Raw genomic sequence first — 53,927 nt, forward strand, 5'->3', positions numbered from 1 at the left:
CGAGCGCGACCAGCGCGGCCGCCTCGCGTCGCACGTCGGGCGGCAGCGCGCCCCGCAGGCCTCGCAGGCAGTCGCGCCAACCCGGGGCGTCGGGCCGCTGGGCGCTGTCCGGGGGGACGGCGGCGGCGGCGGCGGTGGTGGGGTGCTCCATGCTGGCGCGGGCACCGGCGCGCGGGAGGCGGCGGAGGGCTGGGGGCGGCCCCGCCCAGCCCCGCCCAGCGCGCCCGCAGACCTCCCCACCTGCAGACGCAGTTGGGGGTGGGGATGGGGATGGGGGCGGGCCGCGCCACCCGGGACGCCCCCGCCAACCGTCGCGGTGCGCAGATCCCCGGGGGCTGGGGGCGGGGCGCGGAGACCCCGAGGGGTCGGACGCGATCTGGGGGCGTGGGAGGCCGCGTGGGGGGCGCTCTTAGAGGACAAAGGAGACTGCAGGCCGTTAGAGTGAAATATGCGGGGGGGGTGGTTTGGAGAGGGCGAATTCGTAATTCCCCGCTCCGCACATCCGGAGCGCTTTGCTGCCCTTTGGGGTGACCTCTCCTTCTGCCTCGGGTTACGGGTGTGTTGAAGTATTCCCCCGGGGATGCGCTCCTCGCAGGCAGTTTGGGATCGGGAGATAAGCCTCCCCATCCCCCATCCCCGGGGCTCCCACCTGACGAAGAGGGGCAGATACTGTGAGAAGTCTCTAGAAGGCTAGGGAGTATCTGTCGGAGACTGAAGGAAGAGGGTGTGTATGAACTTCCTAACAAAGACCTGAGAGAGGAGACGTTGCTGGGGCCCAACCTTAAGGGCAGGCCTTTATCTTCGCCCCTGCAAAATGGTCCTCCAAGAAGCAAGCATTTGAGGGTGGAGATGCCTGAAGGTGGCCCTGGGTGCTTTTTACTCATGGTAGCAAACTTTTTTTGATCTGGTCCATTATCTGTTCTTTCAAGGCAAAGGCCAGGCCTAGCTCTTTATATCCATCTAAGCACCCAGTGTACTTAATACTGAGGCTTGCTGCGGGGAAGGCTGAGTCCAAGTAGGACTTGGTTACTGCTTAATCCAAAGCCACTATTTAAGTCTTGTGCTCTGACCCCCGAGACGAATTAGCAATGGTGGTTTGGACTTTCACAGCTCCAAAGACTTCCCCAACTATTCTCCAAGGGAGGGGGGCGGGGAGGAGAGAGCATTCATGGAAACCCCATCCTTTTGAGACACCACCACACAAAACCTCCTGGATATACCATGTTTGCCACCCAAAGTTGGGGTGCCTTTTTTTTTCTTTTTTTTTTTAAAGATTTTATTTGACAAAGAGCACAAGCAGGGTAGTGGCAAGCATAGGGAGAGAGAGAAGCAGGCTCCCTGCTCAGCAGGGAACCGATGTGGGGCTCCATGTGGATGTGGGGCTCCATCCCAAGACCCTGGGATCATGACCTGAGCCAAAGGCAGACGCTTAACCAACTGAGCCACCCTGGTGCCCCGCTGGGGTGCCTTCTTAAAGACAAAGACAGGACCCCCGCCCCCAGCCTCCCCTCTCCTGGACCCCTCTTTTCATTTCTTCTGCCTTCCAACTTTACAATCCCCGCTTCTATCAACACAGGAAAGGGTCTGACTTCTTCCTTTGCCTGGATTAGCTCTTCAAACCCTTTATTCCGCTCTGTGGGAGGCCTACCACTCTAGAAAAATGAAGTGCTGGTTCTCAGTGAGGCCCACAGCTTCCTCTTTGTCTCTGCCAATCCATGTCAGCCCAAACAGATTTTAAGACAGGTCCTTAGGGCGCCTGGGTGGCTCAGTCGGTTAAGCGACTGCTTTCGGCTCAGGTCATGATCCTGGAGTCCCGGGATCGAGTCCCGCATTGGGCTCCAGTCCCGCATCGGGCTCCCTGCCGGGCAGGGAGCCTGCTTCTCCCTCTGACCCTCACCCCTCTCATGCGCTCTCTCTCATTCTCTCTGTCTCAAAAAAATAAATTTTTTTAAAAAAAATCTTTAAAAAAAAAAAAAAAAAAAGACAGGTCCTTAACAGGAAGCTTGCTCATCAATGCCACCTCACTCCTTTCTGCTTAATCTAGGTCTTCTCCCTTTTGGTTTCTCAAACGACACCTTTGCCCATAGCGCCTGAGATCTGGATCCCAACTGAGTATTAACGAATGCCATTTGCCCGTTGAATAATCACTGAAGGCACAAGGGAAGATATATTGCAAAATACATTTTAAATAACTCGAACAGTAGGAAACCTTAAGCAGTCCGTACAGGGGTTTTAACTAAAGAAACAGTAAGAACTATCAAAGCTATAAGATGAATGCAGTCAGTACACAGTGATCCTTGGTTGAGACAATGGTGCATGAACTGAATGATCATCACTCTAAACTTTCAGACACTGTCTTGGACAAGAACATAGTTTGTACCTTAGTTCCTTTTCTTCATTAGAAAACATAACTTTGAACTCGCAATTCTTGAAACCCATGGGCACAGTTGAAACTAACCTAACTGAGAACAAATTCCCACCATTGGGCCTATGAATTTTTGTTAAGTATCACTTGACCTGACTCTCCCTCTCTCTTTTGCCTGTCACTCAACTCTGGACATATATTCGCACTAAAATCCCTTCAAGCAAGACGGAAATGAGCCCCAGGAGCAGAAGCCCACGCCGCACCACCAACTGTTTCCCAGTCAACACAGTCCTGTCCCTTGGATAGGCCTCAAGACGTTCTTCTTGGCTCATCTGCTGGTCCAACTGAGTCTCATCTCTTCTTCCAACATCTCCCATTAAAATTCCTCCACGGTTCTCAGGGCCCACTGAAGCGACTGAAGGGAAAAAGGAACTTAGTTAGCAGTGTAAAAGGATATTTTTTTTCATTTGTATAAAAGATGCCATATATATGTGTTCATAGCCGAGGGAAAGTTTATTCAGAAAGTAGTTGCTACCTTGGATAAATAAAAGAAATTCCATCTCAGAGGGCCTCTCTGTTTGTTCACTCACAAACTCTGACTGAATCTTATTGTCGGCTTGGGTCTGCCCCACCACAAGAGCTAGAGAAATATGGGGGCTCTCGAAGTTAAGGTTCATAGGGGAAGTTTTCAGGGGGCCAACACTCATCTAATTAGCAGTCCAGAAGGACAACAAGGCCAGCAGAGGAGAAAAATAACCAAAGAAATAATTCAAGGCCATCCCCAGAACTGAAGAGAGATGAGAATCTTCACGTCAGAAGGCCTACTGAGCATCCAGCAGGATAGTGACTCAGATGGACATCCAGTCTTCCCACACCTCCCGAAGGAAAAAATAAAGGCAGTTAACCTAACAGAACAAGAAGAAGATGGGCATCGGACTTCTTCGTAAAGCATAGTGGATATTAGGAATGTGACGATGCCCTCGCAGTTGTGAGAGAAAACAATTTCCAGTAGAGTAACACCAGCTCTCACTCACAAAATGCTTTCTCCTCAACGGGGGAGTCGGCTTCTCCCTCTCCCTTGGCCCCTCTCTCTCAAATAATCTTTTTAAAAAAATGCTTTTTCCACATCGGGCATCGTTCTCAGCACTTAACACGTACGAAGCTCACTTGCCTCTCACGACAGTAGTATGAGGTACTATGACGTATTATTACCCTGCTTTTATAAATGGTACATGGTAGAAAATTTGGACCAATCATCCTCTGAAGATCATTATGAAAGCTGGACAAAATAAAAGTATCATCCTGAAGGTGTCAAGAGTGCTACCAAGGCAACAAAAAGTCACCAGGGCAAGATCTAGCTAGGGAAGCTGGAGACCTAGAGTTGGGAGCCAGCCTTTGGGGCCACTCTGGACCTGAGAATTCTCCATCTGGACTTAGCGATGCTTTGGGGAGTTCAGTCCCTACCGAGGTAAACCCCTCTGTACTTCAGCCTGAAACTCAAGGGCTATGTCCAAGAATTAAGGACAAACCAGAAGTCAACCAGCCCCCACCCCTGTTGCCTCCCAAGTCAGCTGGGTGGTCCAGGAAGCTCAGTTGTTGAAATTGCCCTACACAGCTAGTAACCCTAAGAGTTTGACGCAAGCACAGGAAAATCCTCTCTGAAGACCGATATCATCGTTGGCTTCCAATTCCTTCTACAGACAATGTTCAAATACAAGATCGGGAACACAAAGATAACCAGCCACACGGGACCGGACAAGGTAAACGAGAACTAGTGGGAATGGCAGAATGGGGGCCAGCTGTCATTCAGCCAGCCTGTGAGCTCAAAGGGGTTCGGTTAGAAAGAAGCAAGGAACAGAGTGTGAGTCCATGACTCAGTGCCCGAGGAACTGGGAATGGGGGGGGGGGGGCTACTAATTGGACAGAAGGAAAACAATACCCACAGTTGCATGCTGCCCCCCAGAGGCAACAGTTAAAAACAATAATCTGTTTAAAGCCCACCTGTGTGTTGGCCTGGGGGATGGGGAAACCCCATGAACACAAACATGTCAGTCTCTCCAAGATAAGGTCACAGCACAGGCTGACCAAGCATTAGAAATGCCTGTGAAATGCTTCTATGGGTAAGCCAAGGAATGGATGACCGGCAACCTCTAATCATCTGTAGTAATATGTTAATATCTGGAATGCAAGCAAACAAACTACCAAGTCTGTTTACCTCAGGTTTGTGTGACTTTACCATTTGTTTCTGAAACTTTATTGCCCAAGTTCAGTGGGAGCTCATGGCAGCAAATCTGGTTGTGTCCCACCGATGGCCCCTCCAGGACCCCCCGGAGAGGCCTGTTCCAAGAGCTGAGGCAGTTACTCCCTACCTGGGTCCTGACAGGCAGCAGAAGTCCCATCCTGGGCCACATGGTATCTCAAATTGGCATGGATCTGAGCCTAGAAGATGAAACTCAAAGTAAATCCACAAGGCTTTATTTAGTGTTAATAGAATATAATGTTAATAGAACATCTGACTTGACTACCCAGTGTAGGAAAAACCAAGGCATTTTCTTTAGCTGACATGTGGTTGGAGCTTCTCTAGTCTATAAGTATGGAATTGTCTTTCCGAATGATTGACACGGCATCCATGGGTGGGGGAAAGATGGATGGAAAAAGCACATGAGGGGGAAGGCGGGGCCCAAGATCATAGAATCCCTTCCTTGCCCTTCCCTTTAGCTCTTTTATCTACCATCTATTTTCAGACCCACACCGACCCTAGCAAGTTGGAGAGACAGATGGACGCAAGTATCTTCATGAAATATTTGGGGATCATAAAAAACAGTGTCAGAATAAATTTGCTGGCATCCCACCTACCTCTCCAGTTCCAAATCTTGTCCTAAAATTGGCTTTTCAGGCGTAAGGGTGGTAGCTTAGTATGGGATGCAAGGAAGAAAGGAACCCCTATTTTTTTATTCAATGAATAAAACAAAGGGGAATGGATTAAAATCCAGGGTCATCTGGCCCTTGGCATCTGAATTAAATGCAGCTAAAACAACAACGACGAAGTAGGATTGGTGATAAAAGGGGAAAGATCCTTCCAAAATGAGAGAGAGAGCCTGAGCTGATTGATTGTTTTCTAGGACAGGAATTTTTACCCAGCCAGCAATGAGCATAGTTACCTCCTCACAGGCTTTTTTCCAATTTAGCTGAGCAATAAAGCCGAGAAAACACAGAGACTGCGTGATCGCACAGATGATGATCCCTGACCACAGACCTAGAAGTGGAAATATTTAACAGAGGTTAATTCCATGGGAAACCGGCTGCCCCTGGGGAATAAGCTGGTCCCATGTCACTTCTGAGAATCTGCTCTCATGGCCTGGTGTGGAGCCCACAGTGAGCCAGAGACCTCGCACGTGCTCTCTCCTCTGGTTTCCAGAAGGTTCTGGGAGGCCCAGGGCAAGTCCCTGCCCAGCGTTCTGGATCTCAGACCTGACGTTCAGAGGCTATTTTTGGCCTTTGGGAGCCTAACAATTAAGAGAAGTGCCAGTTATAAGGAAATGAAGTTCCCAGGACAAACCATTTCTAACTTCTAAGAGTTCTGTACTTCCGAACTGCTACGTTCTATTTTCCTAGACTAACATGTTCAAAATGCAGAGGTCAGCAGCCTTGTATGTTCCCTCCCTTGGCACTTCCTGCAGGCCCTCACGGGCTTTGGGCACAGACTTCCAGAGCTCCCAGGACACGGTCATCCACAGAGAGATGACCACACAAAAGGAGAGGCTGAGTGGGAATGGAAGACGGGAAGGGCCTTGTGGATCCCAAGGTACCATCACACTCTACCTAGCAAACCCACATAGGACACAGAGGGACGCCCCAAGCCAGGAGGGTTTCTTTGGTCAGCGGTGAGGAACTGAATATTCAAACGGGCAATCGTCAGACCGTAGGTAAAAACAGAACTCTGATCCACAGCCTACAGCAACCCATCCAGAAAACCAACCCCTGATCTACAATAAAAAACCCACGAAGCCAGCCGGGGACACATCAGACTCCAGGGACAATCCAGGGAACTAAATCATAACTTCTGCAATAACTGACCCAAAATGGCCACGACTTGATTAGTAATTGACACCTTCCCTAATTTTTGTCCCTGCTTCCAACTTAGGACCAACCAGAGAGAAGTAAATGTGCACCCCTGACCAATCCCACCGGACGCCTCAGTTCTACCCAGCTCGCCTCCAGCTTTCCCAGGCCATCGGGTCCACCTGAGCCCTCCCCTTTGTCCCACGGCAAAGCTCTCCCACCCCTCTGCCTGCCTCTGGGTCTCTGCCAAAATCCAAGTGCTGGTGGCTGACTCGCTTGCTGGAGCAAGCTCAGAATGAATGGCCTTTGCTTTTTGCATTGAGCTGGTCTTTATTTCCACAACCCATCATGGAGGCCCCCCAAGACCTGGCCCACGCTACCAAACATGGACCCCAGCATCCAACCAGATGTGGTACCCACAGAGGCTCCTTGTGCCTTTCTGCTCGTGGTGTGTGCAGTCCAAGAGGACGTGGTAAATTGGGGCCAGGTCCATACCCCAATCTCTTTACAGTGAGCTCCTTGGCCATTTCCTCTTTGGTTTGGTACCTGGATACCATTGGTTCCCATTTGTTTGGTGTCCTTGGTGGTGTCAGGTCATTCCTTTTCATCCCTTTTGCTGTGTCTTGTGCTACTTTTTTGCGGTGCTGGGTTAAGTGTTGTCACAGGCCAAGACTAGAGTCCAGGACACAGCCCGTTACGTGCACCGATCTCCTAGACCCATGAGTTTGTGGTTCTCACCCAATAGGCATCCATTTGGACCAACTCTGCTGCGGGCTACCAGAAAACCAGAGGAGGTTCTCCTGTTACAGTTTCAGGTCCTGAGACCTTGGCCTTGATCCAGAGACCATTCTTTTTTGGTCTTCCGCCCGCCTGTGCTACCTGTCGTTTGGGAGTCAGAGAAGGTGCTGATGTGTCAACAATAGCCACCCTTTTGTCTCCTTAGGTCCGTGAGAAAATTAAAACTGAAATCGGAGCCCTCATACGAAAGCAGAACCTGATATGAAAAATAGCCCTTTCGCTGAACGACAACACCTGGCAGAATACTTGGAAAGGACTTTGGGACAAAAATGAGACAAGACCCAAGGTAAACGTGGGGCCCTGCGGAGAGACAGCTGGGGGGGGCCCATCCCCCAACCGCCCCCAGCCAACCACCTACTACAAGGACAACTTGCAGATACTGTGAACAGAAGGGACACTAAGAAAGATAAACCAAGACAAAGAAAAGTCTCTTGTTTCAGGTCAGTGAGAGTGCTTGCGGAAGGCAAAAAGCACTCATTAAACACTCCAGGGGAATTAACTGTAAATATAGATGGCCATCGTCACCAACGCCTGATGGATGCCTGCCACTCTTTCTATGTACAACCCTGTCACCCCTGCCCAATCTCGGCCTCAGGCTATACATACCACACAGGTGGTTGGTATTTCAAATAAGCCACAGGTTTTCCCAATCTCCCAGTCTTTAACTGGAACCCTTGAACCCTTAAGAAACACACCTTCCTGCTGTGATTACCACCCCTGCAGAATTTTAGAGGCAAAGACTGACTTTGCAGATGGAACTGTGATATCAAAGGTACACCAGAGGGAACCATGTCTTGAGGTCCCAGAGGACTCCTCTATTCATAGTCAAGTCAGGGCTGTTCTGGATAGACCTTGCCCCCTCTATTATATTGGACATGGGCCCCAGACAAGGATCTTGACCCTGCACCTGACATTCCATGGCCTTAATATTCTACTGAGATAGCCCAATAATTGCAGCAAGATGCATAGAAGTTCAGATGGCTCCTACCAAATGCTACCTAACCTTCTCCAGCATCCCTTCAAGGCAAACGAAGGGAATCAAACCTAGAGCTGAACGTCATAGCTAGAGGTCTTCTCATTCCCTGGACTGGCCCTTGTAACTGCCACTAAAAAAAAAAAAAGAAAATCAGGGCGCCTGGGTGGCTCAGTTGGTTAAGCGACTGCCTTCGGCTCAGGTCATGATCCTGGAGTCCCGAGATCGAGTCCCACATCGGGCTCCCTGCTCAGCAGGGGGTCTGCTTCTCCCTCTCCCACTCCCCCCTCTTGTGCTCTCTCTCTCAAATAAATAAATAAAATCTTTAAAAAAATATATAAAAAAAATTAAAAAAAAAAAAAAAAGAAAATCAAATGAATGAAGGCAATTGATTTACGCAAGACCTCGGGGTCATCACCAAGATGGTGATCCCTCACTCACCACTAACACCTAACCCAGTACCATCCTGACATCAATTCCACCGGAAGCCACTTGCCACAATGTGCTGGGTCTCGGGTCTGCCTTGCTCACCGAGACAGCCGATAACTCTTTGCTTTCACTGCAAAGGACAGCAGTGGATCTGTACAGTCAAGCCCCCTCTTTTTTTCTCCATTCCTCAATCAAGAATCGTAAACACCTAAATTTCCCTTGTGATTCAGTTCTGGTACACATGGTACCAGAGCTCCTACTTTGTGCAGAGGAGGAGGAAGCGCGCCTTAAAAAATCCCGTTTTCGGGTGCCTGGGTGGCTCAGTTGGTTGGGCGACTGCCTTCGGCTCAGGTCATGATCCTGGAGTCCCGGGATCGAGTCCCGCATCGGGCTCCCTGCTCGGCAGGGAGTCTGCTTCTCCCTCTGACCTTCCCCCCTCTCATGCTCTCTCTCTATCTCATTGTCTCTCAAATGAATAAATAAAATCTTTAAAAAAAAAAAAATCCCGTTTTCTTGTTCTTACCCTTGGCACAGAAGGGACACAGTTTCAAAAACAAAATCACAATTTTGCGAGAACACAGTTCATTTAGGGTCTGACCTATGTAGGATTTCTAGGTTTAGCTGGATATTGCAGACAGCAGGAGCCAAATTTCCCTGAGATTGCAACACCTCTTTATGAATTGACTAAGTCCAGAGTGACGGGCCCTCTGCTCAGGAGGCCCCTACATAAACAGGCTTCTGGAATCTGAAGAAGGCTTCTCTACATCCTCTTTAAAGCCCAGGCATCCCTAACTACAAAAAAAAAAAAAACCATTTTGTCTATTTGCACCTGGGCCATCTGGACAAACCCTTCGGGTTTTAACTCAAGCTCAATCAAAAGCCCAGTGTTTACCATAGTCTTACTCTTGACCCCAATGCAAAGGCTTCTCCCCCTTGTCTTCAGGCAATAGCTTCCATGCCTCAAAACCTGTGGATGCTTCTGATGAGCGAGTTCTAGACTCCCCCACCCCCACCCCCAGACCTCACAGTTCCTCATGAAGCACAGATACCACTGCTGAGAACACACAGCATTTTTCAGCCAGCGGATTAACCGCTTAGGAGATTCTGTTGGTACATCCTTTCCTCTCACACTACTATTCGCCCCCGCAACCCCCCTGATCCCTGCCACTCCCCTAAACTCCCAGAAGCAGGGCAGCCTGGTGATTGTCTTCCCTGCCCTAGGGAACTCTCCGTACCTCACTCAGCTTTATTCGAGACCCCTCTTGACAATTCTGACCTAGCAGTATTTGGTGGTGAATCGCACCTTAGCGCTGAAGCTGGACGTTATCAGGCAGGATGTCTACCCCTAGTGTGAGCTCTCCTTTGGAATACAGTCCCCTCCACCTGCAAGCACCACAGACGGCAGACCCTACTGTGTTTCCTAAAGCACGGCAGCCAGCAAAGACCAGAGAAGAAACGTTATGTGCAGACAGCAGATTGATGCTTTTGGAAAAGCAGCCCCTGATTTGGGGGTGCTTGGGAAACACAGGTTTCTCTCTTCTGCTGGAACCCCCATCATAGATGGACAGCAAGTTAAGGAACTTTTTTTTTTTTTTAAGATTTATTTATTTATTTGAGAGACAGAGAGAAGCATGAGCCGGAGGGACAGAGGGAGAGAAAACCCCAAGCAGACTCTGCGCTGAGCACAGAGCCCGAAATGGGGCTCGATCCACAACCCCGAGACCATGAACCAAGACCAAAAGTTGGGATGCTTAACCAGCTGTGCCGAGGCGCCCCAAGGAGCTTTTAAATGCACTTCTATTTCCCAGACAGGCGGCTATTTTAAAGGTTGTGGTCCACGTCGGACAAGAAAATGTGGAAGCTGAAGGAGATGCTCACACATCATTTATGCCAGTAAAGCTGCTTTAACCAGGCTCTGGTCCTATGTGAGGCCTCAAAAGATAAATCTCTGGAGGGTTCAAAGAGGCCATTATAAAACATCAACATTACGGGGCGCCTGGGTGGCTCAGTTGGTGAAGCGTCTGCCTTTGGCTCAGGTCACGATCCCGGGTCCTGGGATTGAGTCCCACATTGGGCTCCTTGCTCAGCGGGGAGCCTGCTTCTCCCTCTCCCTCTGCCTGCTGCTCCCCCTGCTTGTGCTCTCTCTCTGTCAAATAAATAAATAAAATCTTAAAAAAAAAAAACAAAACTATCCTGTCTTCATCACCTGCCATCTTCTGGTAAAAGTACAAAGGACCAAGGTCATCCTTAAATTGAAATTAGCAAAACTTTCAGAAACCCTTGAGCTCCCTTGGCCAAAGGTATTCCCTTTAGTCTTGCACACTATATACAACATACAGTCAACTCCCTCGGACACATTGGTTATCCCCTATGAATTAGGAACTGGAAGGCCTGTGTCTAGAGATTTCACCCCCAATACCAGACCGACCAGACTGACCGGCTTCATGCAAACTATCACCAGGGTCCTACCGCCAACAGCTTAAGGCTGCCTTCCACAACGTCTTCCTAAACAGCTTCTTCATAATCTTTACCCAGGAGAATTCATCTACTGGAAAAGACAGCAGAGAGAAACTGCTCCTGAACCTTGTTGGAAGGGACCCTATCAGTGGTTGTGATGCTGGTTGGTTGCATTTTCTCCCAAGTCTTGAATGTTTCTGTGCAGCCGCTCTCCCATGGGTTGATCGCCATGATGGACAACATCAAGGAGCTCAAGAAGACCTTGCAATACAGTTGACTATGAAGATGATTGATAATCCCAATGGTGAAGATCTGGCTCTCTAGTTTTCCCTGAAAAAGAGACTGAGGTCCCGAATACACAGACAATGGTCACACCATATATAAAAGAACTATGATCCACCACCTGCAGCAACATACCCAGGAAACCCCTATCTATGACAAACACCCCCAAAGCCAGCCTGCTACCCATCAGATTTGCGGGAGGCCAGACTGCTCTCTCGGGATACTCCAGGGATCTCAACAATAACTTCCTTAACAGATGACCCCAAATGGCCAGGACGTGATCAGTAATTGACAGCTTCCTTAATTTTGTCCCTGCTTCCAACTTAGGGCCAAGCAGAGAAAACCAAAGCTGCACCCCTGCCTGACCAATCACACAGGATGCCCCACTTCTAGTTATCACACCTCTTTCCCAGGCCACCAGCATCCATATCAGGGTATACCTGACACTTTCCCCTGTTCCCCACCACGAAGCTCTCACTCCTCTGCCTGCCTTTGGGTCTCTGCCAAAACTCTAGTGATGGTGGCCAAGTCCCTTGCTGGAGCAAGCTCAGGATAAATGGCCTTTGCTTTTCCCATTTGGCTGGTCTTTATTTCCACAGCCATCGAGATCTGGGTAAGGGCAAGGTGACTAGACTGGGTTTACAGGTTCAGGTAGGCAGATTTGGTGCATAGTTTACGCATCTGCTCCTTGATACCAATCACCCCCATATCACGTTTCAGGAGTGATCAGCCCGATATTTAGAAGAGTAAAGTTGATGGCCACCTGCCATTCCTGTAAGGAAATAATAACAGGAAATACACACACACACACACACACATATCAGTGTTCCCCAATCCATAAAAACTACCAGTTCCAGTGTTTCCAATCCATAAAAACTACCAGCTTACCCTAACCACCCTAAAGAGAAAATAACCAGCTATCTCTAGCTGTAATTTAGAAGTGATGAGTTACATTTCCAGGAATTTCACTATACACCATTTAAAAGATTTTTGACTCAACCTAGAAATCCCAAAACATGGTGAGTATCAGAATCCCCTAGAAAAGTGTGTATTTGAAAAGCCTCCCAGGGGATTATGATGGGGACTTCATGATTCGCTGGAGCTGCCCGAGAGGGTATTAAGGGTAGCCTTATGATGCCTGTCCTACACTCTGTGTAGATATACCCTGGACCCTACCAATGGTGACACAGTATTCGAAACCAGTTCGTATTATACTTCTTTTCTGGAAGAGGTGGGTGGCAGGGATTGACTAGAGTCTCTTCACGGAGCCCTCACCTGCCCAGAGATCCCAGCGTTTTTTAAACTGAGATATAACTGACATATTAGTTTCAAGCGTGCAACATCACGGTTCAGTATTTGCAGATATTGCGAAATGATCACAATAAATCTTGGTAACCTTTTGCCACATATAGCTACAAAGTTCTTTTTCTCACCATGAGAACTTTTGAGATCTGCTCCCTTAGTAACCTCCAAACATGCGATACAGTATTGTTAACTATAGCCACCATGCTGCCCATTCCACCCCCAGAATGTACTTTGTAACTGGAAATTTCTCCCACGGCACTTCTTTTAAGGGATTCTTAACTCCCTCTACTTTGCACATACTAGGTATGCTTTTCTCAAGTGAACAAGTGGGCCTTGTACAACACTGGGAACATAAGATAGGTGTATATTTTTATTTTTTTTTAACTAATTTTTTTATTTTTATTTTTTTAGATCTATATTTTTAAGTAGGTTCCTCTACAGTTTCCCTTAGCTACGCCACTGGCGAATCCAAAATATGAATAATGCCAGAAACTCAGCTAAATAATTTCCTGCACCATGATGAAAGTCCAGTGAACTTTGCATTGGCAACTCCATTCTTCGAACACCTCCCGTATTTTTCATTAAAATATTATTGACCTTGAGAACAACGTGCAGCATAATGGGATGGGGAGTTCACTCGAGGTATCAGATGACTTCTTACCGCTCCGGACCTGCCAAGTACTGATGGATAAATAAGTCCATCACTACTTCACCCAAAGATAACATGTTCAGGTTTTAATAGAATCATTTATTAACTGCCAATGTATTCCAAATGATTATTTTAGAAATCAAAGCTGGGCAGTCTTTTGCTTCCCTACTCTTTTAAAGATCAGCTCTGGTAATTCCAGATGCTGTGCATTACGGTCTTTCCTCCACAGGTGGTAAGGTGATAAACAGTCCCCTGCCTTCTGTAATGTTTCACACACATCACACCCATGCCCTTCGGGATGAGACCTGCAAGACACATGGCTTAAAAGGTCATACCGGGCAGGAGGTGGAAGGTATAGAATGGCCATGAAGGTGACTTCCAGAGCACAGCTCCAGGTGCTACAGGGGCTAAGCAACAGGGGTGCATGAATGTATACAGACACCACACCATGTACGTTGCCAGAGTTCTGGAAGAATCACAGCAAGGCTGACCCCTGGCCTCTCTTGCCTCACCCGAAACACTCCAATAGGGCCAGTTTATAATGGCCTCAACTCGTCCTGCGGACTCGCCCTCAAGGTCTCACCATAAAAGGGCTGTCACCAAAGGACAGAACTGGGGCCACCAAAGGTACACTTCTGAAGGTGTCTTCAGCACTCCTGCTGTCACCAACGTGGAAGAAGTGAGAACCTGATGACACAGGACAGGGAGAGGAGTAGAAAAGTCATCCTGGGGCACCTGGGTGGCTCAGGTGGTTAAGCGACCGCCTTCGGCTCAGGTCATGATCCTGGAGTCCCAGGATCGAGTCCCATATCAGGCTCCCTGCTCTGCAGGGAGTCTGCTTCTCCCTCTGACCCTCCCCCCTCTCATGCTCTCTCTCTCTCTCTCGTTCTAATAAATAAAATATTAAAAAAAAAAAAGAAAAGAAAAGTCATCCTACTTTGCTCAAGTACGTCAGTGTGGAAGAGGAGTAAGAGGGGCGTGAACTTCCAGAGCCAAGTCTCCCAAAAAAGCCTACACGTTCCGAGAGTCATTTCTGGGGCCCGTGGTAAAGGCTTACCAAGCACTCCCATTCTGGCTACGAACATCAGCGAGATCCCGATGGGGAGACCAATCATGTAATACCCAATGGTATTGACAATGGCCCCAACCCTCTGGTTGCCGCTCCCCCGCAGAACACCACCACCTGTGCACTGTAGGCAGAAAACATCCATCCGTGAGAACGTTGCCAAGGCTTCGGAAAGACGCCCATCCCGAGCACGTCCCATCCCGAGCACGTCCCATCCCGGGGGGGACTCGGACTTAAAAATCCATAATCACGTATCAGTGTTCTTGTCAAGCGAATACACTAAAAATATTCAGGATCACCTACCTGCCCCACCCTAGCTGCTCTCTTCTGTTTAAATTTACCACCATCAGGGGCACCTGGGTGGCTCAGTTGGTTAAGCGACTGCCTTCGGCTCAGGTCATGATCCTGGAGTCCCGGGATCGAGTCCCGCATCGGGCTCCCTGCTCGGTGGGGAGTCTGCTTCTCCCTCTGACCCTCCCCCCTCTCATGTGCTCTCTCTCTAATAAATAAATAAAATCTTTAAAAAAAAAAAAAGAAAATTGATACACTATATATATTCAACTATCACCTACTGATAGGGCTTTTGTGAGGGAAAATTAAGTAAATTAAATGAGATGCTTCAAATCCATCACCTATACTGTACCTAACATTTGATAAGAATTCAATAAAAATATTAATGCACATCATGCAAATGCTCCTATTTCACAAGGTCAGCAGCCATCCTTCCACCATAGAATTCATTGTTAGAAAAACCAGAATTGGGGCGCCTGGGTGGCTCAGTCGGTTAAGCGACTGCCTTCGGCTCAGGTCATGATCCTGGAGTCCCGGGATCGAGTCCCACATCGGGCTCCCTGCTCGGCAGGGAGTCTGCTTCTCCCTCTGACCCCCCCCGCTATGCTCTCTCTCTCTCTCATTCTCTGTCTCAAATAAATAAATAAAATCTTAAAAAAAAAAAAATTTTTTTTTAATTTACCACCATCAGAAGAAACACATAGATCATAAAGGTGCCGAAAGGGAATACTGCAGGGTGGCTGGGTGGCTCAGTCGGTTAGGCGTCTGCCTTCAGCTCAGGGCATGATCCCAGGGTTCTGGGATCGAGTCCCTCATCAGGGGCCCTGCTCAACGGGGAGTTGGCTTCTGCCTCTACCCCTCCCTCCCCAACTTGTGCGCGCGCGCTCTCAAATATAAATAAATAAAATAAAATAAAAAATAAAGAATATTGCATAATACTTACAGCAAGAGCTTCAAACAGATGGGAAATAGCAGAGAAGGGAATCACCTGAGCCACCAGGGCAACGATTTCTCTGTTAGGAAAAGAAAGCACATGGTGATCAGGAGTAGACAGACACGTCAGAAAAGCAGACTATGTGATTCAAGTGATGGCACTTGGCTTCTGCATAAACAGGAGAGGCTCGTGCATTCCAGCCAACACCCAATTCGGGGACAATCCTACTGTTTCTTGGCCCATAGGGGAAACCAACCCTACAATGCATCACATGACTTTTAGAAGAAATACACAGTCCAATAGGCTGATGTAGACAGTTAAAGCAAAGGAATTATTACTCCACTGCCCCCACAAAAAAATAAAATTTGGATTATAATGCCATCTTTCTTTTAACACGATTCCATGCAGATCTCTCCCTGTGTCTGGATGAAGCACAACAGAGAGGTTAAGGTTCTCTCTGTGGAACCAAGGTGAGCAAACTATAAAGGCCATGGATACAGTTTACAGAATTATCCGTAGTTCCTAAAAATAGTCCCTAACCTCTACAGCTAGAGACTTTAACACCTACACTTGAGGAGAAACTAGAAAATGCTGCCACTGACCCAGGGAGGCAAAAAAAAATCCATAATTCTCTTGAGTGATTAACAAATAAGCCTAGAACATTGTCCGGCAATAAATATTTGTTGAATGAATTAAAAAAAACAAAAACAAACAAACAAAAAAGAAATCCAGCATGGAACAAGACAATCGCTCCCGCCCTCCAAAAAAAGGACAGAAACACAGTTCTTTTCTTCAGATGGAATTTTATTTTTTGAATAGGTAACATACGCAACAATTAAAAGAAATCAAACAATATGAAAAGGGTATTGAGAAAAATCTTACTTCCATTCTGTTCCCAGCCCACCCATTACCACCACCACCCCCAAGACGAGGCAACAATCCTTGGTACTGTTTGTACTTGTCCAGATACAAATGCATACTCTTATCTTCCCCTTCTAGTCTCCGTCATTTCGTGTTCTAGCATTCTCTGCATAATGTTCCACAACTTGATTTGTCCACCTGATAGGATTATATTCACTTTTAGAGTCTTGATTATCAAAATGCACTGTTTTTTATATGCTGCTGAATTCTGTCCACTAACATTTTATTTTGGATTTTAAGATAGGTATTAATAAGTGATATTGGTCTACAACTTTTTTTCTTGTACAAACTTTCTCAGATTTTGGTACCAACCAATGCTCTATTTTTGCTTCCTAAACGGAATGTGGAAATTTTCCTTTTTCTGGTCTCTGCAACAGTTCAACAGTATTGGAATCACATTTTAAAAGGTTTTATAAAATTCTCCTTTGGAACCCCCAGGGATTAGTGCTTTTTGAGATTTTTAAAATAAACATTTCTTATTTCTTCTAAGAAAATCGGTCTACTTAGACCTTCTATGTTTTCCAAGGTAAGTTTTGGTAAATCATTTTCCTAGAAAATTATTTATTCCTTCCAGATTTTTTTAAGTTTACTTGCAAAAGTCATGCAAACTAGTCTCTCATGGTTTAAAAAAATGATTTTTTTTTTTAGTAATTTCCCCCTTTCTTACTTTGCGTCGAGAAGCTCTCTCCCTTTTTCCTCTTCGATTAGGTTAGCTGTCCATGTTGTTGTTAGAATCTATGTCACCAATTCACCAGTTTCCGTTGATCCTAGCCAGCTCATAAATAATCTGATTTTGTGAGTTTTCTCAGTCTCATAGTATCATCAAAGATACGGTTTGTGGGCCTTTTGTTTTCCTTGTTCTTGCCTGCCCTGTATGATTTCCTGAAGCGGACAGACTCAGGATCAAACGTCTGCCCTGTGCCTACTGAAACCATCAAGCACACACACGCATCTGATAACGTTAATTCTGATTCCCTTGCAAGAAAACGAGAATGATTTCTGGTTGCTCTTCCATTCACTCTGAAGTGAGGGACACTTCAACATCGTGTTTCCCCACAGCGAAATGGCTGAAACTGAAAGAGGACAACCCAACACCAGAAGGCAAAAGACGGGCGCCTGGGTGGCTCAGTCAATTAAGCATCAGCCTCTTGGTTTCAGCTCAGGTTGTTATCTCTGGGTCGTGAGATCGAGCCCCGTATTGGGCTCCATGCTGAGCACAGAGTCTGCTTAAGATTCTCTCTCCCGGGGCGCCTGGGTGGCTCAGTTGGTTAAGCGACTGCCTTCGGCTCAGGTCATGATCCTGGAGTCCCTGGATCAAGTCCCGCGTTGGGCTCCCTGCTCAGCAGGGAGTCTGCTTCTCCCTCTGACCCTCCCTCCTCTCATGTACTCTCTCTCTCTCAAATAAATAGATAAAATCTTAAAAAAAAAAAAAAAAAAGGGCGCCTGGGCGGCTCAGTCGTTAAGCGGCTGCCTTCGGCTCAGGTCATGATCCTGGGGTTCTGGGATCAAGCCCCACATTGGGCTCCCTGCTCAGGGGGAAGCCTGCTTCTCCCTCTCCCACTCCCCCTGCTTGTGTTCCTGCTCTCGCTGTCTCTGTCAAATAAATAAAATCTTAAAAAAAAAAAAGATTCTCCCTCTCCCACTCGCTCTCTCAAATAAATAACCTTTAAAAAAAAAAAAGAAGTCAAAACACAAATAAACTGCAGAATGAACTGGGAACGGCAGTCCTATCCACCAGCTGCTTTTCAAATCCATGAAGGAAAAGTCAATTTTGCATTTTGTAATTGTTGATAAAAGAACCCCAAATCAGGGGCACCTGGGTGGCTCAGTCATTGAGCGTCTGCCTTCAGCTCAGTTCATGATCCCAGAATCCTGGGATCGAGCCCCGCATCGGGCACCCTGCTCCGCTGGAAGCCTGCTTCTCCCTCTCCCTTTGGCCCTCCCCCCTGCTTGTGCTCTCTCTCCCACTCTCTCAAGTAAATACATAAAATCTTAAAAAAAAAAAAAAAGAATCCCAAATCAGAGCTATCCTCAAAATATAGACACATAGTCAAAATGCACCAGTTAGTCTCACTGATGAAAGCAACTAACCCAACAGAACCCAAAAACCTCAGAGCGGATCCATCCCTTACAAGAACTCTTCTTGGTAATCAGTCTGATAATGTGATTTCTTTGAGACAACTCAGGGAGATTTTAACTTCAATTGGAACTGACGAGTATATTACGCAACTTGGACACACCAGGCACTTGGGCCAGATTCTGGATACCAAAATCATTTGTCACTGGGAATGAAATAATTAACTGGAAGTGTAATCAATGAGACCAAAAAGGGGTTTCCTTCTTTAAAATAGACGCATATGCTCGGGCGCCTGGGTGGCTCAGTCGGTTAAGCATCTGCCTTCGGCTCAGGTCAAGATCTCAGGGTCCTGGGATCGAGTCCTGCATCGGGCTCCCTGCTCAGTGGGGAGTCTGCTTCTCCCTCTACCTCTGCCTATGTGACCTCTCTCAAATAAATAAAATCTTTAAAACACATGCATATCCTGACCTCCAGCAGCATCTATCCACACCCGGGCCCAATACACTGGCATTCTGGATGATAAATTAGCTCCTAGAGCTAATCTTCTCTTCCCAGGTAACAGCGATGGGTTTCTGATCTTGCAAATGGCTCAGGGACCCCCCCGCCAAAAGATGCAGCACTCCCAGGAAGGCATCTACCCAACCACCTCTTTACCGCAAATTTCACATTTCAAGAAAATCTAAAAAAAAGAAAAAAGAAAAAAAAAAATAAAATCTCCGCACTCACCGGTCCGTAGTGAAAATGTACCCCACAAGATCCTTACAGCTTAACATCAGGACACAAAAGGTTACAGCGAAGAGTCCTGGAGGTAAAAATGGCAGAGAGACAGCACAGTGAGAAAGGAGGGCTGCAGGGAACTGGGGCTGAGCTTCCCGTGCAAAGACCTTTCCAGTGATCAATGACGGGAGACTCTAAGCACCTGTGACCAGCAGGGCGACAGCTGAGGACTTCTTGGCCTGCTCGATGTTTCCGGCGCCCAGCGCGGTCCCTACCCGGACGCTGGCAGCCACACTGAAGCCGGCAGGTATCTAAAATGCAAAAGGAAACATGTAATAATGACAAAGAAAGAGTGAGCGGGGAGCAGAGAAGCAGCCCTGCCTCTGGGCTCAGTTTTGAGCCCAACCGTGAACCTTCTCCAGGGCAAAGGAGCCTGGTAGATCATGTTGCACACCTCATTGGTAAAACTCAGTGGGAAAGTTCTGAGAAGGCTAATTTGCAACATCCCCTTGGTCTAGAGGGGTGCCCCCAAGCTAAGGTGAATCGGCATCACTCACTGGGCTTCTAAGGTATGCAATGGGAGGGTCCTGCACAATCGCATTCCTCCTCCTGCTTGTGGGAGGATGGACTGCCAGGAGCCCAAGCTAAGTCTGAAAGACCATCAAGGGATTAAGTTTAGAAGACAAAGGCGCCTGGGTGGCTCAGTCGGTTAAGCATCTGCCTTCAGCTCAGGTCATGATGCCAGGGTCCTGGGATCGAGTCCCACATTGGGCTCCTTGCTCAGCAGGGAGTCTGTTCCTCCCTCTCCCCCGTACCTCCCCCAGCTTGTGCTCTACCTCGCTCACTCTAATAAATAAATAAAATCTTAAAAAAAATTTAGGGGCACCTGGGTGGCTCAGTTGGTTAAATGACTGCCTTCAGCTCAGGTCATGATCCTGGAGTCCCAGGATCGAGTCCCGCATCAGGCTCCCTGCTCAGCAGGGAGTCTGCTTCTCCCTCTGACCCTCCCCCCTCTCATGTGCTCTCTCAAATAAATAAAATCTTAAAAAAAAAAAAGTTTAGAAGACAGAATCCTAAAACGGTGACCTCCCCCTTCCCCAAAATGTTGGGTAAAAAGGAACTTAAGAATTAACAGAAAGATGGATACCAAGCTGGTAGCAGGCTACCCTTTTGGGAGGGGAAGGGCAGGATGAGGAACAGTGTTAAAACAGATACAGGAAGGCAGGATGGCATTGTGGTTAGGAATGGGAATTTCTGAAGCCACACTGCCTGGGTTCAAGTCCCGGCGCAGCCATTTATCAGCTATGTGACCCTGAGCAAGTTACTCACCCTCTCTTGCCCTCAGTTATTTTCTGTGAATGGATCCTGTAATAAGAGCCTAGCTTGTAGGGTTACCGTGGGGATGGGATGAGTTCATTATGTGCTAGCTGCTTAGAACAAGGCCTCACGTATGGTAATTGTTCAATAAAAATTAGTCATTACTAGCATCTACAAATTTACCACTAGACAGAGATCTCAGACTGAGGAACACAGAAGACTTCCAAGACAGAGTCCCCGCCAGGAAACTCGCCAGCTCTCCCACCCAGTATTTATTAATTACCAAGGGAAAGAAAATGACTTCATGATGGAGAAAACCCAGCAGACACCACCTTAACCAGGAAATCAGCTAATATCATCAGTCGTGGAAAAAAATCCACGTCACCGGCCTCCTGACAGAACGTGTGAGCAGAACACAGTGATACTTCTATCGCATTCCTGCCAAAAATGCAGACTTCGGAACTCTTCACGAAGAAGTGTCAGCACGACAAATTGAGGGAAAGTCTGTATAAAGTGGTCTCTGTTCTTCAAAAACATCAAGGTCAAGAAAGACAAAGGCTGAGGATCTGTTCTAGATTAAAGAAGATTAAGGAAGCATAACACTTTAGGGGCACCTGGGTGGCTCAGTTGGTTGAGGCTCCGACTCTTGGTTTCGGCTGGGACTGTAGTCTCGGGGTCATGGTCTCAGGGTCGTGGTCGTGGGTCATGGGATCGTGCTTTGGGCTCTACACTCAGCAAGGAGTCAGCTGGATGTTCTCTCCCTCTGTACCTACCTCCCACCCCCACTCACGCTTGCGCCCACATGCACACTCTCAAATAAACAAATCTTTTTAAAAAGGGAGGGCACCTGGGTGGCTCAGTCGGTTAAGTGTCTGCCTTCGGCTCAGGTCATGATCCCGGGGTCCTGGTATCGAGCCCCGCATCGGGCTCCCTGCTCAGCTGGGAGTCTGCTTCTCCCTCTACCCCTCCTCCCTGCTCGTACTCTCCCTCTCAAATAAATTAGGGGCACCTGGGTGGCTCAGTCGGTTAAGCGGCTGCCTTCGGCTCAGGTCATGACCCCAGGGTCCTGGGATCGAGCCCCGCATCGGGCTCCCTGCTCCGCAGGAAGCCTGCTTCTCCCTCTCCCACTTCCCCCTACTTGTGTTCCCTCTCTCCTGTCTCTCTGTCAGATAAATAAATAAAATGTTTAAAAAATAAAATAAATTTAATTAATTAACTTTTTAAAAAGCATAACACTTTAGTTCCAGAATAAAAATAGTTATAAAGGACATTATCAGAACAATGGATGGTATTTGAATACGGATTGTGGAGGCGATAGATATTTAGATACATTGATTGATAAAGTGAGGAAATGGGGCAAAATATAAACAGTTGGGGAATATGAGTAAAGGGTACAAATCCTTCTTTCAATAGAGAAACACAAGTGTAAACTCTTACAAGCCTGTTGGAAAGCACATGGCAATATATGCAAAAGGCTTAAAACTGTAATTAATTTTCACTAATAGGAATTTATCTTAAAGAAATAATCAAGTATATAAAGATATTTGTCCTAAAGTGTCTTTGAAGTGTTATTTATAATATTAAAACATTAGAAATTAAATACTCCGCAGTAGGAGACTGATTTAAAAATTACATGTTCAAGGAGACACTGGTGAGAGTTTTGATTTGGATATAGTTACTGAACATACTGAAATTAAAAATATATATAAAATATCAAGTGTTGAAGTGATGAATACAGATTTAAAAAATCCCATGAGAAGAGAATAAAAGCAAAAACAAAGAGCACAGATCCTCAAGAGAATGATTCTTTAAAAAAAAAAAAAAAGGAGGGACGCCTGGGTGGCTCAGATGGTTAAGCATTTGCCTTCAGCTCAGGTCATGATCCCAGGGTCCTGGGATCGAGCTCTGCCTTGGGCTACTTGCTCAGCGGGGAGCCTGCTTCTCCCTCTCCCCCTGCCTGCCACTCCCCCTGCTTGTGTTCTCTCTCTCTGTCAAATAAATAAATAAAATCTTAAAAAAAAAAAAAAAAAAGGAAATACGGGGGCATCTGGGTGGCACAGTCGGCTAAGCATCCAACTCTTGGTTTCGGCTCAGGTCTGATCTCGAGGTCGTGAGATCAAGCCCTGTATCAGGCTCCACACTCAGCACAGGGTCTGTTTGAGATTCTCTCCCCCTCTGCCCCTCTCACTTCTGCCCACTCCCACCCCCCACACCGTGCTCGCTCTCTAAGATAGATAGATACATCTTTAAAAAAAATAGGAATTACATATTTTATGTAACTTTTAAATATAACCAGCCTCAAGGTGGGGCAGGGGGGGCTAAGCATTAGTGTGCTGGTTTTAGTCCCTTTCACATTACAATTCTCCTTTTCCAAAGCGGCACTTGCTAGAGATGAAAGCCCTTCGGAATTTCCAGTTGCCGTTTTCAATAAAAGTCACAGGAAAGCCTCTGACAACTGGGATTCTTCTCTAGCACATCAAAATCTGTCCCTTTCCAAGGCTGAGTAATATTCCATTGTACGGACAGACCACATTCTGCTTCTCCATCCACCTGTTGATGGACTCTTGGGTTGTTTCCACCCTTTTTTTTTTTTTTTTTAAGATTTTATTTTTTTGACAGAGAGGGACATAGCGAGAGCAGGAACACAAGCAGGGGGAGTGGGAGAGGGAGAAGCAGGCTTCCCGCAGAGCAGGGAGCCTGATGTGGGACTCGAGCCCAGGGAAACATCCAGCACCTCCCCACGACTGGCTCCCAGACACTCACCGTGTACAAAATGACGGTCAGTTCATACACGACAGACTGGGCTCCCAGCTCCACCACACCAAGGATGCCTGGTGGAGAAAGGCAGCTGACACCCTGCTTCCGGACAGGGCCCCCGCATTTATGCCAGCCGTCCCCACCTGTCCCCACACTGACCGCTCAGTAAGCTCCCGATCTCGTAGGCCCACCACTCCATGCACAGCATGAGCATGCCGGGGATGGCCAGGTTGAAAAAGGAGGCCCAGTCCTGCAGACACTCCTGGGACCACCCTGTAGTGGGGACACAGACATATTAACAACACGTGGGTGGCTGGGCTGGACCTCAACTCAAGCTAAAACCTGCGTCCGACATGGAAGACAAACGGTGGTCTTTACCTCCCCAGGTAGCTTGATGCAGTTTCCTCCCAAGGATGTAGAAGAAGAGGAGCAGTGCCAAGGTGAACTGGGAAATCATATTTGCCAGTGCTGACCCGCTGCGAAGAACAGCCCCAGTAAGGGGAGGTGCCCGTCCTCCGCCTGCGTAAGCCCTGAACTCATCTTCTTTCTCAGCCTCACTGTCCATCCCAGACAGTGTATTCCAGGGCGGCCCAGGGAGGGGACCACACACGGACACGTGACCAGGTCTAGGCACCCCCCTCCCACCATCCTGCCCTGGAAAAGCCACACGGTCGGTCATTCCTTCCCCCATCCCAAGATCATTCCTTCCCCCATCCCAAGATCATTCCTTCCCCCCTCCCAAGAATCAGTTGGACTCACATCACCCCAAGCTGCAGCTGATGAAGAAACAGATAGTTGATGAGGGCATTGACAAGGTTGGCTGCTGCTCCGGTTATGATCTGGGGCAGTACGATTCCCTGGAACGAGGAGAGACCACACCCTGTGCTGGAGACCAAGGAGCGGGACTGCCACTTGGTCCCCAAACACACAGATGAGGCGGCAGGCTGCCACAAGAACCTCACTGGATGCCTATCCTTGCTACTCCTACCTTCCTGCCTCCCACTCCCTCCTCCCAGAAGCGTGAAGCATGGAGCTCTGGCCACAGGGATGCAGGCAAGAGATGAGAAGGTAGCAAAGAGGCGGGAAGACAAATCAGTTTGCCTCCCAAACTGCAAGGACTAACGGGGATTGGGGAAAAACAAGTCACCCTCTGCACTGGAAAGAAAGCTCAGCACTTTCTTGACCAAATGGAAGTTCAGTGAGCTAAAAAATCTAAGATGAGCTCACAAAGCTAGAGTGTGGGAAGGATTCCATCACACCTGGCTCCGCTCACAAGTACAAGGCAGAAAAGTCCAGGCTGTCTGGCATCTCAATGAAGACTTCCGGCAGAAGAGGAGAACGACGCACACCAGCTGGGGATGTACAAAGCCACCCCGCCAAGCATCGGGACAGAATCACGGACACGACGAAGCCAGGGGTGACATTCACAGGAGGTGCTGCTTCTCCCAGGTGCCAACTGTCACCCTGGCCCCTTCTCTGAATGTTTTTTCTGAGAAACCTGGCTCTCTAAAATCCGCAGGACATTTTGCTGAAGTCCTATCGCTAAACCTAAAAGATCCCTCACCTCCCTGGGGGATTGACGTCACTCTCTCACACACACAAAAAAGTAGCCGCAATTTCCATCTTGCGGGGGGTGGGGGGGAGAGCTTCTCATGGATTTCTGGACATGGCAATCTGCATCTCTCTGAGCTCCCCGAGGAGGGAGGCCTTGGGTCCACTTGGCAGGGCAGACCTTCTCTTGCTTTACTCTGAGCCCACCAAAACATGGCCTCCCCTGGACTGCACCTGAGCTCCAACCTTCAGAATCACAGCACTCTTCCCCCTTTGTTGGGTGAGCATCACACTCCCCTGATCCCCACCACGGCTGGCAAACCCGACTCTGCCGTGCTGCGGGTTTGTCTCTAGTGGCCTCAGTAGTCCTGGGCTCGGGGGCCAGGACAACGATCGTGGCCAACCGCTACTATGGGTCACTGATTTATCAGGTGACCTGCTTAGTTTTTCAGCAAAGGAGGTAGGTGACCACACCTGCCTTTCAGGTAGAAGGTAAAAGAAGGAGCATGGGGAGGGGTTGGCCCAGGGAAGGACTGGGAGCAGGGAGACTCAGTAAGAGGCTCCTGAAGTTATCACAGAAGGAAAAGGAAGAATGAGAGAGGAACTGAAGCATGGGGGGGGTAAAGGCAGGGGGGTAAAGGCAGGACCTACAGGACCATCACCGATGGGCCGTAGGAGTGAAAGAAAAGATGGCAGTCCCATGTGAGGACAGGTTACCCAAAGAGAAGATTTTGGAGGTCACTGACTGGGAGGGAAGGCGGGCAAGTGGAGGCAGGCCTGGGGGATGAGAAGGTCAAGGACAACGTGCATAGGCCTCCCACGGGCAGCAGGCAAGACTGGCAGTTAGAGCTGGAAATGTGGGAGCCATGTGCACACAGATGGAAACCAAAAACATTCCAGAGAAAGCTTCCCGCAAAGGAAGGTCAGCAGAAGCCAGTCCAGCCGCCTTCTCTAACTCTCCCCACTAAAAGTCTCAGCAGCCCCCCGGTTTCATCTGGGGCTCTCCACCGTGTTAACTCTGCCCCCAGACCAGCTGCTTCACCCCAAGATGGAAGCTGGGTTACATGCAACGCTTGGCTCTCCTGCCCGTCCCTGCACCCAAGGATCATTTCATTCTCTAGGATCCACCCCGGCATATGTCTCCCGTTCCTCCCACAGGACATCCTTTCTTGTCAGAGACCCACGGCATCTCTTGTTTGGACCATGTCCGTAATTCTCTCTTCCCCCGGCAATTGATTGGTTTCCCACCAACTGAAATATCCGCAGCAGAGAACAAACACAAGGCCCCATACGCTGAGCCAGGGCCAACACACCTCTCTGGTTGTGTCCCTCCACCCAAGTCGTGGCCTCTGCATTCTCACCCTTCGGTGACCCCAGACGCCTTGAGAACCCCGCGTGTTCTCCAAAACCCAGGTCACGCCTCCTTGCCCCTCTCAGCTCCGGGCTCCTACTTCTCGATCTTTCCTTGTCCCTCCGAGAATCAGAGAGAGGGGTTTTCACTTCCACTCTCCTCACTGGACCAAGCTGGAGCCTGCGGTCAGGAGCTCCTGCGTTTGCTGGGAGACTGACTGTCAGGGAGAAGGTCCTGAGCAGACTACAGCCTCTACATGGCTTCAAGCAAGGTTATGGGCTGACAGCAGATGGGAGATTTCTGCCTCTTTATAGACACCGATGAAGATTTGAAATGTTTCACTCACAGGGTAAGATCTTACACTTAAGAATACTAAATAGATGGAAAACCTCCTCCCTTCTCTCTTCCTTCCCTTGGCCCTTCCATGTGTCCTGGAGAGCCAGCCCCCGGGGCTATGACCCACTGCCTGGTACCCTCATTTACCTGGATTCACCTGGAAGCAAGTCCATGGTCCCACATACGTTAGCATCATAAATCCATACCTACCGTCCCGGGGCTGTCAGTCACGTGTGGACATCTAACCGACGTGAGGTATCATTACAACGTGGGCCTTCACGCCCCACTGAGGAGAGTCGGGGTGAGAGGCTGGCTCCCTGGAGCCCGACAGGTGCCCTCTGCAGGGCCCACAGGCACACACCCTTACTGCCAGGGAGCCAGGTAAGAGCACAGAGCCAAAGACCACTCCAGTGCTAACCCTAATCGGCCAATGGCAATTATTTCCGAGGGGCAATCGGATAAGAATTTTCCAAAGCCAACAATAACGTATCCTCTCCTTGATTTCACTTCATAAACCTCTCCACACCAAAGTCCTGCGCCTACAACACGGGGAAATGTACTTCAGTGGTTCCTGAGTATTTTTAGGGCCCCCCCCAATCACTGAAAGGCATAAACTCCCACGAGCCCCCCCCCCACACACACACAAAGAGAAAGAAGAGTCTGCCTTACCTGGCTGAGCAAATATTTAACTTGTAATGTATAAAGAAACGTTGCCTACAAGAGAATAAGAGACGAAGGTTAACATTTTGGCCTTGGCTTGGCTGCCCTCTGCTTCCATATGGAGCCACAGAAGCACCCCATCTCAAGAGGGGGACCGGGGGCAGGGGGCGGCAGCCAGGGTGTCTGGGGCCAGGGTGTTCCAACATGATCCAAGAGACCTAGGGTCTGGGAGAGCGGTTCCCTTGAGTGCATGGCAAGGATTCTTCCAGGGGTGGTGGGCTCTCAAGGAGGCCCCTGGGCAAACTCTAAGAGAGGCACCCCTTTTATGGTATAGACTAGATAACAGTCCTATTTGGTGGAACAATTAAAAGAATATTAAGCATTAAAGATTTCAGTATAAATTAAAGACCACAAGGCCAATCAGGAGAGCAGACACCTACTTTTAAGAGCTGAATTGTATCCATCCAAATTCCCAAGTCAAAGCCCTTAACCCTCAATGGGACCTTTATTTGGCGATAGTCTTTAAAGAGCTGATTAAGTTAAAATGAGGCCATTAGAGTGGCCCTAGCCCAATAGGACTGGTGTCATTATAAGATGAGAGACCCTAGGGCTGCACCTGTTCAGGGGGACCACCAGGAGAAGAGACAGCAAGGAGGAGGCCATCTACAAGCCACGGAGAGAGGCCTTCGAGGACACCAACCCTGCCACGCCTTGATTTTGGACTTTCCCGTTTCCACCAGCGTGAGAAAAATTGATTTCTGTTGTTTGAGCCACCCAGTCTGTGTTTTGTTATGGCAGCCCATGCAAACCAAGACAGCCATACCGCCCAACTGAATAAAATGAGCTTTAATTGTTCATTGACCACGGACTACTGTGTCCAACACGCACACACACTGAGGGAGCTATGCGATCACGCTCAGCAAGGAAAACAAATCTAAAAGTTCAGAGTGAGGCCCTCAGGAGTTCTGACACGGGGAAGAAATTACCACCATCCAAAAAAAAAAGTCTGAACTCCTTTTGGTGCGTGATTCCGGAAGTTCGTAGGAGTTCGGGACAGGGGCCTCCTGGACTTGCCTTGACCCAGGTGTTCCTTGAGGGACAGACACATGTGTCTTTCATGAGCATAATGAAAGCCACGGTTCTTGAAGAAGCCAACGTCACATGTATGAATCCTGGAAGACTGACCCAACACACTGAGCTCCCAGGTACCGCAGCTGCCTTCTACCAGTGAACCTCAAGAAGGGGGCCCCGTAACCCCTTGAAAACTTACAGGAAGAGCTGGAATGAAGACCGTGACATAATCCTGGGTCAGCCTACATAACGAAAAGAAAAAAAAGGTGGCAGGGGTCTCCGTTTTGAGGGAAGGGTAGGGAGGATAAGCTACCTAACACCCCTTTCCCATTCTTGGCTCTTTTCGAATCAATGAGCTTTACGTGCTGGAGCAAATGTGAAAATGGACCCACAGACCTCATCATCTTATACCCAGGTTACCTCTCTTGGTTATTCCAAATCTTTAGGTCTAGGAAAGGGTTTTTCAAACTCAGCACGATGGCCAGATAATTCTCTGCTGTGCATAGGAGGATGTTTTGTAGTTATCTCTGGCTTCTCCCCATACTAGTTCTGACAGATAACCAGAAATGCCTCCCAACGTTGCCAAAGGTCCCCTAGGTTCACAGCCACTGGTCTAGGACAAGAACTTGTTTTAAAGGTTCTTATGAACTAAGCCAGGCCTCAAAACTTGGCAGCACATTAGAATCATCTAGGGGAACTTTGAAAGACACCGATGCCCATGCTGCCCCCAAGGCCAATTAGAACAGAACCCTGAGAGGGGTGGGGGACCAGGTATGGGTGGGTTTTTAAAACACCCAGGTGATTTGAGTATCAACCAGGGTCAAGAACCACAAAACCATGAACAAACGCCATGAACTACTATCTCAGTCAAGTGGAGGACGTTTGCAAGTCTTGTCTCGCTCCAAACTTTTTACCCTGAAGTCATTCAAATAAGGAGGGGTCTAGATCTTAGGTGTCAGGTGTGGACAGCACTATGGCCTGGCAGAAGTCAGCTAGGGAACGCTGACCCCCCTCCTGGTGTGTAGCCTTTGCTAAACTTGGATGGGACCATCTTTCTGCCAAGATGGACCCAACCCCGCCACGGCATGGGCCCATCTTACCTGGACACGGCCGGGTCCTGCCGGAAGAGCAGCAGCATCTGCTGGGTGTTGAGGAAGAGCGCCCAGCAGGGGAAGCAGGAGAGCAGCAGCACCAGGATCCCTCTCTGCAGGATGACCCCCACGTGCTTCAAGTTCTGGCTCCCGTATGTCTGGGTGCGCACAATGCAAACAAAGCCATTAGCAGAGGAACGGCACCCCCCCCCAACCCCCCAAAAGCCTTCAATCAGATGGTCCTAGGACTTTGCCACACTCTTTAGGTATTCTTGGTTCTCACACTTGGCTGCCCATTAAAATCACCTGGAGAACATTTTTAAAACACCAATGCCACGGTCCCCCCAAAGACAGTCTGGATTTAACAGGTCCAGGGTGGGGCCCCAGAGAGCAGTCGTTTTTAAAAGCTCCCCATGAGATTCTGATGGCCAGTCAGGGTGGCATCAGCTGGTAACCTCTTAGAGATGCAGTATCTTGCCCCCACCCCACCCCCCAACCTGTGAAGCAGTAACTCTGGGGTACGGCCAGTGGGGGGGCCGAAGCCCGCTCCCACAGGCTTCCAAAAGCCAAACTGTGCACGTCTCTCCCTGGCCCATGTTCAGCGACATCTGTGTGGCAGCCTGAGACCAGCTATAAATGAGCTCCTTCTGCCACCGGAATGAGCAAACTGCAGGTCAGAACATCTGCCCTTCTCCCGCCCAAGACATGGACATTCAACATTTACCAGCATGCCACTGGCAGGAGGCCCCCGGCCTGTTTTAACAAGCCCCCCAGGGAGCTCGGGTGGGCACTCAAGGTCGAGAAGCACGGGACGGTGCCAAACTCAGTGATGTAGAAAGTGCTAGGACAGACTTGTACAAAATGTCCCTTATTTGGTCAAAAGGTAGTGTAAGCCAGACGTGCAAACACGACTTCCCAAGCCTGCAAGGCACCCGGCCACATTTCCAAAAAAGCAAGCACTGGATAGTGGAATTGAGGGGTTGCCGTCGGGGAGTCCCTCCCTCTGTGCACAAGACCCTCCCCACTTCCTGCCGGTGGGGCCCTCCCAGCTCCCGTGTCCACAGTCACTTGCCAGAGTCACCTGCAGCTTCCGCTTACCTGGGACATGAGCGTGTCGCAAGCAGAAGATAAGCCAAAGCCCACGGAGATACCAGTGACATTGATGACCTGGAAAGAAACCCAAGACGGCCACACAGTATAAGGGAGACAGGAAGGCGAATTCTCTGTCCCCACTGATCAGAGGCTGCCATGTGCCTCCGGCAACCCTCCCAAGTCACCCTACCCAGCTCTGTCCTCCCCCTGGAGCGCTGGCAAAATCCTCTGGGCCCGCTTAAGTAAAAGACGGGCAACAAACTTGGAGAGAAGAAAAATCTCAGCCAGAGGTTATTACCAAGCCCTTTTCTTTCCCAAGTGCTGGGCATTTTGGTCCCCAATTTCAGAGGAACGTGAATCGTCCTTAAGGGGAATGCCATGTCGCACATTAGCAGTTCTGGATAAGTCCACTTGCCCCAGACCAAGCACAGCCTGGGACAGTATCCCAAAGGACTCTAAAGGGCTCAGAATCAAGCCTCTGAAGTCAAGGTCAGAGAGCTCCTGGGTGCACTTGTCTTGACTAGGGACACCCAACTAAATCCCCGGGTCCCTGGAGCTTTGGGGAGCCCAGGGAAGCACCCCCAACACCAGGGCGTGGCATCACGGGATGTCCGGAACCTGCCATCTGCAGCTGAGTCCGCAGGGCACTAACCAAGGACAACAGCCCCAACTGGGCTCAGCCTAGAAGCACCAGCCTTCTTGCACTTCCTTGGCGAAAGGGCATCTGCTAGAGGCTCGCTGAATGCATTTCTTCCCCCAGACTTCCAAACATTAAAACCCCAAAAGGATAATTAAGCCGGGGGTTGCCCATGTTGCTCCCTGAAAGCAAGACAATCCATATATATACCTGGGGCCAACTCAGAATAGTCCTGCACAGTTCAGAGGCAGCAAACGCCAATGGCTAGGGAGACCAGGCAGGCAAGGCAAACGTGTGCCTGAGCAGGGCAGCAGCGAGGGGGAACCGGGGAGGCGGAGAAGAAGCGGGACACACATCTGCTGAAAGCCACGGACTCCACCTTTCTAGAAACACCTAGCTGGCCAACGAAACAAGTCGGCACGACCATTTGGCCACACATAGCCAGTTAGCCCCTGACAGAGGTCGATGACATCTCTCTTTGGTTTGGGGGATTCACATCTAAGATACAGAGAGGATTTGGGGTTCCTCCCAATTTTAGGTTTAGACACTAGGACCCAGGATGTCATCTTCCAGTTCTATATCATGGAGATGGAAGTGGGGGGCAGGAGTCAAGAGCTCCATGGATTACAGATTCACTGATGTGGCAGACAGAATAACAGCCCTCCAAAGATGTCCCATCTTAACCCCCGGAGCCTGGGAAAATGTGAACTTACAGGGCAAAGGAGAATTATAGTTGCAAACGGAAGTAAGGTGACAGCCCGGCCAACACCTTTTTTCGGCCCAGCAAAACCCATTTGAGACTTCTGACCTCCAGCACCGAGATAATGAATTGTGCTGGTTTAAGCCCTTAACGAGTGGGACTTCCTGAGAGAGGAAACTCATACCGACGGCTTTCAGAAAGGTGTGTTAGCAAGTCCCATACGTACCGCGATGGCAAGGGTGACAGCATCCAGCTCCAGCTTCCCCAGGTGGCCACAGAACACAGAGCTTGTGAAACTGATCAGAAACACCATCAACTGCGCCAAGAACTTGGAAGAGACAGAAAAGGAGCTATAGATGAGTGCCAACCATCACAGGGGGAGGAGGGCGCGAGGTCCCGGGGCACGGGGGCGCCCCCCACCCTCTCCAAATCGACTCCAGTCAGAAGTAAAGAAACCAAGGGGCGCCTGGGTAGGGCGGTCGGTTAAGGGTCCGACTCTTGGTTTCGGCTCAGGTTGTGATCTCAGGGTCGTGACGTGGAGTCCCGAGTTGCGCTCCGCGCTCAGTGCAGAGTCTGCTTGAGATTCTCCCTCTCCCTCTGCCCCTCCCGATCGTGCTCTCTTGTTCTCAAATAAATAAATCTTAAAAAAAAAAGGTAAAGAAATTCGGCCGTTAGTCAGCCTCTGCCCACTTTCACAGACAAACGTGCGACTTCTGGAAGGCTTCTTGAAGGATATTCAAGAGTTCATTTGCAACCGCGATCAGCATCCCATTTTTGAGAACTTCCCGGCTTTTTGAGTTGATTTTTCATGTTAAGATTCTCAAGCCATAGATCACAGGTATATTTTCTCTGAAATTCTCAGAGGCCGCCTTCTGGGATAACCCCCTTGTCATCTCACATTCCCAGGGAGAACTGGAGGGAATACAGCCTTCAAAAGCCAGCACGAGATGCCACAAACAGGAACCCCTGAGCTAAGAATGGGGCTCTCCAACCGGAAGGTCGGTGGGCTCTGGAATCTTGGGGTGAGACATCCCCCAATCTGCCAAGCACCTTTAATTCTTGAATCCTGAGAAGGCTCAGGTGGGAGGGCAAAATCTGCTTCCGGAACCTTGAGCCATTCTTCCTCACCATTCCAGGAACTACCATGAGTTGCCCCACAATCCTATAGTTGCCTGTTTGGACACTGATCTTATTTCCTTAGGGTAATTCCCAACTACCTCACACCCCACCATCGCCACCTGCCAGACCCTGGCCATGCAGTACCTCTCGGGAAAGCCCCTCTCCCAAGGAGGTTTACGTGGTCCGAGAGGCACTGAGGTCTGACTCCCACTCCCCAGAAGACAGAACAGGTGCCTAAAGAGTCACAACTGCGGACAAGGTGCCCTCCTTCTTGGGCCCCCAGCGGCACAGCTTCTAGTCCAATAGGACCTTCTGCTACTGAGAAGGGCAGAAGGGACCCTTTTAGAATGCATTGCAAAAGTAAGCCAAAGACGAGACAAGAGGCAAGGGACAATGAAAAGCTGGGGGCAGGGGTGAAAAATCAAAAAGTTGGTATGAAAAACCCAATTCTAGAGAACCTAAAGCGAGAGCCAAGGGACCCCCGTCCCCCCCACCCCCAGTAGGCCTATATCAGGGGATGGCCACGATCTAGGCCATGTCACCACCCTACAGGTGGGCTTTGTGGTTTCATCCAGCAGAGCTTGATGTCTGTTTGACTGTGAGTTTTTATAACTTTAAAGGTCACAGGGTGCCTGGGTGGCTTGATTCAGGGTGAAGCATCTGCCTTCGGCTCAGGTGGTGATCCCGGGGTCCTGGGATCAAGTCCCATGCTGGGCTCCCCGCTCTGCAGGGGAGTCTGCTTCTCCCTCTGCCCCTCCTCCCGCTCATTCTCTCAATCTCTCTCTCTCAGATAAAATAAATAAAATCTTTAAAAAAAAAATGAAGGTCACAGGATCCTTTTTTTTTTTTTTTTTGTAAACTCAGCATCACTTTCAAATCTTTTCAGGTCATTATCCTCTCAGCCATGTCAACTCTTACAAATGGTTGCGTCATGGAATCTGTTTCCCCCCTTTCCACAGAATGGCATACTTCTGCTACACGATGCTCCAGTCCCCCACAAGCTGTTTTCGTGGCTTTGCATAAAGAACGTGCTCAGCCTCATCTAGGGTCAGGCCTTTGGGCCACTTCCCCGATTTTGCTATTACTAATTGCGCTACACGGAACACCTTTTGTACTTGGGCAGGGAAACGGGCGTTTTCTTAGGGCAAGTGCCCAGTCCAAGGCTGGAAAGAGTTATGTTTCCTAGACGAAAGGCCAGGGAGTCTGGCTGAGTTAAGCTCATCCATGTGAGATGCTCAAACCATTTCTTTGTTGGGGCCACTGCAGCCTTGCTGGGGTGACGGTAACATGGGGTTCAGGTTGCACAACACAGAAACGTTTTCTGACCATCAGTCCCAGGGAGATCTTGGCTCCAGAGCTGATATTTGCTAGCCGCGCATACTTGTTTTCAAATCCTGGTTTTAAGCTCTTTGGGTGAGCTCTTGGCCATCGCTGTGGTTCATGTACATAAGGATCACCTGGGGCATTTGCTCAGCAGGCCCATGCCCTGCCCTAGCTCAAGAGACATCCCAGATGTCTTTGGCGCTGTGGGATCTGCCTTTCAACACCCCCACACCCATCCCATCCACACCCGGTCAAGACGCGGCGGGGTCAAGGACGAGACCCATCACGGGGCCTCTTGCCATGCCTGAGCAATTAGCCAATTCTGTTCCCCCACGTGTCTCAAGGATGGCTGTCTCAACAACAGCCTGATGGGCAGTGACTAGCTGTAGACAAATGTACGATAGAAATCGCCAGACTGACTGTGCCTCTGTTTCTTCCTATCACGGAGGCCCTGCTCATTTTTTTTTTTTTTTTTTAAGATTTTATTTATTTATTTGAGAGAGAGAGAATGAGAGACAGAGAGCACGAGAGGGAAGAGGGCAGAGGGAGAAGCAGACCCCCTGCTGAGCAGGGAGCCCGATGTGGGACTCGATCCCGGGACTCCAGGATCATGACCCGAGCCGAAGGCAGTCGCTTAACCAACTGAGCCACCCAGGCGCCCCCCGCTCATTTTTTTAGCCAGGCAGCAGTAACCAAAACTATTGCCACTTGCAGGCTTTGGAAGGGTGCTCTCCAGGGCCAGATGCTGCAGAGGCAACAGGTGTAGGCTTGCCCAGTGAGCTTGCTGTGTGAGCACCATTCTGGAAGCCCTGGTCTCACCCCCCTCCCGTGGATGCCTGAAAGCTCACCCCTGGCATCGAAAGGTCAGCCCTGGAAGGAGCCTCGAGGTCATGGGAGTACAGCCTCTTCGTTGACATATGAGAAAACCCAGGCAGCCCCAAGTCACACAGCTGGCTAGTCACAGAGACACAACTGGAACCCAAGTCACTTGACTTACGGATGGTCAACTGGGGTCAACATCTTTGGAGCACAAACTACATGCCAAGCAAGATGAACACCGTCGCTCCATTTCTACCCCCATGGAACCCACCATAGAGCCCGGAAAGAGGTTCAACGTGAAATAACACCACCAATTACACAGGTGACGGGCACTACAAAGAAGACAGAGAAGTTCTAAGAGCACAACCTGGGAGTCAGAGAAGGTTCAGGAAGAAATGAAGCTCCACTGAAACCTGAAATGGTGAAGAAGCAGGTGAAGGTGGGCTGTCCGTCCGGGGAGAACGTTCCAGGCAGAGGAAACAGAGCAGCCCGAGGGTATGGGGTCTGAGGCAAGGCTGGGGGAAGGACCACCAGGAGCCAGAGAAATAAGATAAGACCCGGGCGCCTGACAGGAGCCCTACCCCAGAGGACCTCACAAGACCAACAAAAGGGGGTGACAAGCTCACATGCCCATTCCCCTCTAAAAGAGGACTTTGGTGTCTGGCTCCACATGGAGCATTTGGGGCAGCGTGAGCTGAAGAGGGGAGAAGACACAAGGAGGCTGCCGTGGTCCAGACTGGGATCAAGGCGGAAGGGGGATGAAGATGTGCATCCAGCTAAGAGACAGCTAGGAGGCCTGGGAAAAGAAGGGAAAGAGCCAGGGAGGGTCCCAGACCACCCCCAGGCCTCCTCCGCCCACCTGCCCCCTTTGAAATGCCTCCCATTCTTGCAAACCTTTATCACCTTAGCCTAGACCATCCTGTGCCTGTGTGGAAGCGTCCTCCTACTGAGCTTACATGTCACCAAGGACTTTCCCCACTGCCTATAGGATAAAAATCAAACCATTAGCCTGCATGCCTCGTGTGTAGTCTGGCCCGTCCGTCCAGAGGCCCCTCACCCTGCGGGGCCTGCTCTTGTCTTTCTGCCCTGCAGCCCTAGAAGGTTCTCCAGCTCCCTCTCAGATGGTCCTTTGTGCACACAGCCGGAAACCAGCTCCCTCGGTTTGGACCCAGGCTATTCTACTCCATTTCCAGCCTCGGTAATGGTGTGCACAGCCCATGCTCCCGGAGAGCGAGCAATCCCTCTCTGGGATTATTTTTCAGGACTCTTGACTGAGCCTGGCAATAAAGATAAAATTAAAAAAAAAAAAAGAAATACAATCCTAACGAAAAGAAAGCGTGATTGAAATGCCCAAGGCTAAGTAGTTATCAGCTACACCTCCTTTGCAAATGTTTTCTGCAGAATAAATAGAACCTGTGGTGACACACCTTCCGACATGCACCTCTTTCCCTTGTGTTCTCTCTTTATAGGCCTCATTGAAAGCTCGATGGGAGCGAGGTAAGAGGTCTGAACACCTGAGTCTGAAGCCTATCTCGGATCCTTAAGGGTCAATGCTCATATAAGAGACCTGGAAGGGAGACAGGGAATGGGAGAGGCAAAAATCACAAAGAGATTCAGACCAGGCATCCCACCTAACGGACGGTAGATCCTTGGAGAGCAGAGTATGGGACACTGAGCACGGAGGAGGAGGAGGCATCTTCTCCTCCTCCAAGCCCCTCAGGAAATAGAAAACTCACAGCAGATGGGAATAGAGCTGTACAAAGACCAAGAGGAGCTCCATATACAATTCATAAGAGACTAAACAAGTGCCAGAATTCTATGACTTCATTGGGTAAAGCCGTCACATACAAACCCAGACACACAAGACTGGAAGGAAAACACCCAAATTATCTCTGGGTGGTGTTTTCCTTTGCTTCTTTGTCGTGGTGTTCCAGGTTTTTTTTCTACGAGGACAAATTTTGTAACTAACACAGTCATATACATCTATGCACACGTCTATACACATCTATACACACACAAACATAAAGGGCCCAGCAGTTAGGCCAGTGTTCATCCCAGAGACCTGGAAGGTCCCCTACATCAAGGGAGGCCAGGTTACTTCGGGGACCTGCAGAGACAGAGGACCTGTCCTTGGAGAGGCTGGGTCTCAGCATGCTGCCCCGTGGTGTTTGCTTGTTGTATTATAAGAGCCTTATACAGACTTTTCTCACAGCAACCCTGAGGGAATTTTGGGCACGGATTATTCTCCTCAGTTTATGGATGGATAAGCAGAGACTAAAAGAAGTTAGGAACTACTCAAGTTCACACAGCTTTTCCTAACCTGCCTTCTGAGATCAAAGCAGGAACTGGGGGCCAGGTATGGAGATTCCAAACCATGCATTCTTCCCGTTTTTCAAGAGAGCTTCACAAACACCTTTTTTGCTGGATGAATTTTCGTTCCGTGGCATTATCTTGCCCCCATGCACACCACAGCAGGTATCACTGGGTCCCACAAACATTGCTGTCACCGCCCAGGAAGACGCACCCGCCCACCTTACCCTTTGCAGGTGTGGAATGTCTACTCAGCGGCCCAAAACGTATGCCTTAAAAACACAACGGATTCGTCTTGTCCAATGAAATGACTCACTCTGTTGACTTGAAAACCACCCAAGCTGTCAGGAGAACAGGGATGGGATTCTGTTTCTTGTGGTTTTGAAAACCCACATAACTTTTAAATAGATAACGCAGGGAAAAACCCTAACCTAATGATGAGAAGAAACCTCAACCCCAAAGAAAACCACATTAAAGACTTCAAGAAAAAATAACGGGGAGGAGAGCGTGGGACAGGATGCCTCTGGTCTCGTCTTGCAGAGGTTAACTGAGATTCTGAAGGATTTGGAGATCGCGATCCAAGAGAGACAATTTCACCTCCTTCCTCCCTGCCTCATGGTAACTTAGCTGAAGTCCCGACTCGACAGCCAGCATTCAAACAAGTTTCAAACGCCTGCGAGAACTTGCTCGCTTCGCCAGAATCCTCACCCAGGGAAGGCGCCCGGGAGAGCCTTCAGGCGAGCAGGTCCCGGCTCCCTGGGGGCTCCCAGCGCCCAGGCGGGGACCGGCTGCGCGACCTGTGCGGTTTGTGCCCGGAGGGGCCGCCCCCGAGAGGGTGCAGAGCGCGGCCCGGGACGCACGCGGAGGCACAGGGACGCGCGCCCGCCGGGCTCTCTCTGGGCACCGCGTCCCCCGGCGCCCGCCCGCTCTGCCCCGTACCCCCGGGTCACCCGCGGCGACACGCGTACCGGGCCCCCGACCCGCGGGACCCACCTCCCACCGAGGCCACCTTACTTACCGCGGGGCCCGCCAGAACCAGGAGAGCCCACAGCTCCTCTCGGAAGCCGGACAGCAGCGGGCAGCGCGGCCCGGGGCGCTCGGGGGTGGCTCCGGGGCGCTCGGGGGTGGCTCCGGGGCGCTCGCGGGTGGTCACGGAGCGCTCGCGGGTGGCCACGGGGCGCTCGCGGGTGGCCACCGGGCGCTCGGGGATGGCCCGGGGGCGCTCGGGGATGGCCCGGGGGCGCTCGGGGATGACCCCGGGGCGCTTAAGGGTGGCCCCGGGGCGCTTGGGGATGGCCCCGGGGTGCTTGGGGACGGCCCCGGGGCGCTTGGGGATGGCCCCGGGGTGCTTGGGGATGGCCCCCTGGCCTTCCCGTCCGGACCCCTCTGCAGCCTCCATGCGCCTGACGCTCTGCGTTTGGGGAGCGCAGAGGCGGCCTCTGGGAGGGTGCAGGGCCGCTCCCGCTCCAGTCCCCGCCCCGGGCCGCCCAGCCCGCATCGCGAGCCGGCCCGCAGCCCCGGGCCCAGCCGCGCGCGCCTCCTGTCCAGCCGCGACCTTGGGTGCATCCCTTGCACCTCTGCCGCAGCGTGGACGCCCGCAGGTCTCGCAGAGGCCCACGGACTCCTGGACTGGGAAGGCAACAGGTTGCAGAACGTCTGGAAACAGACGGAAAACGTTCTGGGGGCCTGGGGCCTCCGAGCCTCGGACGCCAGGGCTTGAGCCGGCCCTGCGCCTCCCCCCGGAGGTTTGAGGCTGTGAAACGTCGGGCCAGGAAGAACCTAGAGCTCTCACTCGGCCCGGGCGGCCAGCCAGGGGCGCGGGTGGGGCGCACTCCTCCATCGCAGGCACCTCTGCTCTGGCGGGACGCGCTCTGCAGAGTGCGCTCAGCAGAGTGCGCTCAGCAGAGTGCGCTCAGCACATGCTCTGCGGCTGCGTTTGGAATCTGCGTACTCTTTCCCGCCCACCAACTGTATCAACTTAGAATCTATCAAAAGAGAGCAACAAGCTCACAATTTCCAAATAGAGCTATGGGGGAACGAGAGGTTGTGTCAACAAACTCGGATTCAGGAGACACCTGCCACAGTCTCCCTGGGAGCAGAGCCACTTGCTTGCCTCCTAGAGCCTCAGTTCCCTCATCTGTAAAATTGAAATAGCATCTCCATCACTGGTTTGGGTGAGGATTCAATGAGCTTGTGTAGGTGGACCACGTGGCCTTCAACCTGCTACACAATAATTGCCTAACAAACGTTCCTCACCAGGACAGGATGATTTCTGTAATAGTCGAAATTCCTTCTGTCCTAGAAGTGATCCAACTTTGGGGGCTCACATAACCAGAAAATTTGGGTTCAGGGATTTTAAAACAAGGTCTTTAGTGCTCCCCCTCTCCCCCTCTCTCTTCCTCTCTCATCTTCCCACCATTTTTGATTCTCTCCTTGGTTGTGTGTGTGTGACTTCTTTTTTTTCCTCTGTAGGCAAGCTCTCTTTCCCTGGAGGGGGCAGGGGGGCCTCCTGCAACCCTCACCCCTTTCTTTCCCACCCCCTAAGCCAGATAATAAGACCCTCCCTCTTCTAGCTCCAAACAAAGAGACAAACAGGGAGGAAACTTATGTATGTAGGTTTCATATGTAGGTTTCTTGCCCACTTTGAAACAATCATCCTGGGCAGGGAAATAGGGTCTGATGTTTGGCTTGCCCAAAAGGGCTGGGTGCTGTTGATAAGGGAAACAAAGGCAAGACAAATGTAGCTTAAATTAAACCTCCTTAGAGCTTGTGTCCCACTGATAGATACCTGAAACATACAGAGGTTGACCTTACTCAAGAAACTCATGGCTGTCTTCCTGCCTGTTTCTGTTTTATTAAAGACTAAAAATAGCTTAACAGCAGCCAGCCCCTCAAGGTCCTGAAAGCCTTGCTTTCAAATTCCTTAGAGACTTATGCTATCCCTAAAACCCACTATTTAAAAAGAATACAGTCACTCCTCCAATCCCAGTGCTGCTCTTTTCTGTCCACGGGTCATGTCCCCGTGCTCTAATACAATCACCTTTTTGCACCAAAAACATCTCAAGAATTCTCTTAGCCATTTGCTCACAAACCCAAAAACTTCCAAATGTCATCACTGTGACTGGTAATTGACCACCAGAATGACACGTAGGGAGTGGAGGAGGAGGCCTGAGTCCCAACAGACAAAAGTCCCAGGCTGGACGCTAGATTGCCAATCACTGCTATTCTTGAACAGCCTTCTGGAGTCCTGGCCAATGCAATAAAACATATAACAGAAATGTAAGATATAAAAAGAAGAGGTAAGAGCATTACTTGCAATTACAATTACACACAATCCAAATAAATGGGAAAGAAAGCTAATAGAATAAATAATGGGGCTTGACAAAGTTGCTACACGCAAGTTCTTCAACAGGTAATATCGGTCTTTTAAACTGGTAATACCATATATGAAAATACTGGAAGAAGAAATCTCACAGTAGCGACAAATAAACCCTCCTTGTGATGTAGAACAGAATTCCCTCCTTAAAGGGGTTGTGGGTTGTGTACAATGACTTCCTTCCAAAGAACGCAGTGTGCAAAGGGGGAAATACTAACTTTAGAGTGGAGAAAACTGGTAAACGCTACCTCAGCCAGATGATCAAGGTCACTATCAAAATCATACCGATAGATGCAACTGTCTTAGTTCCCTATGGTTGCTGTGACAAGTTATCACAAACTTAAAGGCTTAAAACAACAGAAGTTTATTCTTTCATAGTTCTGGAGGAAGGATGTCTAAACTCAAGGACTTAGGGGTGCCTGGGTGGCTCAGTTGGGTAAGCATCCTACTCTTGATTTCAGGGTCCTGGGATCAAGGCCCATGTCAGGCTCCATGCTGAGCACGGAGTCAGCTTGAGATTCTCTCTCTCCCTCTGCCCCTCTCCCCACTTGCTCTCTCTCTCTCAAATAAATAAATAAATAATTTTTAAAAAAGATTTTATTTATTTATTCATGAGAGACAGAGAGAGAGAGGCAGAGGGAGAAGCAAGCTCCCAAGGAGCAGGGAGCCCGATGCAGGACTCGATCCCAGGACCCTGGGATCATGACCTGAGCCGAAGCTGAAGGCAGACGCTTAACCATCTGAGCCACCCAGGCGCCCTTTAAAAATAAAATAAAATCAAGGACTTAAAAGGGTTGGTTCCCTGTTGAGGGCTCAGAGGGAGAATCTCTTCCATGCTTCCCTCCTAGCTTCTGCTGGTTGCCTGCAATCTTTGGCATTCCTTGTTTTGTGGCAACATAATTCCAATCTCTGTCTCTGCCACCACATGGCATTCCCTGTGTGTATACCTCTATGTCTCTTTTTTATTATAAGGACACCAATCATGGGATCAGGACTCATTCTGTGACCTCATCCTAAATTCATCACATCTGCAAAGACCCTCTTTTCAAATAAGGTCACGTTCTTTTTTTTTTTTTTTAAGATTTTATTTATTTGTGAGAGAGAGCACAAGCAGGGGGAGTGGCAGGCAGAGGGAGAAGCAGGCCCCCTGCTGAGCAAGGAGCCCGATGCGGGACTCGATTCCAGGACCCTGAGATCATGACCTGAGCCGAAGGCAGACACTTAACTGACTGAACCACCCAGACATCCTTAAGGTCACATTCTGAGAGTCCAAGTTTTGGGGGGAGATGATCCTATTTAACCAAGCATAGTACCTTTGACATGATGGAATGAAAATGGACTTTAACCTCTGGTCTTCTCACCAAAACCCACAACCTCACCCACCCCAAGTCTAACCATTAGAAAAACAGACAAATCCCAATTGAGGGATATTCTATAAAATACCTGACCAGCACTCCTCAAAATAGTCAAGGTCAACAAAAAACAAAGACATTCTGAAAAACTCACAGCCAAGAGGAGCCTAAGGAGACAGGACAACAAAATATAAAATAGGATCATTGAACAGAAAAAGAACATTAGGTAAGAACCAAGGAAATCCGAAGGAAGTATGGACTTCAGTCAGTAATAATGTATCCGCATCAGTTCAGCTCCTGAAAGTTATTGTTTAAATAGAAACGGAACAAATAAGATTCAACTCTCAACAACAGGCAAATTGGGGATTTAGGGAACACCTGGAAGTTTTCCCCTTGGAGAGAACTGCGAGCAACACTTGTAGCTTCTAAGTATCTTTATTGGGCAATAAATAACAGGCATATGAAACTGTTTGACCTGTTTCCCTTCTTCGGTTTTCATCCGGATGAAAAGAACCAAAACTAAGTGCAATCTGACCAGAACACAGGGGTTTATGTGCTGTAGCAGGTCCCCAAAAACAATGCTTAAGAATAATCTTCATATGGGGCGCCTGGGTGGCTCAGTCGCTTAAGCGTCTGCCTTCGGTGCAGGTCATGATCCCAGGGTCCTGGGATGGAGCCCCACATCAGGCTCCCTGTGCGGCAGGAAGTCTGCTTCTCCCTCTCCCACTCCTCCTGCTTGTGTTCCCTCTCTCGCTGTCAAATAAATAAATAAAATTTTTTAGAAAAAAAGAATAATCTTTTTTTTTTTTTTAAGATTTTATTTATTTATTTGAGAGAGAGAGAGTGAGAGACAGAGAGCATGAGAGGGGGGAGGGTCAGAGGGAGAAGCAGACTCCCCACCGAGCAGGGAGCCAGATGCGGGACTCGATCCCGGGACTCCAGGATCATGACCTGAGCCGAAGGCAGTCGCTTAACCAACTGAGCCACCCAGGCGCCCAAAAAAAAGAATAATCTTAATATGAAATAGACAGGACATGTCTTTGTGAATTTTAGAAAAGACTTGAATCAGTTAGAGACACATGATGTTCTTGAAGAGGACTGACCGGTCTTTTCCAAGTAATGTTATCAGGTTTTAGCACTGCAATATATTTCATACTTAAAAATTTTTTAAAGTCACTCAAAAAGCATTTAGGAGTATAAAGAGGCAAAGGTATGAAAAAATATATTTTCTTCTGGAAAAGGAAAGTAATGGGGAGAGAAGTCGTTCTGTCAGTTGATCATCAGTTTAAAATAATACACAGCAAAGATTAGACAACTCGATCCAGGGAATGGTAGGCAGCCAAGAAATGGACCTTATTGATGAGCTTTTTCTTACATTAAAAAGTCATATTTATGAAGAGCCACTGGAGTCAATGAAGAAGTAAAGGATTACTTCATGAACGGTTGTGGAAAGCATGCTTAACTTAGACAGTGCTGGGATTTTGACTGACACTGCATTTTATCTGCAGATTTATTCAGAAAGAATGTACCTCATTAAGATACTGAGTCTTCAAGGTTAATCATATTCTTACTTCGATTCATTTCTTTTTTTTTTTTAAGATTTTATTTATTTGACAGAGAGAGACACAGTGAGAGAGGGAACACAAGCAGAGGGAGTGGGAGAGGGAGAAGCAGGCTTCCCGCGGAGCAGGGAGCCCGATGCGGGGCTTGATCCCAGGACCCTGGGATCATGACCTGAGCCGAAGGCAGACGCTTAACGACTGAGCCACCCAGGCGCCCCTCGATTCATTTCTGATTCCCCTAGATGAGTAATGTATTGAGTTTGCTGATGACGTATGACAAATCGTCATTATTATGATCATACGTGTCTCTTGATAAGAGATTTTTTTTAATCATGTATTGAAATTACTTTTATCTGCTTTTTGTCCCAGTATTCACTGAAGGAATCACATTTTCTTCTTTTAGGATTTTTTTTCTTTTTTTTAAGATTTTATTTATTTGCCAGAGAGAGAGCGCACAAGCAGGAGAAGCTGAAGGCAGAGGGAGAAGCAGGCTCCCCGCTGAGCAAGGAGCCCAATTCGGGACTTGATCCCAGGTCCCCAGGATCATGACCTGAGCTGAAGGCAGATGCTTAACTGACTGAGCCACCCAGGCATCCCTCTTCTTTTAGGATTTTAATGTAAGTTCTTCCTAGGTTCCCTAATGATTAACCATCACTGGTTCCTGGAATAAACTTCCTTTGATTATGACGTAGTATCTTTGGTGTATGGTGCTGAATTCATTACGAGTGTTTTATTTGGGATTTTTTAGATCTGTGTGCATAGGATAGACTCTTTTGTATCTGTGTTCACTGTCTTTGTCCAACTTAGGCTATCAACACCATTTATAACCTTGTAGAATCAGTTGTGAAGCTTTCTCTTTTTATACTCTGTAAGTATTAAAATATCATAAGAATCATCTGTTCTTGGGGCGCCTAGGTGGTTCAGTCGTTAAGCATCTGCCTTCGGCTCAGGTCATGATCCCAGGATCCTGGGATCGAGCCCCGCATCGGGCTCCCTGCTCGGTGGGAAGCCTGCTTCTCCCTCTCCCACTCCCCCTGCTTGTGCTCGCGCTCTCTTTTTGTCAAATAAATAAATAGAATTATCTTTTCTTTGAAGGTTTGAAGGCATTCATCTAGAAGACCGGCTGATGCCTTTTAGGAGCTATATTTTGTCTGAACATAAGAAAAAAGGGGGCAAGTTTCTATTTCTTACGAGGTCGCTGGTCTATTCTGATTTTCTACCTCTTCTTGAATCAATTTCGGCCAATGATAAATGTTCGTGGATTGTGGCTGTAGCAAAAGACCACAAACTTAGTGGCTTGAAACAAGAGAATGTAGCTGGGGTCCGAGGGTTCAAGAGCACCTGGCTCCGGGGCTCCCAAACAGACCAGGTTCGGCCACTTACTGCTGACAAAATCCAAAGGCGGAGAGACAGTGGTGGTGAAACAGGACAGGAATTTATGTCAGTGAGACCAACACCGGGGAAGTCCGTAAACAGTCTCTCAGACTGCCTCCGAAGTGCTGAAAATACTTCCAGGTTTACATAAGGAAAATGCGGGACAAAGGTCGGTGGGTCCCCGCAGGTGGGCAATAAAGATCAGGTAGATCATTGTCACCTGCGGGAGGGGTCCTGCTGGCTCAGGGCAGTTGCTGATTGCTTAACAGGGTAGTTAGTTCGGTTCCCAGCACGGGATGATTTGCCCACAGGGTCTTTTGCTGGAGGTAAGAGATAAGCTGGAAAGAAGAACTTAATCAGTTAGAATGTTTGAGGTCAAGATGGAGATTGGTGGAGTCCTCTTTCAAAAACTTTATTTTGCAGAGGTCATAAGTCTGAAATGGGTTTTGTGGGGATAAGATCAAGATGTGAGCAGGGCTGCAATGCTGCTGGAGGCTCTAGGGGGAAATCCATTTTCTTGCCTTTTCCAGCATCTATTGGCTGCCCACACTTCTTGGCTCATGGCTCCTTCCTCCATCTTTAAAGTTCATTGCTCCAACCTCTGCTTCACCAACACATTGCCTCTTTCTGATTTTTTACCCTCTTGCTCTCCTCTTGATAGGACCTTTGAGAATACACTGGGCCCACTTTATAATCCAGGATGATCTTTGCATACAGGATCCTTAAATTAATCCCGTCCGCAAAGTCCTTTTGCCTGGCATTGTGTTCCCTAGGGAACACAAGCAGAGGGAGTGGGAGAGGGAGAAGCAGGCTTCCCGCGGAGCAGGGAGCCCGATGCGGGGCTCGATCCCGGGACCCTGGGATCATGACCTGAGCCGAAGGCAGATGCTTAACCGACTGAGCCACCCAGGTGCCCCAAATAAATAAAATCTTTAAAAAGAAAAAAAAGAATAATCTTAATATGAAATAGACAGGACATGTCTTTGGGAATTTTAGAAAAGACTTGAATCAGTTAGAGACACGTGATGTTCTTGAAAAAGACCAGTCTTTTCCAAGTATCAGGTTTTAGTACACTGCAATATATTTCTTTCTTTTTTTTTTTTTAGATTTTATCCATTTATTTGACAGAGAGATAGCGAGAGAGGGAACACAAGCAGGGGGAGTGGGAGAAGGAGAAGCAGGCTCCCCACTGAGCAGGGAGCCCAATGCGGGGCTCGACCCCAGGACCCTGGGATCATGACCTGAGCCGAAGGCAGACACTGAACGACTGAGCCACCCAGGCGCCCCGACTGCAATATATTTCATACTTAAAAAAATTTTTAAGTCACTCAAAAAGCATGTAGGAGTATAAAGAGGCAAAGATATGAAAAAATATATTTTTTTTTCCGGAAAAGGAAAGTAATGGGGAAAGAAGTCATTCTGTCAGTTGATCATCAGTTTAAAACAATACACAGCAAAAACTAGACAATTCGATCCAGGGAATGGTAGGCAGCCAAGAAATGGACCTTATTGATAGGCTTTTTCTTATAGTGTTCTTAAGCATTGTATAATTGTAATGTAATGCTCAGAGGTTCCAGGGGTTAGGGTGTGGACATCTTTGCGGACATTATTCTGCATACCACACTCACCATGTTCTCAACATGTCTTTGGTTTTCCTGTATTCTTTATTCTGATGAACTCTTCATTATATAGGGGTATTTTCTTAAGTCACCACGTTTTAGAAAGGATATGCAATGTATCCTTTATAAACCCTTGCATGCCACCCTCGTTTTCTTCTGTTCACAATTAGAGCTACTCCATTGCTTCTAGCATTGTGTGTTACAGACGAAAAGTCCAAAGCCACTCAGATTCTTTTTATTGTAGGAAACCATGGCGATCGCTGTGGCTAATTTTCCAATATTCTTTTCACTCCAAAAGATTCGTCTTCGCTAGTCATGGTAATCTCATCTTCCTTGTCAAGGCTATGTCTTGGAAACGGACACACATGCCTCAATCCTGGCCATGAAACATGACAGAGAATCTGATGCAAGTTTCTGGGAAAGATATCCTTCTTTCTAAGAAAGAGTCCTAGAAGGAAAAGGCCCTTATTTTCCCCTTCAGGTGTTGCTATATCTAGTTGTGATGCCTACAAATCCAGCCATTATGCTGCAGCCCAAGGATGAAGCCAATACTGGAGAAGAGTAAAGCCAAGGGGGTCACAGATAACGAAAGACTCAGAGAGCGAGAGAGCACTAGCTCGAGAGAGATTATAAACAGATCATTGTGAAAGGTAAGTTACTCTCATTTGCAAGCAGGGGAAAGGCTTGTGATGTTGTGATTTATAATAAGATACGGATACTGTATTTGTTCATCCCCTTTCTGGCACAGAGCTCCCAAAACCATTGGAATCTCATAAGTGATAAGAGCAATCAAGATGCCTTTTGTTCCATTCATAGTGACTTCTGGACCTCACCTAAGGGTGAGGGCTGTTTGCTAGTTGAGCCAACTATGATTAGAGGGTTGGAGCTTTTGGGTTCACCTGCAACCTCCAGGAAGGGCAGAAGGGTTGGATCCAGGTTGAGTTCAATCACCAATGGTAATGATTTAATTAATCATGCCTACTTAATGTAGCCTCCATAAAATGCCAAAAGGATGGGGTTTAGAGAGCTGCTGGGTTGGTGAACCAGTGGATATTTGGGGACAGAGGCCCTTGGAGAACATGGAAGCTCCCCACCCTTCCCACATACCTTGCCCTGTGCATCTCTTCCATCAGGCTGTTCCTGAGTTACATCCTTTTATAACAAACCAGTCATCTAGTAAGTAAACTGTTTCTCTGAGTTCTGTGAGCTGCTCTAGCAAATTAATTGAATCTAAGGTGGGGGTCATGGGTGCCTCCAATCTATAGCCTGTTGGTCAAAAACACAGGTGACAATCTGGACTTGTGACTGGCATCTGAAGTGGCAAGGGGGGACTGTGGGGGGGGTGAGGGGACAGCTTTATAGGACTGAGTTCTTTACCTGTGCGATCTGATCCTATCTCCAGGTAGATGGTATCAGAATTCACTTGAATTGTAGGATGCCCTGCTAGTGTCTAAGAACTGTTTGGTGGTGTGGGGAACCACCCCTTTGAGACACACACACACACACACACTGGAATTGGACGCAGAATGCTTATAAATGTACACACACAGAAAGAGAACAAACCACCTGTTTTATTCACTTCACCCACAGGTCACTAAGCAAAACACAGAACCTTAACACTAACTGGCTCGTGTTGCTGCCACTCTACCATACAACCTCTCTCCATCCCAGGGAGGAAAAAACTACTTTTCCTATTAAGTGATTTGAGCTCATCCTGGTAAATGAACAAAAAAATAAAACTCGGCTTCCCAGGAGCTATCAGAATCCCCGTGATAAAGGAAGAAATAAACTAATGACCAGAATTCCTGTTGTCTGCCATCTGACGATGCTCACCAAATGGTCCGACCATAACTCTCCCCCACCCCCTGCCATGGGGATGTAAGTCGCTGTAGGAGGGTTGGAACCAGACCAAAACCAGACTTGGCCAAGAACCAGATATAACCTGGGACAGAAACAGAGCCAGGATACACATAGAAAACACAGGGTCGGTGAGAGCCAAGCTTTATTGCTTCGTGAGATTCATGCTGGGCTGGGCCAGGGCAAACTGCCCATCAGGTAGAGGCTGAGTTCAGGCAACAGGCTTGAGCAAAGGAAACTTGAGCAAGGCCAAAGGGCCACTGTGACCACTGAGCTGAATGCAAACAGGATCACTAAGCGACCCCCCTCGAAATGGCCACAGACCCTAGCTGACCAGTTACAACCAGGCACAGTTCTTAAGATTACCAAAAAAGGAAAAACTCCCTAGGTTCCCATACTCCTCACTCCACCCTATAACTATAGCCCCTCACCACCGCCTCGTGGCAGACAGTCTCTGCTTTGCTGCCCCTCCCGCTGCTCCCTTGCAGCGTATTCAATAAACTTCCCTCTCTCTTGCTCTGCCTTGAGTAAATTCTTTCACTGCTTGCACCACCAGCCCCCACCCAATCAGAATGCCCCACGCTCGGAAGTGCAGTTTTCTTAGCTCTGGTGGGTAAACACTTCCAGGTTCTCAGTGGACCCTTCAGAGGTGACAGGGAGACCTGGAAATAGATGCATTTTAGACAAGAGAAGAATGATATCTGCAAAACTGTTCCAAGATCAGATCTGAGAGAATAGATTGCCAAATAAGGAAACACTACAGGTATTTGAAGAGGAGAAAAAGTCAAGATCTCTACGGTTACCAAGTCTGTCCATGACACACATTTTTTTTCACATGAAAATCATATCCATAAAGTTGGTGACATGCCTTCAGGTGTTGGCATTACAGAAGTTGAGGAGAAGGACTTTAGGTCAGGGAGGAAACAACTTATAGGACTCAGGTCTCATTAATTTGGGGAGCCAGAACTTGACAGAGTGGGTTTGGGGTTTGGCTTGGCTTAGCTCAGGGTCCAAAGTGTTTGGTCTGGAATTTGCTCCTTCCTGCCAGATGTCACGTACGTACTCACTCACCATGTTAGCAGTCAGTTTGTCAGCAGTTAAAGTTGCTTCCCCAAAGAACATGAAATCTAGAAGCCCTGACGGGTATGCCTGAGCCCTCCCTCCGTCGGGCTCCTCCATGTCTAACTCTGGTCCAGTTTGGATGACTGTACCTATCACACTGAGGAAAGCAGCCTAACTGATACTGATACAGAAAGCTCTTTTCTGGGGCACCTGGGTGGCTCAGTCGGTTGGGCGTCTGCCTTCGGCTCCGGTCATGATCTCCAGGTCCTGGAATCAAGTCCCACATTGCTCTCCTTGCTCATCAGAGAGTCTACTTCTCCGTCTCTCTCTCTCTCCCCCTCTGCCCCTCCCCCACCCCCACTCTTTCTCTCTCTCAAAGAAAGAAAAAAAGCTTTTTTCTTCTTCTTCCTTCTTATATGGCCAATCTTGACTTTATCCTTGGAATTTTTTTTTTTTTTTTAAGATTTTATTTATTTGACAGAGACACAGCAAGAGAGGGAACACAAGCAGGGGGAGTGGGAGAGGGAGAAGCAGTCTTCCCCGCTGAGCAGGGAGCCCGATGCGGGGCTCGATCCCAGGACCCTGGGACCATGACCTGAGCCAAAGGCAGACACTTAACGACTGAGCCACCCAGGTGCCCCTATCCTTGGAATTTTGATATTTCACTAGAATTTGTCTGAGATCAGGTCTTCCTTTAACTTCTCCTGACCTTGTTGGACCCTTTATTCATATGCTTCTTCAGCTCAGCAAAATGGCCTTCACTGACTAGTAAACCACCACCAATAGAGTAACGTGCCCCAAATTCTCACAAACTCTGAGGCCTCTGATTCCAAGTCTCCTGTGCTTTTCACGATGTCCCCTCACCGTTTTCTGGTGGGTTTTGTAAAGGCGAACACACTCTTTAGCCAATTTGGGTGCTATTTTGTGTATCTGAGCTTTGAGTCGTAAGCATCTATGATGCATCGAAGTAGCTTTGAATGTGTTTTACACCACAGGGGTACTCCTGTGGCTCGGCACTTAAAGAAGAGGGGAAGGTGGTTGCCTCCCAGGGCAAGCATAAACTCTGCAAAGTGGCAACATCAAGATAATTCCAGTCTGGGCGCCTGGGTGGCTCAGATGGTTGGGCGTCTGCCTTCAGCTCAGGTCATGATCCCGGGGTCCTGGGATCGAGTCCCACATCGGGCTCCCTGCTCCTTGGGGAGCCTGCTTCTCCCTCTATCTCTCTCTCTGTCTCTCATGAATAAATAAATAAAATCTTTAAAAAAAAATAAGATAATTCCAGTCCACATGTACACAAAACTCTAGCAACCCGGATGTCCCCAAACTCTCCAACCTTATCATCTTAAAAGTAAAACTTAAGTGGTAGAACCTCATCTTGCCTAGAGTGGGAAAGCCGACACCCTTCCCGATACGATCTTCAGAAAGGCCTTTGTGGTAAGTTGGGAGAATAAGACTTGGTGATTGATTAAGGCTAACCAGGGGCCACCCCTTGAAACAGGATGAGTATAGGCCGTGGTCGAGAAAGAGGGGTGGGAAATGATCCATTAAAAGCCCTGTGGCTCCTTTAGCATAGAATAGGGGAGGAATGGGTGCAGAGCGGGCTACTGAAGGCGAGCGTCTGACATGCGTGCTCAGCGGAAGCCCGTGTCCCTGCCCGAGAGAGAAGAGGATGGAACTCCACTCCCCTTGGGGTTGGAGCACTCAGATACGCCCACACACACCTGGATGCGAATGTCTGCCAGCCCCACCAGCTCACACCTTGCTGTGACCTGATGTAGCACCCTGAGATTTTAGGCCCAGTTAGCCATCCGTACAAAGGTGTGGCCATAATTCCTTAGGATCAAGATAAGCGAACTCCAGGCAAGGCCAGAGGTCAACACCTGCGCTGATTGCTGCCACAGTGATCTCAGGATGTTGGTCACTAGGAGGGCCAGGCCTTGCTCCACCACGAAGGAGCTCAAGCCCCCAAACTGGTCAGGAGCTCATTGACTCAGGGCTGCCTGGGGTGGGGGCAGGGCAGCACCAGACTGGGGCTAGATCTGGAGGCTAAAAGGGGACACCCTAGGTCCTTCTCTGGGACAGCGTGACCCAAGCCCATTCAGTTCCCCACCAAAGGAGACCTCTGGATTCTGGAAGAAGCAGCATCATTGAGTGGAAAGAGCCACCCACCTGTAAATCAGGAGACCTGGGTTCTAGCCTTGCTGCTGCCATTTCCTGGCTGTGTGACCACAGACCGGCCACCTCACCTTGAATTTTAACATTCTTGCCACTAAATGATAAGAATAATTCCTACTCGGTCTATTCCCATAAACTTTTTTTTTTTTTTAGATTTTTTTTAATGTAATCTCCACCCCCAACGTGAGGCTCGAACTCACGACCCCCGAGATCAAGCGTTGTATGCTCTACCAACTGAGCCAGCCAGGTGCCCCTCTATTTCCACAAACTTATTGAGAGGATCAAAGGATAAAATGTGTATAAAAGCGCACCACGAACTCTGCTGAAGGATGCAAATACGAGCCACCCTCCTCCTCTCCAAGATATAAGGAGTCTTCAAGATTCTCTGGATGGCTCTGTGTACCCTTTATGACTATCACGGCAAACTGTCCTGTCTTCCTCTGAACACCTTCAGTGATGGACCTCATGATTTGTATCAGTTTCCTGGGGCTGCTGAAACCAGTTGCCACAAACTTAGTGGTTTAAACAACACCGATGTATTATCTCACAGTTCTGGAGGTCAGAGGTCCAAAGTACGTCCCACGGGACTACAATCAAGGTGTTGGCCCAGCTCCATTCCTCCTGGGAAGCCTCAGGAGAGAATCCATTTCCTCGCCCTTCTTAGCTTCAGGAAGCTGTCCATGTCCCCTGGCTCTAGGCTTTTTCTTCCATTTTCCAAAGCTAGTAACACAGATTGAGTCCTTGTCAAATCACATCACTCTCCACCTGCATCCTTAATTCCCCTTGGCCATGTGATATAACCTATTCACAGATTCTGGGGATTAAGACGTGGACTTCTTTGGGAGCCACTGTTCCGCTTAGCGTACCCCAGAAGAAGGAGGCTCTTCATTATGCTGAGACATAACATAAAATCCCCACCCGCCAGTCCTACTCCTGCTTTCACACTATGTGTGACTTCTCTGCTTCCCACATGATAGTTCTGGAATGATCTGAGCCAAGGATACTGTTTCTCCCATATCTTTTCTGTTCCAAAAAAAAAAAAAAAAATTCTGTAGTTTCTTCTGGGGTGTGTGATCTGTCATTGACCCCCTTTCTACTGAAGCCCCCACATCCTACAAAAGTTGAGGTGTCTGGAACCAGTGATGTATCGCTGGGTATAGTCTGTTCAGAGAATCCCAAACTCCCTTCATTAGGAGGCTGGGAAAATTGGCAAAGAGTGGACAATCTTCACAAACCCCTTTGATGAATTCTTTTGAAAAAAAGAATCGCTGTAGCTCAATATACATAAATAAAAGTGCACAGATCGTGGTTGTCCAGCCTGGTGAATTCTTGCAGAGTGAACACACCTACGTAACCCATAGCCAGATTAAAGACAGAACATTACCAAGCCCCTCAAAGCCCCCTTGTGGCCTTCTAGTCACTAATCTCCCCAAATGAATCCACTATCTCGGCTTTTAGCTGCATGTTAGCGGATTGAACTGTGTCTCCCCCACACTCAGCAAAAAGTGAATCCATGTCCTAATCCCTAGAACCCACGAATGTGACCTTATTGGAAAAGCTCTTCGCAGATGTCATTAAATTAGCCATCTGGAGAAGAGCTCATCCTGGATTACCCGGATGGGCCCTAGGTCTAATGACAAGTGTCCTTACAGGAGACAGAAGAGGAAAAGACACACATGGAGAAGGGCATGGGGAGACAGAGGTGGAGACTGAAGTGAGATGGGCATGGGCAAGAAACACCTAGAGCCACCAGAAGCCGGAAGGGGTAGCGATGGATTCTCCCCTAGAGCCTTTGGAGGGAACAAAGCCGACATCTTGACTTTGGACTTCTGGCTTCCCGACTGTGAGAGAATGAATTCCTTCTGTTGAAAGTCATCAAGGGGGGCAGCGCCTGGGTGGCTCAGATGGTTAAGCGTCTGCCTTCGGCTCAGGTCATTTTCCCAGGGTCCTGGGATCGAGTCCCGGGTCGGGCTCCCTGCTCAGGGGGGAGTCTGCTTCTCCCTCTGCTTCACTCACTCTCTCTCTCTCTAATTCTGTCTCTCATGAATAAATAAATAAAAAATCTTAAAAAAAAAAGTCATCAAGGGGGG

At 48.8% G+C, this 53,927-nt stretch overlaps 2 protein-coding genes across 2 annotated transcripts in view; both read right to left on the bottom strand.

Annotated features, from left to right (window-relative positions):
* LOC110584463 (multidrug and toxin extrusion protein 2-like) overlaps nt 1–151 on the bottom strand; it is a 57,338-nt gene extending 57,187 nt beyond the window's left edge. Inside the window, exon 1 of the mRNA XM_044921804.1 lies at nt 1–151. This exon is cut by the window's left edge and continues 9 nt beyond it. Within this exon, the coding sequence (XP_044777739.1) occupies nt 1–151 (151 nt within the window).
* A 2,396-nt stretch (nt 152–2,547) lies between these two features.
* On the bottom strand, nt 2,548–38,859 carry SLC47A1 (solute carrier family 47 member 1). The gene is made up of 17 exons (XM_021694514.1): nt 38,479–38,859; nt 32,116–32,217; nt 30,559–30,627; nt 29,470–29,618; nt 28,569–28,611; nt 27,308–27,352; nt 24,160–24,257; nt 23,779–23,876; nt 23,560–23,673; nt 23,407–23,474; nt 19,529–19,637; nt 19,336–19,411; nt 15,621–15,690; nt 14,378–14,510; nt 5,527–5,621; nt 4,735–4,804; nt 2,548–2,780 (listed from the first exon to the last, which is right to left on the bottom strand). Exons 1-17 carry the CDS (start codon nt 38,857–38,859, stop codon nt 2,548–2,550), a joined length of 1,953 nt encoding a protein of 650 aa, XP_021550189.1.
* Between the last annotated feature and the right edge of the window lie 15,068 nt (nt 38,860–53,927).

Source organism: Neomonachus schauinslandi, chromosome 15, assembly GCF_002201575.2.
Source record: "Neomonachus schauinslandi chromosome 15, ASM220157v2, whole genome shotgun sequence".
Taxonomy (NCBI): Eukaryota; Metazoa; Chordata; class Mammalia; order Carnivora; family Phocidae; genus Neomonachus; species Neomonachus schauinslandi.

Bases quoted from the DNA above. Each gene is read 5' to 3' on its own strand.
- SLC47A1 (XM_021694514.1), bottom strand. From the start codon at position 38,859: ATGGAGGCTGCAGAGGGGTCCGGACGGGAAGGCCAGGGGGCCATCCCC. The intron at 28,612-29,469 runs GTAAGATGGGCC...TTCGTTATGTAG, and splicing joins CAGGACCCGGCCGTGTCCAG to GCTGACCCAGGATTATGTCA. The intron at 23,877-24,159 runs GTGAGTCCAACT...TGTTCTTCGCAG, and splicing joins CAGCTGCAGCTTGGGGTGAT to CGGGTCAGCACTGGCAAATA.